The sequence below is a fragment of the Aegilops tauschii genome, chromosome 1 (assembly GCF_002575655.3).
Source record: "Aegilops tauschii subsp. strangulata cultivar AL8/78 chromosome 1, Aet v6.0, whole genome shotgun sequence".
Classification (NCBI taxonomy): Eukaryota; Viridiplantae; Streptophyta; class Magnoliopsida; order Poales; family Poaceae; genus Aegilops; species Aegilops tauschii.
In genome coordinates, this window is record NC_053035.3 from 136,669,985 (window position 1) to 136,742,073 (window position 72,089).

The 72,089-nt window shown below is 44.1% G+C and overlaps 3 protein-coding genes across 3 annotated transcripts; 2 read left to right on the plus strand and 1 right to left on the minus strand.

The window, feature by feature from the left end:
• Positions 1-11,585: 11,585 nt before the first annotated feature.
• On the plus strand, positions 11,586-16,795 carry LOC123494654 (uncharacterized). Its single transcript, XM_045230616.2, has 4 exons — positions 11,586-11,906; positions 12,174-13,879; positions 13,970-15,986; positions 16,057-16,795. The coding sequence occupies exons 1-3, from the start codon at positions 11,586-11,588 to the stop codon at positions 14,295-14,297; spliced, it is 2,355 nt and encodes a 784-aa protein (XP_045086551.2). The 3' UTR covers positions 14,298-15,986; positions 16,057-16,795.
• Positions 16,796-22,025: 5,230 nt separating this feature from the next.
• LOC109751246 (polygalacturonase-like) lies at positions 22,026-27,479 on the plus strand. Its single transcript, XM_045233380.2, has 6 exons — positions 22,026-22,346; positions 23,919-24,007; positions 25,254-25,969; positions 26,123-26,143; positions 26,240-26,755; positions 26,906-27,479. Exons 3-6 carry the CDS (start codon positions 25,775-25,777, stop codon positions 27,137-27,139), a joined length of 966 nt encoding a protein of 321 aa, XP_045089315.1. The 5' UTR covers positions 22,026-22,346; positions 23,919-24,007; positions 25,254-25,774; the 3' UTR covers positions 27,140-27,479.
• Positions 27,480-27,916: 437 nt separating this feature from the next.
• LOC109751241 (thioredoxin-like 2, chloroplastic) lies at positions 27,917-32,318 on the minus strand. Its single transcript, XM_020310143.4, has 4 exons — positions 31,911-32,318; positions 31,152-31,340; positions 28,648-28,812; positions 27,917-28,392 (listed from the first exon to the last, which is right to left on the minus strand). The coding sequence occupies exons 1-4, from the start codon at positions 32,073-32,075 to the stop codon at positions 28,264-28,266; spliced, it is 648 nt and encodes a 215-aa protein (XP_020165732.1). The 5' UTR covers positions 32,076-32,318; the 3' UTR covers positions 27,917-28,263.
• Between the last annotated feature and the right edge of the window lie 39,771 nt (positions 32,319-72,089).

Here is a 72,089-nt window from a genome sequence, read left to right on the forward strand (position 1 = left end):
TAAGGAAAGGTTGTATGTGATACAATCAGAAAGGTTTTGTCGATCATAAGGATGCTAAAAGGTATGCTAGCTCCAGCGATCCTTCCATGGATTAGAGCAAGCATCTCGGAGTCAGAATATACGCTTTGATGGAGTGATCAAAGTTTTTGGGTTTATACAAAGTTTGTTAGAAACTTGTATTTACAATAAAGTGAGTGGGAGCGCTACAACATTTCTGATAAGTATATGTGAATGACATATTGTTGATCCGAAATGATGTAGAATTTCTGGAAAGCATAAAGGGTTGTTTGAAAGGAGTTTTTCAAAGGAAGACCTGGATAAAGCTGCTTACATATTGGGCATCAAGATCTATAGAGATAGATCAAGACGCCTGATGATACTTTCAAAGAACGCACACCTTGACATGATTTTGAAAGAGTTCAAAATAGATCAGCAAAGAAGGAGTTCTTGGCTGTGTTACAAGGTGTGAGTATTGAGTAAGGCTCAAGACCTGACCACAGCAGAAGAGAGAGAAAGGACGAAGGTCGTCCCCTATGCTTTAGACGTAGGCTCTACAGTATGCTATGCTGTGTACCGCACATGAAGTGTGCCTTGCCATGAGTTGGTCAAGGGGTACAATAGTGATCCGGGAATGGATCACATGACAGCGGTCGAACTTATCCTTAGTATCTAGTGGACTAAGGAATTTTCTCGATTATGGAGGTGAAAAGGAGTTCGTCGTAAAGGGATACGTCGATGCGAACTTTGACACTAATCCGGATGACTCTGAGTAGTAAACCAGATTCGTATAGTAGAGCAGTTATTTGAAATGGCTCCAAGTAGCGCGTGGTAGCATCCACAAGATGACATAGATATTCGTAAAGCACACACGGATCTGAAAGGTTCAGACCCGTTGACTAATAACCTCTCTCACAGGCATAACATGATCAAACCAGAACTCATTGAGTGTTAATCACATAGTGATGTGAACTAGATTGTTGACTCTAGTAAACTCTTTGGATGTTGGTCACATGGTGATGTGACCTGTGAGTGTTAATCACATGGTGATGTGAACTAGATTATTGACTCTAGTGCAAGTGGGAGACTGTTAGAAATATGCCCTAGAGGCAATAATAAATTGGTTATTATTATATTTCCTTGTTCATGATAATCGTTTATTATCCATGCTAAAATTGTATTGATAGGAAACTCAGATACATGTGTGGATACATAGACAACACCATGTCCCTAGTAAGCCTCTAGTTGACTAGCTCGTTGATCAATAGATGGTTACGGTTTCCTGACCATGGACATTGGATGTCGTTGATAACGGGATCACATCATTAGGAGAATGATGTGATGGACAAGACCCAATCCTAAGCCTAGCACAAGATCGTGTAGTTCGTTTGCTAAGAGCTTTTCTAATGTCAAGTATCATTTCCTTAGACCATGAGATTGTGCAACTCCCGGATACCGTAGGAATGCTTTGGGTGTACCAAACGTCACAACGTAACTGGGTGGCTATAAAGGTGCACTACAGGTATCTCCGAAAGTGTCTGTTGGGTTGGCACGAATCGAGACTGGGATTTGTCACTTCGTGTAAACGGAGAGGTATCTCTGGGCCCACTCAGTAGGACATCATCATAATGTGCACAATGTGACCAAGGAGTTGATCACGGGATGATGTGTTACGGAACGAGTAAAGAGACTTGCCAGTAACGAGATTGAACAAGGTATCGGGATACCGACGATCGAATCTCGGGCAAGTAACATACCGATTGACAAAGGGAATTGTATACGGGATTGATTGAATCCTCGACATCGTGGTTCATCCGATGAGATCATCGAGGAGAATGTGGGAGCCAACATGGGTATCCAGATCCCGCTGTTGGTTATTGACCGGAGAGTCGTCTCGGTCATGTCTGCGTGTCTCCCGAACCCGTAGGGTCTACACACTTAAGGTTCGGTGATGCTAGGGTTATGGAGATATTAGTATGCGGTAACCCGAAAGTTGTTCGGAGTCCCGGATGAGATCCCGTACGTCACGAGGAGTTTCGGAATGGTCCGGAGGTAAAGATTTATATATGGGAAGTCTTATTTTGGTCGCTGGAAAAGTTTCGCTCCTTATCGGTATTGTACCGGGAGTGCCGAAAGGGGTCCGGGGGTCCACCAAGGGGGTCCACCAGCCCCGGGGGGCCACATGGGCTGTAGGGGTGTGCGCCTTGGCCTATATGGGCCAAGGGCACCAGCCCCAAGAGGCCCATGCGCCAAGAGATAAGGGAAAGGGAGAGTCCTAAAGGGGGAAGGCACCTCCGAGGTGCCTTGGGGAGGATGGACTCCTCCCTGGCCGCACCCTTCCTTGGAGGAAGGGCCAAGGCTGCGCCCCCCTCTCCCTTGGCCCTATATATAGTGGGGGGAGGGAGGGCAGCAATATCTAAGCCCTGGCGCCTCCCTCTCCCTCCCGTGACACATCTCCCTCCTCCCCGCTTGCGCTTGGCGAAGCCCTGCCGGGATCCCGCTACTTCCACCACCACGCCGTCGTGCTGCTGGATCTCCATCAACCTCTCCTTCCCCCTTGCTGGATCAAGAAGGAGGAGACGTCGCTGCTCCGTACGTGTGTTGAACGCGGAGGTGCCGTCCGTTCGGCGCTAGGATCATCGGTGATTTGGATCACGACGAGTACGACTCCATCAACCCCGTTCTCTTGAACGCTTCCGCTCGCGATCTACAAGGGTATGTAGATGCACTCCTTCCCTCTCGTTGCTAGTAAACTCCATAGATTGATCTTGGTGATGCGTAGAAAATTTTGAATTTCTGCTACGTTCCCCAACAGATATGATCAACATAGTGATGTTCACCATTGAAAACTACTCCATCTCACGTGATGATCGGACATGGTTTAGTTGATTTGGATCACGTGATCACTTAGATGATTAGAGGGATGTCTATCTAAGTGGGAGTTCTTAAGTAATATGATTAATTGAACTTTAATTTATCATGAACTTAGTCCTGGTAGTTTTTGCATAACTATGTTGTAGATCAATAGCTCGCGATGTAGCTCCCCGTTTATTTTTGATATGTTCCTAGAGAAAAACTATGTTGAAAGATGAGAGTAGGAATGGTGCGGACTAGCTCCGCGATCTGAGGATTATCCTCATTGCTGCACAGAAGAATTATGTCCTTGATGCACCGCTAGGTGACAGACCTATTGCAAGAGCAGATACAGACGTTATGAACGTTTGACAAAGCTCGGTATGATGACTACTTGATAGTTTAGTGCACCATGCTTTACGGCTTAGAACCGGGACTTCAAAAATGTTTTGAACGCCATGGAGCATATAAGATGTTCCAAGAGTTGAAATTGGTATTTCATACTCATGCCCGTGTCGAGAGGTATGAGATCTCTGACGGTACTTTGCCTACAAAATGGAGGAGAATGGCTCAACCAGTGAGCATGTGCTCAGATTGTCTGGGTACTACAATTGCTTGAATCAAGTGGGAGTTAATCTTCCAGATAAGATAGTAATTGACAAAGTTCTCTAGTCACTATCACCGAGTTACTAGAACTTTGTGATGAACTATAATATGCAAGGGATGACGAAAGTAATTCCCGAGCTCTTCGCGATGTTGAAATTGGTGAAGGTAGAAATCAAGAAAGAGCATCAAGTGTTGATGGTTTACAAGACCACTAGTTTCAAGAAAAAGGGCAAAAGAATAGGAAGGGAACTTCAAGAAGAATGACAAACAAGTTGTCACTCCCGTGAATAAACCCAAAGCTAGACTCAAGCCTGAAACTGAGTGCTTCTACTGCAAAGGAAATGGTCACTGGAAGTGGAACTGCCCCTAGATACTTGGCGGATAAGAAGGATGGCAAAATGAACAAAGGTATATTTGATATACATGTTATTGATGTGTACTTTACTAGAGTTTATAGCAACCCCTCGGTATTTGATACTAGTTCAATTGCTAAGAGTAGTAACTCGAAAAGGGGGTTGCAAAATAAACAGAGACTAGTTAAGGGTAAGGTGACGATGTGTGTTGGAAATGATTCCAAGGTTGATAAGATCACCATCGCACACTCCTTTTACCTTCGGGATTAGTGTTGAACCTAAAATAAATGTTATTTAGTGTTTGCGTGAAGCATGAATATGATTGGATTATGTTTATTGCAATACAGTTATTCATTTAAGTCAAAGAATAATTGTTGTTCTATTTACATGAATAAAAACCTTTTATGGTCATACACTCAATGTAAATGGTTTACTGAATCTCGATCGTAGTGATACACATATTCATAATATTGAAGCCAAAAGATGCAAAGTTAATAATGATAGTGCAACTTATTTGTGGCACTGCCATTTAGGTCATATTGGCGTAAAGCGCATGAAGAAACTCCATGCCAATGGACTTTTGGAATCACTTGATTATGAATCATTGATGCTTGCGAACCATGCCTCATGGGCAAGATGACTAAGACTCCGTTCTCCGGAACAATGGAGCGAGCCACTGACTTATTGAAAATAATACACACCGATGTATGCGGTCCCATGAGTGTTGAGGCTCACGACGGGTATCATTATTTTCTGACCTTCACAGATGATTTGAGCAGAAATGTGTATATCTACTTGATGAAACACAAGTATGAAACACTTGAAAAGTTCAAAGATTTTCAGAGTGAAGTAGAGAATCATCGTAACAAGAAAATAAAGTTTCTACGATCTGATCGTAGAGGCAAATATTTGAGTTACGAGTTTGGCCTTCAATTAAAACAATGTGGAATAGTTTCACAAACTCATGCCACCTGGAACACCACAACATAATGGTGTGTCCGAACATCATAACCGTACTTTATTGGATATAGTGCAATCTATGATGTCTCTTACCGATTTACCACTATCGTTTTTGGGGTTATGCATTAGATACAGATACATTCACGTTAAATAGGGCACCTTCTAAATCCGTTGAGACGACACCATATGAACTGTGGTTTGGCAAGAAACCAAAGTTGTCGTTTCTTAAAGTTTGGGGTTGCGATGCTTATGTGAAAAAGTTTCATCCTGATAAGCTCAAACCCAAATCGGAGAAGTGCGTCTCCATAGGATACCCAGAAGTAACTGTTGGGTACACCTTCTATCACAGATCCGAAGGCAAGATATTCGTTGCTAAGAATGGATCCTTTCCAGAGAAGGAGTCTCTCTCGAAAGAAGTGAGTGGGAGGAAAGTAGAACTTGATGAGGTAATTGTACCTTCTCCCGAATTGGAAAGTAGTTCATTACAGAAATCAGTTCCAGTGATTCCTACACCAATTAGTGAGGAAGCTAATGATGATGATCATGAAACTTCTGATCAAGTTACTACTGAACCTCGTAGGTCAACAAGAGTAAGATCCGCACCAGAGTAGTACGGTAATCCTGTTCTGTAGGTCATGTTACTTGACCATGACGAACCTACGAACTATGAGGAAGCGATGATGAGCCCAGATTCCACGAAATGGCTTGAGGCCATGAAATCTGAGATGGGATCCATGTATGAGAACAAAGTATGGACTTTGATTGACTTGCGCGATGATCGGCAAGCCATTGAGAATAAATGGTCTTCAAGAGGAAGACGGACGCTGATAGTAGTGTTACTATCTACAAAGCTCGAATTGTCGAAAAAAGTTTTAGACAAGTTCAAGGTGTTGACTACGATAAGATTTTCTCACTCGTAGCGATGCTTAAGTCTATCCGAATCATGTTAGCAATTGCCACATTTTATGAAATCTAGCAAATGGATGTCAAAACTACATTCCTTAACGGATATCTTAAAGAAGAGTTGTATATGATACAACAAGAAGGTTTTGTCGATCCAAAAGGTGTTAATAAAGTGTGCAAGCTCCAGCAATCCATTTATGGACTGGTGCAAGCCTCTCAGAGTTGGAATATACGCTTTGATAGTGTGATCAAAGCATATGGTTTTATACAGACCTTTGGAGAAGCCTATATTTACAAGAAAGTGAGTGGGAGCACTACAGTCTTTCTGATAAGTATATGTGAATGACATATTATTGATCGGAAATGATGTAGAATTTTCTGGAAAGCATAAAGGAGTGTTTGAAAGGGTTTTTTTCAAAGAAAGACCTCGGTGAAGCTGCTTACATATTGAGCATCAAGGTCTATAGAGATAGATCAAGACGCTTGATAACATTTTTCAATGAATACATACCTTGATAAGATTTTGAAGTAGTTCAAAATGGAATAGTTAAAGAAGGAGTTCTTGCCTGTGTTGCAAGGTGTGAAGTTGAGTAAGACTCAAAGCCCGACCACGGCAAAAGATAGAGAGAGAATGAAAGTCATTCGTTATGCCTCAGCCATAGGTTCTATAAAGTATGCCATGCTGTGTACCAGACCTATTGTATACCCTGCCCTGAGTTTGGCAAGGGAGTACAATAGTGATCTAGGAGCAGATCACTGGACATTCGTCAAAATTATCCTTAGTAGAATAAGGAAATATTTCTCGGTTATGGAGGTGATAAAGAGTTCGTCGTAAAGAGTTATATCGATGCAAACTTTGACACCGATCTGGATGACTGAGTCTCGATCTGGATACATATTGAAAGTGGGAGCATTTAGCTAGAGTAGCTCCATGCAGAGCATTGTAGACATAGAAATTTGCAAAATACATACGGATCTGAATATGGCAGACTCGTTGACTAAACTTATCTCACAAGCAAAACATGATCACACCTTAGTACTCTTTTGGGTGTTAATCACATGGCGATGTGAACTAGATTACTGACTCTAGTAAACCCTTTGAGTGTTGGTCACATGGCGATGTGAACTATGGGTGTTAATCACATGGTGATGTGAACTATTGGTGTTAAATCACATGGCGATGTTAACTAGATTATTGACTCTAGTGCAAGTGGGAGACTGAAGGAAATATGCCCTAGAGGCAATAATAAAATTGTTATTTATATTTCCTTATATCATGATAAATGTTTATTATTCATGCTAGAATTGTATTAACCGGAAACTTAGTACATGTGTGGATACATAGACAAACAGAGTGTCACTAGTATGCCTCTACTAGACTAGCTCGTTGCATCAAAGATGGTTAAGTTTCCTAGCCATAGACATGAGCTGTCATTTGATTAACGGGATCACATCATTAGAGAATGATGTGATTGACTTAACCCATTCCGTTAGCTTAGCACTTGATCGTTTAGTATATTGCTATTGCTTTCTTCATGACTCATACATGTTCTTATGACTATGAGATTATACAACTCCCGAATACCGGAGGAACACTTTGTGTGCCACCAAACGTCACAACGTAACTGGGTGATTATAAAGGTGCTCTACAGGTGTCTCTGATGGTACTTGTTGAGTTGGTATAGACCGAGATTAGGATTTGTCACTCCGATTGTCGGAGAGGTATCTCTGGGCCCTCTCGGTAATGCACATCACTATAAGCCATGCAAGCAATGTGACTAATGAGTTAGTTGCAGGATGATGCATTACGGAACGAGTAAAGAGACTTGCCGGTAATGAGATTGAGCTAGGTATTGAGATACCGACGATCGAATCTCGGGCAAGTAACATACCGATGACAAAGGGAACAACGTATGTTATTAGGCGGTTTGACCGATAAATATCTTCGTAGAATATGTGGGAGCCAATATGAACATCCAGGTTCCGCTATTGGTTATTGACCGGAGACGTGTCTTGGTCATGTCTACATAGTTCTCGAACCCGTAGGGTCCGCACGCTTAACGTTCGGTGACGATCGGTATTATGAGTTTATGTGTTTTGATGTACCGAAGGTAGTTCGGAGTCCCGGATATGATCACGGACATGACGAGGAGTCTCAAAATGGTCGAGACATAAAGATCGATATATTGGATGACTATGTTTGGACATCGGAAAGGTTTCGAGAGAGTTCGGGCATATACCGGAGTACCGGGGGGTTACCGGAACCCCCCGGGGAGTCAATGGGCCTTAATGGGCCATAGTGGAAAGGAGGAGGAGGCGGCCAAGGTGGGGGCGCACCCCGAATTGGGAGGGGGGCCAGCCCCCCTTTCCTTCTCTTCTTCTCCCCCTTCCTTCCCTCTCCTACTCCAACTAGGGAAGGGGGGATCCTACTCCCACCGGGAGTAGGACTCCCCCCTTGGGCGCGCCTAAGATACCGACCCTCTCCCCCTCCTCCACTCCTTTATATACGGGGGAGGGGGGCACCCCATAGACACACAAGTTGATCATTGATCTCTTAGCCGTGTGTGGTGCCCCCCTCCACCATAATCCACCTCGGTCATATCGTCGTAGTGCTTAGGCGAATCCCTGCGCCGGTAGCTTCATCATCACCGTCATCACGCCGTCGTGCTGATGAAGCTCTCCCTCGACACTCTGCTGGATCGTGAGTTCGTGGGACGTCACCGTGCCGAACATGTGCAGATCGCGGAGGTGTCGTACTTTCGGTACTAGGATCGGTCGATCGTGAAGACGTACGACTACATCAACCGTGTTATCATAACGCTTCCGCTTTCGGTCTATGAGGGTACGTGAACAACACTCTCCCCTCTCATTGCTATGCATCACCATGATCTTGCGTGTGTGTAGGTAATTTTTTTGAAATTACTACGTTCCCCAACATCTTCAACCTCCTATGGCCGAAAGGGGTCCTGTTCATCGGGAGGGGTCCGGCGTACCGCAAAATGGAGAAAATAGACTTCTGTTCAACCGCCTACGATCGAACGGGGTCCTATTGATCAGGAGGGGTCTGGCGTACCGCAAAACGGAGGAAATGAACTTCTCTCCAACCGCCTACGGTCGAAAAGGGGTCCTGTTCATCGGAAGGGGTGTGGCGTACCACAAAACGGGACTCCACAAGCTACTGTTCATCACTGTCTAGTGCTGCCAGCCTTCACCAGCTACTATTCATCCATCGTCGTATTCCTCCAGCCTCCATGGGGTCCTGTTCAACACTCCCAACAGGCTGGGATGTGGCGTATCGCGACACAGCCTCCTCAAGGTCATGTTCATCCAGCGGCAACCGCCTACTACCACGGGGTCTTGTTCATCCAACCCCCATCGACGGGATGGGGCGCACGAGCGGGCGGCAACAACGGGAACTGTTCATCCACAGTAAACCAACCAGCTCGATCGATGCGTGTCGACTCCTGTCTATGTGTATCACGCGCACGGCAACAACAGACACTGTTCATTCAGAGGCAACCCAACACCGGTCGGCTATGTCTCGCAGGGGGTTCGACCGGCTTCAGTAAGCAGCGAGAAGGATCGATCGGGTTCAGTTAGCAGCGCAGGAATTGCTCGGGTTCAGTTAGCAGCGAAGAGATCGATTGGATTCTGTAGTGCGAGGGATCGATCGCTCGGGTTCAGTATGTAGTGCGAGGGCAAGATCGATCGCTCGGGTTCAGTTAGTGAACACGGCTCGCACACACGCGTGCGTACGAGAGAAACACGCAAACGACTGCATCACTTGGGCCCGACCACCCACCGATTGCCCACCGTAACCGGGAACTCGCCTTAAATTTTCTCACCCTCACTGTTACCACAATATTTAACGTCATGGACGGTCCAAAGAATGTCATGCAGGTATGTCTCCGGCCCGCCTAGAATGAAAAGCCCATTTTTTGTCATAATTTCTTGTCATAGAAGTAGGAGCCTACCACATCTACGATGATACGTGTTTTTATCACAATTATCGTCATAGAAGTGTCACGTCCATGACAATTTGTTTTTCCGTTCAGGTCATAATGTCACGGAAGTGTCTTTTTTTGTAGTGTTATATACAAGTTAGGACAAAACTATATTTCTTTCAACAAATGCAAACCAGCCTCCACCTACACTAAAAGCATGATTATTTTGTTATACTTGTTGTGGGTTTAACCTTATCGAAGGAGAGATATGAAGTAGGGTTGCGACACTATACTTAACTATTGCCTATGAGTGGATGAACTCCAAAAGACTAGATTATATTTTCGCTTTATAACTATTGTAAGCTAGCCTTGAGCTAAGCATGTATGTGATGTAAAAGAGACTGGATTTGCGATGTAATACTATGGCATATGACATAACTTTGTATTTCATCATGTACTGTGCCTGTCAGCAATTGATATAGGGACTGACATGGTAAAGCGCATAGATTTGAGGACCTTCCAGGACCGGGTCGTGACATATGGTCCACTGCTCTGATGCCGCCTAGTGCTACGGTTCATTTACTAATGGCATCTTGTGCTCCAGTGCAACAGGCACACCCATGCATTGCTAAAGTTCACGACGCCGGGACAGTCGGCCTTGAGTCCCAACTAGACAGGAGTCACGACGCAAAGATACCAAGTGGCCAGCGCTGCATTTGTCGGACCGGACGTGCGTCGTGAGTTGTTTGGTATTTTTTCAGGTAGTTATGTTTTTATATTTCGGGCCCAACTTGAACCTCCCGTTGAAAAGGATGAAAGTCTCATTAACAGCAATGCTAGAAAGTATGGGACAAAGCAAGACAATATTATTAATTGCCATGAATAACATTACTTATAGATAAGGGATATTTAAATTAGTGCCCCTGGTTCCTTAGTTGTGCTCACTTTTCCCCACGCTCCAAACTTTTGCTCACTTTTCCCCTCTTCCTTAGCTGAAACTCTCACAAATGCTCATAGCGGGCGTTTGCCGTCTTGACCGTCCATTGACCGTTAATTGCTGACGAGTGGGGCCGAGTCTTCGTCTGACTGTTGCTTGCTGACGGGTGGGACCGCAAGGAGACACGTATTGGGCAGCTTGTCTGAATCTGAAACAAATCTGGATAGGCCGCACTGCACCACGCCGCCCCTCCCCCTCCGCCGGCGTCGTGCCGCATCCACCACAGTTGTTTCCTCCACCCTATGCCCCTATTCAGTTCGTCGGCGACGCCGCGTCTCCGCCAGATATAGCCCACCTCCCCACCTGGGATTACATAGCGATGTTGAGTGAGGATGGCCGGAATGCAGTCGACCGTGGAGAGGATTGGGTGGAATCTGCGGCAGATAATTCATGGATTAAACCTGGGTAAGCATTGTTTCCTCTTGAATTGACGTTCTAAGTCGTATTGTAGGCCGTATTTGACTTCTGTTTGCTTGAATCGTTTGAATTTGTGCTCGATTTTACCCGGCTAACTGAAGCCTTTGTTTCCTTCAACAAAATAGGATTGATCCCGCGCTGGCTTTCCGGCTGGCGATTAGAATGGAAACTAGTGTGCTGCGTGGCACTAAACCGCATTTGATTTCATCATTTTTCTATCCCAAAGTGGTAGAAACCAGCATATCTTTCAAAGATTTGCGAGCTGAGCTCCGAAACACCTATCCCTGGAGTGATGCCGATGCTGTTGAACTGAATTACTTCAGCAGTGACGAGCAAAGATTTCTCCCACTAACTTGCGACGATCATATGCCGTTGCTTTTTGCTGGGATTGCTGGCTGCCGATTTGGTAAACTCCAAATCGATGTGCTTCAGCCACGCGCAGAATAGGCGAAGGGGAAGGGAGTTCAGACATCATCTGTCTGTGCTAATAGCCAGCACCCCGGCACTCCTTGTAGGTCGACACCAAGTAAAGCAAGTGGTTCATGGAGCCAGAACATGCCTGCTGCCAATTCTGGTTCCGATTCAGCTGCTGCTTCTCGTGTACCTTCTGCAGTTGGTGTAGAAGAAGATGCAGAACCTGACGAGGCAGTGCCTACAAATGATGATGAAGACGAGATGATGTTTCCCGAACTGGTCGATGTAGCCAGTCAGCAAGCAGTGGATGACGAATATATGGAGGAGCCCATCAGCCAAGCTAGGTTTGATGACACTGACGATGAAGAGAAGGTGGAGAACATGGAGAGCTTAATCGAGGATGAATACGATGGTGATGACATGCCAACAATTGAGTGGAACAGGGAAAAACCTGAGCTTAGTGTAGGTACCATTTTCCAATCAATGGTGGACTGTTGGAATGCAGTGACAACATGGTGCATTATATCTGAAAACACCTATAAGATTAAAAGGAGTGAGCCAGCAAGGTTCACAGTATTTTGTCCATATCCTAGGTGTAGGTGGGAGTTGCATGCATCTCGTATGATCAAGAGCAAATATATTCAGGTAATCCAAGTTCAGTTAGTAATTTAGTTTCAGATCGTTGAGTAAGGTTTCTCAACTATTTTTTACCCTTTTATTTTGTTTCAGATAAAGAAAAACCCACACAAGCACACATGTCCACCTGGAGGGGGAGGGGGGAAGGCCAAAACCAAGCTAGCAAAAACTAGGTGGGTGGTAGATGCTATATTGGATTGGCTGAGAGAAGAACCTGGACTTGGTCCAACAGCACTCCATGGGAAGCTTTTTGAGAAGTACAAGATAGAAATTCCTTACATGAGAATTTTCAATGCTAGGGAAAGGGCTCTTGACAGAATTAATGGTCAATGGAATGACAGTTTTCAGCTGCTTTACACTTTCAAAGCTGAAGTGGAGACGGCAAGTCCAGGGAGTGTTGTAGAGATTGACAAGCATACAGTTCCATTCAAAATAAATGGGAAGTCATTTCAGAAGGAGTGCTTCAGAAGGGCTTTTGTTTGTTTCAAGGCTTGCTGGCAGGGGTTTCTAGATGGTTGCAGGCCCTATTTGGCTGTAGATGCTACACATTTGACTGGAAGATGGAGAGGACAGCTAGTAGCAGCTTCTGCAGTTGATGGACACAACTGGCTATTCCTAGTTGCATTTGGTGTGGTGGAGGCAGAGTCTGAGGAAAGTTGGGTCTGGTTTCTGCAGCAGTTGCGCAACATTATAGGCACACCCCCAGGTTTAGCTATACACACAGATGCTTGCAAGGGTTTAGAGAGTGCAGTGGAAATTGTATTCCCTGGAGTGGAGCATAGGGAATGTATGCGACACCTAGCGCATAATTTCAAAAAGAAGTTCAAAGGTAAAGTTTATGATGAGAACTTATGGCCAGCATCATACACATGCAGCAAAAGGAAGCATGAACACCATTTGAGAGTGTTGTATGCTCAAAATCCTCTTGTGAAGGAGTACATGGATGCACATCATGGTAAGGTGTGGTCAAGAAGCCAATTCAACGAAATCTGCAAAGTAGATTATGTGACCAGTAACCTTGCAGAATGCTTCAATTCAAAGTTCAAGTCAGTGAAAGGGCTCTTGTTGTGGCAAGCATTTGACAAGATGAGGCAAATGATCATGATAAAGATGGCTCTTCGCAAAAGAATTGCAGAAACACAATATGTTGGTCATCAAATGCTCCCATCACTGATTAAGGCATTGCACTTGAAGGCAAGAGGACTGAAGATGAAATGTATTCGATCTGGTACATATGAGGGAGAGGTTACATATACTGACACTAAAAATAGGGTATGGAGGTATCCTGTGAACCTAAGTACTAGAGAATGTACTTGTAGGCAATGGCAGATCCGTGGGAAGCCATGCATACATGCCCTACATCTGATGACCGTTATCGGGGGTGCAGATGGTGAAGTTGATCAATATTGCTCTGAGTATTTCTCTGTTGCCAAATTTATGTCTGCTTATGCTGACAATGTGCCTGCACTATTGGGGAAAGATCAATGGAACATAGTAGATCCAGGGTTCAAACTCCACGCTCCTGTCATTACTAGACCACCAGGAAGACCAAGGAACCAGAGGATTAGAGCAGGTGAGGAGGGTCGTCTACCAAAGAAGTGTGCTTGCAAAAAATGTGGAGTTCTGGGGCATATTGCTAGGCTTTGTACCAATGCAGTGGATGCATCATTTGGAGAGGAGGAAAGATGGACAGCAGCCAATGCTGAGGAGAATGCAGCAGCAATGGAGACTGAAGATGCAGTGGAGAATGCAGCAGCAATTGAAGCAGTGGAGAATGCAGCAGCAAATGAAGCATCTTGGTATGTGTTTGCACCCTTTGTAGAATGCAGCTACCCTTTTGTTTGCATTTGTTGTCTTTTTTGCCTATGGCTTATAATTTTATTTACCAGCTCTAGGGAGAAAAGGCCAAGAGATGAAGAAGCAGAAGATTTTGAAACCATGGCCTTTGATGGTTTTGAAGCTATAAGAGAGGAAGAGGAGGGGGTAATTTTTCCAACTGTGCCTTTAAAGATTATTGAACCCATAGATGACCGTCAAATGGTCGTCAAGTGCTCGGCGAGTGGAACTACTCCATCAACACCTCCACGGGGAAAACCCCAAGTAAAGCCCAAGATCAAAAGGAACAAGAGTCTGAAAGAAAAGAGCATCTCAACTAGGGAAACCAGGAGCAAGACGATGAAGCCAGCTGCAAACACAAGGAGCAAGTCGAAAATTTGAATTAAGTTGTTGGGAAATGTTTGTGTTGTCAATTTGAGGGCGAGTCGATCGCTTAAAACTTGGTAGATTTGTATTAAGATGTTGGCATCTTAAAACTTGGTATATTTGAGCTACTGTGAAAACTTATCAGTTGTAATAAGGGATCCCTTGTAATAATGTTGCTTCTACTTTGGTTTGTTATTTGTGTCAGAATTCAAATTTCCATCAAAATTTGAATTTAAATCAATATTTTAATTTGGGACAAAATTTGGATTCGAGCCAAAGTTGAAGTTGAACATTGGAGGTTCATTGCTCTGTGTGGTGTATTTGATCGAGCATTTGAAGCCCAATATTCGTAGGTGAACAGTCCGAATGAGAAATGTGCTAGAAACAAGCTCGAAAGCTAGGGTAAACAGCCCTATTTGAAATCAAGTTTTTTTTACCTTGGCTAAATGAGGCATATATATTTTTATGAACACTTGTTCCATATATATATGGTAAAAACGAAGTCTCACTATTTATTGATTAATATTCATATTACTACTTTTTTTTGAAAAAATATGCTTTTAATTCAAAACCGTGAAATAACACGTTTTAGATATGAAAATGAAAAAGTAAGTTCAGATCCTTCTTATTCACTCGAAAATGAAGCTATGGAGATTTTTTCTGATTTTTTTTGATTTTTTTTCAAACCCTAAACCCTCTCTCCCTATTATACGAACTCTGAACATGTTCATAGGTGATAGCTCATTTGTGTGAAGCCTTTTTTCATGAAAATGACCTACACCAAGTTTATATATTTTTTCTCATAACCTTGTCACATATGACGGCTATGTGCACAAGAATTACAACATTTTGAGTTTTTTTGAATTTTTTTAAAACATTTGAACTTGATTTTGACAGACCACTTCAAAAAATGATTTTTCAAAAAAATGCCCCTATACCGAGTTTATATTTTTTCTATGGTAACTAGGTCTCATAAACGGACGAACTACGTTTGTTTTATATTTTTGCGATTTTTTCTAATTTAGTTATGGCCATTTGAAATCTGGTCAAACCCTAATAACCCCGTTGACTCGCTCATAACCCCGCAGAAATGCTCCAAACCGTAGCGTCGAACGTCCGTCGTCGGATCCTACCAAGCGCCAAACACCACCCGTCAGATGTGGGCAGGCATGCGCGATCCGCGTGATGCATCCTGATTGGCTACTGCACTGTCCTTCTCGGGTTTTTACGATCTGCCCCACTTTACATATGAAATTGTATTTTTCGCACATGACCACCACATGTCAGTGTTAAGAGTTGGTTCAAATATTCAAACTACAAAATACAATGTGGCAAATCGTCAATATAGCTTCCCCTTCTCCTCTTCTCCATCTGACAGACAAAGGCATCGAGCAGATAGGGCAATTCCTCTGTTTCTTTCCCCATCTTCTCGTTCTTCTTCCTCTCGAGCAATTCCTCTGTTTCTTTCCCCATCTTCTCGTTCTTCTTCCTCTCGAGCAATTCCTCTGTTTCTTCCTCTCGGGCGATATGTCGACCTCCTCGTCAGCCCCCCGTTCCACGTGGCCGGTGTATGGTCCAGTGCCGATGACTCCATGCACTGACTGCCCACGGACTGCGCCACTGAAGCGGTTGACTTCGAAGGAGGAGAAGAATGGGAACTTTGGGCGCGAGTTCGTCAAATGCGAGAGCAAGCCGGAGGGGCAGGTTAGATCTGAGTTTTCCTCGCATCCTTTATCTCTAATTTCTCAAAAAATCTATCACATTTCGTTTTCAGATCGTGAAGAAATGCCACCATTTCGAGTGGATGGATGATTACATCCAGAGGCTTCAAGGGTTGGGCTTGCTGGATTCGAGGGGGAATGCAATCCGCGAGTTCAATTTGCCCCATGACAGTGCCGCTCCGGCAGCAGCAGCGCGTCCGGAATACCCGACGGTGGTAGATGTCGAACTGAAGACGGAATTGAAGAAGATGAACAAGAACTTCAAGCAGCTGATTGAGTTGAAGAAGCAATCCAATCTAATAGCTTTAGGAATACTTGCTCTAGGAATTTTTTACTTGATGGCCATCTCTCGTTAGAGATGTTTGTCTACTGTTGTTGCCACTATTTAGCAATCCAAGTTTGTTTATCTCAAATGCAACTCTGTTTAGTGCAACTGTCGATCTCTGAATGTATGCAGTTTACTGTTAAGTTTCGACACTTTCAGTTTCGGCAGAAGACAAGTACCAGTTCAGTGATAGGATTATTTTGTTAGCAAATAACCTCGAGTGTTGGATCATACCCTAGCTCGTCAGATGACAGTAAGCAGTACTTGAGCAGCACAAGGGATATACATCAAGTTCATCTCTTCTCTCTCGCACTTGCCAAACTTTTGTCCTCGAGTTCGTCAGTTCTGCTAGAAACCTAGTTCGCGGGCCCAAAGAGAATCAAGCTGCAATAGGCCCACAAAGGATAAATGAGGCCCAGAAACAAGCGATGTTTCTTTTTTTTGTTTAGGAACGATTGCTTTGTCCTTTTTTGTTTCTGATTGCTTTTTTCATTAATTTGATTGCCCAATCTCTTCTATCTCATTGAGGATTTTTTTTGCTTTCCTTTATGGGTCCCTTCATTTTTTAGAATCAAAGTATTTGCAAACCGCAATATTATTATGCCTAGAGAACCAATACTTCATGATTGGAAAAAGAGGTCCAACCCTCTTTTTTATATACTTCAAACATAGTGTAGTTTTCTACATATTAAAGTATATAAAACTACACTTTTGACTAAAGCCAAACATCTCAAAGTATTTGATACTTCAATATTTCTGAAAACCAAAGTATTCTTGGAATACCTAAAAAATACAGAGCTCTCAAACCAAAGCCGTGTACAAATGTACAATATGTTCTTATTTTTAGAAGGCATCTATGAACACATCATTTTTAGTTAGTTTGGTTAATTTTCCCCACGCCAATTAGCCGTGTCTAAACTTGGGACAAACAAAATACAAAGGGAAATACAAACATAACAAAGCATTAATATAACACACATAAATTAACTTAGATAGTAGGGTTGCTAGGGCAACAAACATAACAAAACATTAATATAACACACATAAATAGATAGGGTTGCTAGGGCAACATAAGTTCCCAAGTTCTTACATAGCTAGGTCGGGCAACACGCACACCAAACTCACACTCACACTACATAGTAGATAGGGATAGGGTAGCTAGGGCAACACGCACACCGCCGGCTTCACCGTCTTCTTCGCCGTCGGCTTCAGTACTCCTCCTCAAGGCCGTTGTCGCCGACGTAGTACGGGAGGCTGTGCATGCGGTTGCGAGCGGGGAAGACGCTCTCGAAGTCCGTGAAGATGTTATGGGTGGTGAATGCGATGAACTCGCACCCACACCAATACATCTTGCCGAGCAGGTAGTAGGCATCGAACCTGTTGGTGAAGTGGACGACGAGCCCTACCACTGGAGCGTTGGCGTGGGGACGCTGCTCCACGAGGTTGAACATGGGCGGCGAGCCCGGCGGGAGGTGGTGGAAGCCCGCACGGAGGAACCCCCGTGCAAGCTCAGTGCTACCCCTCCAGCGTGAGATCGCCCACACGCGGAGCGATGCCTCGACGACGACGTTGGCGGGGTACCGCCGTTCCGGCACGGTGGGCGGCGCTTGGAACGTCGGCCCGGTGTACTGCATCTTGAAATGCTTCGCTGAGTGGAATGGCTTTGGCTTTTGGGGGAAGAAGAGAAGTGGGAGGCGCAGATGGATCTGTAGAAGAAGAGGCAATGAAGGGCAGTTTAAATAGCCAGAAGAGACGAAGTGGGTACACGCGCAAACGGCGTAGATCGTGACTCAGTGCGTGCGTGAACCGATGCGATCATAAATGTGTGAACGTGAATCCATGCGAACGTGCTTTGCGTGCTCTGCGTTGGCGGCTGCCTGCCTCCCCCTTCTGCGTGCTCTGCGTTGGCGGCTGCCTGCCTCCCCCTTCTGCGTGCTCTGCGTTGGCGGCTGCCTGCCTCCCACAACTGAATCGAGCGGCACTCGTGCGGCGTGAACCGATGCCTCGACATAGACGCGAGCGTGCGTGCAGCCTGCCCCTTCTGCCACCGGCACGTATGCCTGCGACACGTGAAACGACGCTGCGGAGCGACTAAATCCACCGGCAACCGGGCGGCAAGGATCGATGCGTGCGTCTCGGCGTGCATGCATGCGTTTAGGTCTAGGTCACTAGATGCGTGCGTGGCGGTGTTCGCATGCATAGCAGGCTAAATCGATGCCAAAGCCGGGCATGCATAGCAGGCTGCATCCATCGATAGAAGGCTTTTTTAATTTATTCCCAACAAACTAACGGGCCCGTCCTATGAACACAAACACGGCCCAACCAGCGAAGCGCCCCACAAGTCAGTTAACGGCCAAGACGGCAAACGTCTGTTATGAACATTTGTGAGAGTTTCAGCTAAGGGAGTGGGGAAAAGTGAGCAAAAGTTTGAAGCGTGGGGAAAACTGAGCACAACTAAGGAATTGGGGGCACAGATGAAATAAGCCCTATAGATAAATGGTCGAGGAAGGTCATAAATTGGGTTTCATCTTTGTCATTGGGTACCGGATCCAAGGTGAAAGGATGCGTCTATGGGACATCTGGCCATTCAGCTGGCCTGCCCACACCTTGCCGGGCGACATGCCCGGATGCCCCGTCATCTGCTTGCAAAACACTTGCCCAGACTTTGTCAAGCAAGCAATGTGCAACACGTTTAAGAAATGCCTCTTTTATAAATTAACCCCAAGATCCATCTAAAATCGGTTGCAAATGAGCAACCGAACCACTCAAGATGGATATGCCTTTGGACACGGCTCATTTACAGCTAACCTTTTGTGTTTGTGTCCGCCGGGCACGCCCATTTGTTCCCAGATTGTACCATCTATTTAGCCAGCCTTCCGGAGATACTTGCATGTCCGGCTTCGTCCTAATCTTGCCACAGACCCGGTTAGGCGTTTGAGCTATTCCGACCAAAGGTCGTTTTTTTAGAGTTTGTTTTTTTAGGGGAAAGCCACTTTATTACTCAAATTCCACCATGGGTGGGATACGACGTTGGTCATGAGGCTGGCCAAGCCACACATGACGACCCAAAGATAACGAAGTAGAAAACTTTGCTAACTTAGAGCTTCTACATTAACTCTACGACTTTCGTGAATAAAATTATAAGAAAAATGTGCAGCCCTAGCTTTGATTTCACTAATGATAGCTCCGTAGGAATCTTGAATTCCTTTTGCGATGTCACCAATGACTTGCTTGCAATTGGACGAAACAGTGAAGCAGTGAACATTAAGATCTTCCGCGAGGTTTGGTGGTGGGCTTGGTGTGGGGTTAGTGATGGACTTGGCTCGGAGTTAGTGCATTGAGGCCCGACAGACGCCCCCACGTAAGCCAATGAAGCCCAGAACAACAATATTTCGGAACCTACGCAATCGTACTGACACACGCCACCACCAAGTTCCTGGGCGAGGGTAGATGGGCCGAGGGCAGAGACACGGGCTGGACGAAAAGCATGAGCTTAGAGGTAGGGGCCCGGGACGCCACCGGCCCATTTGTCCGTGGCCCAAGGAGTTGGTCCACCCCAGCAACGACCAGAAGCAGAGCCTCGCACGAAAACCCCTGCAGCAGGCGCACCCTCCGCCACCGCCACCACCAGCTCGCCGCCCACCGGCGCCCCAGCCAGCGGCAGAGAAGCCGGGAGAAAGAAGATAATGACCTCGCTAAAATGTCAGCGCAAGAAATCTCCATCGAATCGGCAACCATGAATCGAGCCCCACGCTTTTCCTTTCTCAGCTAAGATCCTATAACTGAAACCTCTGTTCATGAATGTTAAGATACCTACCTGAAAAGGTCCAAATGCAATCACATGCCTTCTTTCCCTGATGATTTGTCATTAGCACTGATAAGGTGCACGATGATTCATAACTTCCACCAGCCAGTGGGTTATACATCTGTAAGGGTTCAAACATCCATGCAAGGTTAGTGGGTCTGGAGAGTGCAGCACCGAAGAAATGCATGCGTTTCTCAGATGATCTGTCTCTACAATGGGTACTCCAGGTGTCCTTAATTTTGCTGTTTGGATCTTAGTGTTGAAATAATCTCAAAATCCAAACTGGGTTAGTTGGGTGCAATGGCAAAAAAGGCAAACATAATGTTTCAAGCACATTTATCTTGACTCCCATGCCAGGAGAATCTTCTGTTGCCACGCTCCAAATATCTATGCCAACTTAGCTAATCAACCAGAAGCAACCTGAGCTAAGAACATCCAAAGATCTCCAACCAAACTTGGCACCTATAAATAATCCTCATGATGGAATACTTGATCCCATCAGTTTCAGCACCAACAACACATACTAAGAGTGCACAAATGGCTTCCATTGTGCCCCTTTTCTCTCTACTGTCATTATTCTTGTGTTGTGTTCTTGCCAAGAAAGACATGAAAGTAGCCCCTTTGACAAATTGGGCTGACCATAGAGGTCGATCTCTACAGTCAAATCATGTTTTCAGTGTGCTCAGATATGGGGCTTACGGGGATGGACGCCACGACGACACAAAGGTATGTATAGTGCAAAACCAACTCAAAATACATAGCATAATTCATTTCACTAGAGATAGAAATGCATATGGAAGGTTTACCATGGGTTTCTTGCGCATCCACTTCTTGCAGGCATTGTCAAAGGCGTGGGCTGCAGCTTGCTTGTAATGCCCCAGACCGATGCTCTAGATGCCTTCTTATTTTAGTTGTTGTCGTGTGATTATTATGTTTGTGCTTTGTCATAATTGTTTTGCATATTTCATTCCTATATGTTTATGCCATGATCATGATTAGTGCCATTGTCATATTTTGCTTCTTGCATCATGTTCATCTTTTATTATATTCCATTATGCCATCCTTGTTTGTTTTGCCATGCCTATCTCTTGTTATATTGCTTTTGGTCATTCATGTTGTTGCCATGAGCATCATGTGCATTGCACTCAGCCTTACGTTACATGTTACTTTCTTCTTGTGTGTGCATCAGCCCTTGCTCTCTCTCTCAAGCCATGCCCATGTATCATCACCTCTCCCTTCCTCCTTCCTTCATGTTTTTGCAAGTGACATTATTCCCTCCTCCATTAATGTTTATTTATTTCCTGATGATCTTACTCCATGCCTTATACCTTTCTGTCAAGTATCATCCATTTTGGAGTTGTTTTGGTTGGGTTCAAAAATGGCTCAAGTTTGAATTTAATTCAAACTTGAATTATTTTTATATCCTTAAAAATGGCCAAAGCAATTTATTCAAATAGTGCATACCTCCAGGAGATCATATTAATTTTCTTCCTAGCTTCAACCCCCTCCAATCCCTCTGTACCTTTTGCCCTTTTATTTCTGTTTGAAGAAATAGAAAAGAGGCAGAAGCAGCACCAGCAGCAGCAGCCCCAGCGTAGCCCAGTCCAGCACCACCACAGCCCAGCCCGCCAACCACCTCCCCCTCTGGTAATTCCACCTCCACGTAACACATTTTCACCCTGGCCCCACATGTCATCCTCTCTCCTTCCTCCTTTCTTCCTCCTTGGCAGAACTCCCTCGCTCACAGTAACTCCAGGTCACCTCGGCGCACATGGCCGCCGTGGCAAGGCCGACTCCATCCTCGCCATCCAGCCCCCCCCCCCCCCCTATTTAACCCCCGTAGCAACCCCTAGGGTTTCCCCTTCCTCCTCTCCCTCTTGTCCGCCGCCGCCGCGCAGGTAATGGCACCCAAGCGCCCTGTTGCCTCGCTTCCGATTGCCATGGCCGAGGCGAGCCGGAGCTCTCCTCCGGCGTACGAGCTCCAACGCCGGCCCCTTCTTCCTCCACGGCCCGTTCCCGCTGCGATCCAAGGCTGGAGACGCCAAGTTCCTCGGCGTCCTCTTCCTCTGCTTCATCTCCTTCACGGTTCAGAGGAACGCCAAGTTCCTCCTCGTCGTCTTCATCTTCTTCATCTATGGTAGGTGCTCGTCGCCGGTCAACTTCGTCGCGTTCCATCGTCCCCGAGCTCGATCGACTCCTCCGAGCCCCTCTATGTGAGCAGCCTCATCTCACCATCAGTTTTCCCCTTCGTTTGCGCCCTGTTTCGTCCGTCCCATCGAGCCCAAGCGCTCCTCCGTCGAACCTCGTCTCCGGCGAGTGTTTCGACCTCTCCTTGTTTCTCGTGCGCGTCCAGTAGGGTCGCGTTGTTCCATGGAGCCGATTCCCTCTTGCAGCGCGCGTTTTGGTCCTTGAGTCATCAGGTCCAAGCTCCACCTTGCCGCCACTGTTTCCTCGTCGCCGACGTTGCCCTGTCATCGTCTGGAGGCGTGCGTGACACGCGGGAGCGCGATTCCTTGTTGTGAGTATTGCATGCGCCTCCGCCGCTCGGTTCGCTCACCGGCGAGCAGCTCCGACGAGCTCCTCCGCCGCTCCGTGTGCACAGCGCCAGCTCCTCTGCTTTCTCTGCTTCTTGCGTGCGCTCACGCCCGCTTGCTTCGATGCTCATGCCACTGCTCGCCTGGCTGGTCTGCACTGCATCACCCGCAGGTCAAGTCCCGCGCTCGCGCAGCACGCCCGCGTCTTCGCATCACCCAACACAGCCAGCGCCTCGCTGTGCTTCGCGGCATGGCAGTAGGCTTCTGCCCGCGCACACCCACACATGCACGCGCATGCCCCGCCGTTGCTCCGTGGTTCGCGTAGCAGCACCCTCCACCTTTCCGCACGCCCGCCGTAGCTCTGCATCCACCGCATGCGCCATGCTTGCTCGCTGCCGTCGCCGCTGAGATCCCCGTGCGCGCTTCAGTTTGGGTCCTGGTCGCGCTGTACATATGCTTTATTTCCTTGCTGATCTTTCTTTGCATCACGAACACATAGCTAGCCCAGTGGCTAGCGCAGCCACTATCCAGCCATGGGGTATGGGGTTCGAATCCCAGGCGGCCCAGTTTTTGCCCTGTTTTCAATTTCTTTTGGCACACAGCCACTTAGGCCTCATTCTCTTCTGGGCCGCTTCACTGCGCTGCAATCCGGCCCGTGCATATTTTTTTCTGCTCTGTGATTTTAGCATTTTCCAGTGCATGCATATTTTCAGAAATGCCATTAATTTGCTTTGCTCATATCTAAATATCCATGCATCATAATAAAGCATGTAATATATGTAAAATGCTTAGGATTTCATGTACTTTCATAATATGCTGCTTTCTTCCATGTTAAAAAAATGTTTAAATTGTTATTTGCATTAATTTGCATAAATGACATGTTAAAATGGTATATTTCATAACTAAATAACCGTAGCTCCGAATTTAATAAATTATATATGTAACTTGTCTAGAAAAATGCATAGATTAACATGATGCACTTACTTTTTCTGTTTAACAACTCTAAAATATGGGTTAGGCAGAACAGTACCAAATTCGAAATATGCACATGGGGTTTTTCCGGAATTGTTGTTTGAGTTTCCGACCTCATTTAAACTTGCCTAAATAGGTAGTTTGCATATGCTTCACCTCTTGCCATGTTAACAACATTTAATCTTGACATGCATCATACTTGGTTGTGCATCATGTCATGTTATGCTTGTTTGTTTACTATGTTGTTTGCTTCTTTCCGGTTGTGCTTCATCTCGTTAGCTCCGGTAACATTGCGATTGTGAGGATCCGTTCGACTACGTTGGTGCATCTACTTCATGGATTCGGTCTTCTTCCTAGCGGGATTTCAGGCAAGATGACCGTCACCTTGGATCTCATTACTATCATTGCTATGCTAGTTGCTTCGTTCTACCGCTATGCTGCGCTACCTATCACTTGCTCTTCAAGCCTCCCAAATTGCCATGAACCTCTAACCTTTGTCACCCTTCCTAGCAAACCGTTGTTTGGCTATGTTACCGCTTTGCTCAGCCCCTCTTATAGCGTTGCTAGTTGCAGGTGAAGATGAAGATTGCTCCATGTTGGATTATGTTTATGTTGGGATATCACAATATCTCTTATTTAATTAATGCATCTATATACTTGGTAAAGGGTGGAAGGCTCGGCCTTATGCCTGGTGTTTTGTTCCACTCTTGCCGCCCTAGTTTCCGTCATACCGGTGTTATGTTCCTTGATTTTGCGTACCTTACGCGGTTGGGTGATTTATGGGACCCCCTTGACAGTTCGCTTTGAATAACACTCTTCTAGCAAGGCCCAACCTTGGTTTTACATTTGCCTCACCTAGCCTTTTTCCCTTGGGAGTCGCGCTCCCGAGGGTCATCTTTATTTTAACCCCCCCCGGGCCAATGCTTCTCTAAGTGCTGGTCCGAACTGAGTAGACTGCAGGGCCCCCTCGTGGAAACTCGAGGTCTGGTTTTACTCATAGGATGTCTCATCCGGTGTTGCCCTAAGAACGAGATATGTGCAGCTCCTATCGGGATTGTCGGCACATCGGGCGGCTTTGCTGGTCTTGTTTTTACCATTGTCGAAATGTCTTGTAACCGGGATTCCGAGACTGATCGGGTCTTCCCGGGAGAAGGAATATTCTTCGTTGACCGTGAGAGCTTATAATGGGCTAAGTTGGGACACCCCTGCAGGGTATTATCTTTCGAAAGCCGTGCCCGCGGTTATGTGGCACATGGGAATTTGTTAATGTCCGGTTGTAGAGAACTTGACACTTGACTTATATTAAAACGCATCAACCGCGTGTGTAGCCGTGATGGTCTCTTCTCGGCGGAGTCCGGGAAGTGAACACGGTTTCTGGGTTATGGTTGACGTAAGTAGGAGTTCAGGATCACTTCTTGATCACTTCTAGCTTTTCAACCGTTCCGTTACTTCTCTTCTCGCTCTTATTTGCGTATGTTAGCCACCATACATGCTTAGTCGCTGCTGCAACCTCACCACTTTACCCCTTCCTTACCCATTAAGCTTTGCTAGTCTTGATACCCATGGTAATGGGATTGCTGAGTCCTCGTGGCTCACAGATTACTACAACACCAGTTGCAGGTACAGGTTTTGCGATGATCATGACGCGAGAGCGATGTTACTTGTTTGGAGTTCTTCTTCTGCTTCTTCTTCGATCAGGGGATAGGTTCCCGGTCGGCAGCCTAGGCTAGCAGGGTGGATGTCGTTTGAGCTTCTGTTTGTGTTCCATCCGTAGTCGGATGTTGATCTTATGTATGATGTATTGTTGTATTCTTGCGGCATTTGTATGCCTTGTATGTATCCCCATCTATTATGTAATGTTGATGTAATGATATCCACCTTGCAAAAGCGTCTTCAAGATGCGCTTCTATCCTTGGTGGGACCTTCGAGTTCCTTTAGGATAGGGTCGCATCTTGGGCGTGACATTGCTCCTCTTTGAATCCTAGCACTGTGCTCATCCCCAAGGGCAAGAAATGCCTAACGAAGCTTGTAACCTTCTCTGGCCCATGCAAATCCAGTATCAAGTTAATGGTGGGATAGATGAATAACAATAACATGCATACATTATTTTCTTCCATCAACTTTTGCAAACAAAGATGACAAGTTCTACCAAATTCCAGATTGAAGGTACTTTGGTAGCTCCTCCAAAGAGATCATACTGGATAGAGGATACCATTAGGCACTGGATTTTGTTCAGATCTGTGAGAGGTCTTACTGTCACCGATGGTGGGACCATTGATGGCAATGGAAAGATTTGGTGGCAGAACTCCTGCAAAGTAAACACAAAACTCGTAAGTATATTGAACTTCTAAGTTGTGCATTAATGAAAAACACTAGGAAAATGTAATGTTTCACTGTCAACTTTAAAAAGTTTTAACTATTACAGCTTTCAATTTATTTTTTCCTGAAACATTTCTAATATGAATTGTTCTTTTCCTTGATAGCCTTGCAGGCAAGCTCCAACGGTGAGTGCACCTTCCAATCATCTTACTTGGCATATTCCAATCGAGTAGCCTTGTTTTTCTTGCTTACATATTGGCTACTTTCTTTTCACTTTCCAGGCTTTGACGTTCTATTCTTGTACAAATCTGAAAGTGAATAATTTAGAAGTGTTGAACAGCCAACAAATCCACATATCAATGGAGCGTTGCAGCAATGTAAGGATGTCACGCCTATCAATCAGAGCACCTGGCACTAGCCCCAACACCGACGGCATCCATATCACCCATAGTAAGGATGTGAAAGTTATGGACTGTGCAATCAAGACTGGGGACGACTGCATGTCAATCGAGGATGGGACTGAGAATCTACATGTCAAGAACATTGTGTGTGGACCAGGGCATGGGATAAGCATTGGGAGCTTAGGTGATCGCAACTCTCAAGCTCAAGTTGCAAACATCACCATTGACGGGGTGCGACTGCACGACACGACGAATGGAGCTCGTATCAAGATATGGCAGGGCGGGCGGGGTTATGCAAAGAATATCGTGTTCAAGAACATGATAATGGATAATGTGCGGGACCCGATCATTATCGACCAGAACTACTGCGACTCGGCTACACCATGTACTAAACAGGTGAAAGAACATGACGACCATGATGGGTTTATTCATTTGTTTATGTACATTGATTTTATTTTTTGTTGATTGTTTTCTGAGATAGCAACCCGCTCATACCAAGCGGTGTATGTACATAGATATAACCTGGTGTGTTATTCTTTTGTATAGGAAGCGGCTGTGGAGGTGAGCAATGTGTTGTTTAAGAACATTAGGGGGACAAGGGCCTCAAGAGAGGCTATCAAGCTCAGTTGCAGTAAAGCTGTACCTTGCCATGGGATAGCCTTGCACAACGTCAGGCTTACTCTAAAACGAGGGGGTGGTGATGCAAAGAGCACCTGTCAGAATGCAAAATGGAGGAAACTGGGAACAGTTATGCCACAGCCATGTAGTCTCAACGATTGAAACTATATGACAAGGATTTGAAACGAAATCGCTGAGGCCTGCCCAGTTGTAGTTGATGAGCAGAAAGGGTTCGATACGCTTCCTCTGATTCTCCAAGTGAAGTCATGCAATGGAAGGATACATGCTAACATTGAAATGAATAGAAGTAGGCACAATAGTTGGGGGCCTGGGGCTTACGGTGAAGAGTACTTGCATTTTTTAGGCGGGGGTACTTGCAATTTGATTGTAAAATGGACTGTTCCAAAGTATTTTGCATGCAATACTTGTAGTCATACATGAAAACAGTCTGTAACTAAAACAATTTCAAAGAGTAATACTGAATAGAACTTATGTACTTTTCTCTGGCTGATTATTTTCAAATTTTGAAAAGCACCTTGGATGGGCCAGGGCGAAGAGAAGAGATGCTTAGCCAGAAAATAAGGTTTTCTTATCTGTTTGATATTCTTGATTGTCTGAATAATTCATTAATTTTGAGTCACTTGACTCGGTATGCAGTTGCTAAAACGTGCTTCTGTTATGAACAATAACCACACGGGAAAAAAGGAATAGTTAATGAAATCAGCTGGTATTAACCAAAAAAATCAGCTGGGTGCCCACCTTATGGTTGAAGATAGCCTTCAAATTGTACAACACAGTATCCAAAAATTGTATTCCGAAAGAGCACAATATTAGCAAAATGTTGCTGCGGTTTTTGCTCTGTAGTTCACAGATAGTGAGGCACAGATGATGATTGTGATGGCTCAGAGAGATCACTAAGATCTACGAAAATCAGTCTAATTAGAAATAAATAAACGGTCGCTTTATTCGTTACCTAGGCCTGGCTTCACCACACGTCCTTGGCCAAACCAGCCAAACCAACGGTGTGTGACAGCCCCAGGATGGAGTTCATGACTTTTACCACCCCTAAAATGATGTAGTATAACACTACTGCTTCTGCCAAGCACAAGAAAAAGTTGACACGCTATATATGATACTTCCTTCCCTGAGAGTAAAACAGTAATCCTCACAACACCTGATGCGTACGTGAACCCCCTCTATACAGGAAAACTGAAGATTGTCCTGAGCTGATTACAGTGGGGCAAAAAAATGAGTCGGACAAAGAAACAGATGATTTCTAAGGAGGGCTAGCTTGCAGCTTCTGCAGGTTTCTCCTGGGAGCTCGAGCTATCAAGCACATCCCCAACTCCGACAGGTGGACCAATGCTGCAGCGATCGGTGTTGTGAACGGCAATGGCATCCTTCAGCTTCTGAAACTGTAAAGGAGAGACTGGATTTAATGAGAGCATACGGAACTTGGACAAAACGTTACAAAGTATTTATCGGTGCCTATTTTCTGAACCCATAGTTGAACAACAAAACAATAAAGTGAAAACACTTGCAAAAGAAGCCTCTCTAGAACAAGATCATGTGCCTGGAGTTTCCGACAATCTGATACAGTACATTATGAGTTGTAACTAAAGATTACCTATTGTACAAGGTGCCTATGAAGGGGGTGATGTATGGTTTACCTTAGCTAAGGAACATGAGAACGCCTCCAGTTGCCCATCGGCTCCGCGATAAAAATGGAAGAAAGGGAGGACCTTCACATTCAGTCGTTTACACATAGGTTTGTTTTCATCGAAATTTACTTTCAGGAACACGATATTAGGATTATCCGTGGCTGTCCTGCACAGCTGCATTGTGATTTGAGATGCCATTAGTTTCAGAACAGTATTTGATGAAGTCACCGAAACATACATGTTAGGGAGATGCTATCAGATGGCAATCATAAACTACTTATGTTTTAAGGAAAGCAAGTAGCACAAGGTAAAAAAAATATGAACCTATGAGACCAATCAATCGACTCGGTATGGAGTTCATAAAAAGTGATTGCCACAAAAATGTCAAACAAAAAGTCTGTCATGATAAAATCCGCAAAGCGTCCATTAGTTCTTCAAAGTACCAATCATAAACTGGAAAGTCCTTGCTAAGCTAGATGCTAAGTCGCTAAAAAGTTGGCAGTAAGAGCTCGTATTGTCACGAACATGAGGTGGCCACCAAAACACATGACCTGGGCAAAGGTGAGCCGTCTCGTAATTGCAAGCAAGCAGCCTTTTAAAGCAAGGGCAGTCTCAGTCGTGGTATTGACCTATGCAGCCAAGTCACTCAAGAACCATGAACCAAGCAAGATCTGCAACACTAGCATAATGCCCAAAGCAAACCAATCAGCCAGCCATTGGCGATGATCTATGCCCAACAGCTGCATGCCTATTAAACATAATGGAGCTACAGAAGGAACCAAATTGAGGGGCTGAGAAAAGAGCCACAAGGAGATGGTAAGACAATGAGTTTCGGATGGACAGTTCATCAGGTAATAACTTATGCACACAAATTCAGTAGATTCCGGTATCCAGGCCTTGTTACAGCCTCCTAAAGGCCATAAGCTTCTATGTAAGAAACAACAGGTGTGTAATAACTTGGTAAAAAGAGAGAATCTTCAGCGGCATCGATATAGGGAGTCCTAATCAGGGACACATCTACCTTGCAGCTTGGCCTCCTTTTCTTGTGAACTGTTAACTAACTGGTAATGCTTTCTATTTCCTCCTTCCCAAAATATACGGCGCGGTTCACTTTTTCTGGTCTTCGATGTATAGCTTTGATTATGATTTTCACTTATAGCATGTCTACAGAATTAGTACAAAGATATATGAAATAAAACTATTTTGCAAGACAAATACGATGATACCACTTATACATGCTAGATTCATATAATTTTGTACTCCCTCCGTCCCATAATATAAGAGCGTTTTTTACACTAGTGCAGTGTCAAAAACACTCTTATATTATGGGACGGAGGGGGTATGTATTAGTGGTCAAAGTTGTGCATTAAAGACCGTGCAAAGTCAAGTGCGCCATATATTTTGGGAAGGAGGGAGTAGCAGCTAAATGCTAAACTGGCACACTCTTGTGATGATTGTCAAATCCTAAGTATGCTTAATAAATGTTCAAAAAAAGAATACTTAATAAATTAGCACTATCTATCGTGACTAGAATGCAGAAAAGGTGACCTGCTCATTGCTTGATTGTGACTTTTTATAGCAGGTTTGGCATAAAAATTCCAGCGTTTGTTGTGCTGGTTCTGTGACACTTCAGAACAGATTTGTCTGTGAACCTTGCAGGCGAGCAGAATGGTGGCAAGAACCAAGAAAATCTCTGCCCAAGCAGAAAAGAACTTAAATGGAGTTATCTTTACCCTTGGTGGAATCTCTAAGTGGACCAGGACCCTGGAATTTTCAGTAACACACTATCAGGCATGACCTCGTGGTCAACTTGATCCAGGAAGATTTCAGCAAAGGAATTGGCCTTGATTCAACACTATATGTCCATACCCTCTAAGCATCTTCAAGGCACCATAGTATTCAGCTATGCAGCGATCAATTAATATTTCTCTTCTATTTTAGAGAACAGTAACATCTGACGACTCACCAAAAACCTATTAAGATCTCATCACGATGATGGATTGCTAAAGGAGTTATGACCATGGTATCCATGGTGCTAATGTCTTGTGAATAAGAGAGATAATATGTAGTATGCGTGTCTATGCATAAATTTTCAAGAGAGAGGGGAGATAACGATGAAAGAGAAAAAAATATTCATTCTAAATTCAAGCCTTATATTTTGGAACAAGATTGCAGAAACTATAATCCTTACATTTTGAAACGAGAGAGTACTGCTTTAGATCTAGCCCTAGTCTTGTAAAGATTGTCAAACCAATCTACCAATTATAAATGGAAAGGAAAATGTTTCCCATTTTCTGTACAAGGTCATTGGCAACTCGGGAACAAGATCAAGAAACAAACAGTACTACACTATTACACAAGCAACATGCCTTCTAAATGACATCTATCCACACAACTATGTGAAGTCATAACTACACATGCGAGAAACAAAATTTGAAAGAAAAGACAATCAAGGCATGAAAAGATCAAACGTAATAGTTACATATATATCAGTACAAATTAATGGTAATTACCCTTGGGAAGAGTGCCCGGCAAGAACCACACCAAGTTCCATAAAACTCTACAATAACAAGCCTGTCGCCTGCATCCCTTAGTGCATCCAAAAACTCCTGTGTGGAGTGTATGTCAATCATATTTGCACCAGCATTCTTTTCCCACCATTTAGGTTGCTCACCAGCCTCTGAACGCACTGCGGCATGCGCCTAGCACGAGAACAATGGAAAGTCCAAAGAGATCAAACACTCTCAGCAATCAGTTGCATTAATTAAGCAGTAACCCTATCCGTGTCCCAAGCATGTAAATGCAAGAAGCCTTTCTAGTTTCAGTCATAAAGAACTTCAAGCAAGGATGAAGTAACATAGTCTGAAGTATATTCACAATTTCCAATATCCGCGTGTACAATTCTCAGGGAGGGTGAGGTGAATGTGATTCATATAGCCCAAATCAAGCAAATAGTATGTAAATGCCATCGATTGGACTCATTCCAATACCACACATTAATATATGGCTTGCAGGTGTGTCTGTTTTGTTTGCATAATGACAACTCTCCGCATGAATCAGCAAACTAATCAGGACACTCTCCCTATTATATATGTAATCCAGAACGAAACCCCAATTAAACTATCAGAAGACTTCTGCAACCCCGCGTTCCCAAAACCTCCAAACCCTATATGAGACTTGGAACTTCCCCCATCACAACCGCGCGAAAACCCTTAAGAGCGCAGAAGTCCTCTCTCCGAGGAAGCCACAGGAGAAAAAGAGCGCGCACGCACCATGAGCCGGCGTGGCCGCCCAGGCGGGGCGGCAGCCGCCAAGCGCGTGACCCGCAGGTCGGCGCGCGGGGCGGGTGAGAGGACCCCGTGGGAGGGCGGCGACGAGGAGGCGGTGGTGGAAGCACCGAAGCGGCGGGGGAGGTGGTGGAGGAGGGCCTCGGCCATGTGCTCTGCGTCACTCCGGGACGGGGCCAACGACTCCCGCGAGCACACCTAGACCGCCGCCGCAACCACCGAACTATTTGGTATCGGAGACGGGAGCATCCGATGAGGCGTCGCTGCAAGCAGGCTGTACGCGGCACTAGTCGGCTCCTGCCGTCTCCACCGCCTCCTTCCTTGGTTGCGGTGGGGGGAGGAGCGAGGGTCAGAGATTGTGGCCGTGTGGTGGAGATGGTAGCGGCTGGCTCTTTCGCGTGGATGGGGAGCTGAGTGCCACTAATAAGTGGGGCCCGGATGACAGACAGTAGCTTGTCCCATTCGAAATTTAGGGGCTTGGTTCTAGGCCTAACCATGCCACACTTTGCCATACAATGTTGCCACACTTGTCTAAGGTTAGTTTTTTAAAATAAGAGCAACAAGTTGGCAAGCCTAAAGGAATCTTGCCACACTTTTTGAATGTATGTGATGTGGGACCCTAGTGTGGCTTGCCTAAGGTGTGGCTTGAACCAAACACCCACCCAAATCGGTCAAACTTGCCTAACCTTAGGTGTGGCAACCTTAGGCAAACTTAGTCTCAAACCAAGCAGAATTCGAAATGGCCTTGCTCGACGAAGATCTGGGTTCTAGTTGCGATCGTGCGATCCAGCATCCTCAGCCGTTTGATGTAAAACATGTGGTACAGGTAGATTGGCGTGGAATTCCAGATACTTTCATGTTACATCTTGCACTTACACCCTGAACGAAATCCACTTTGAAGAAACCTCCCCTGTAGCACTACCTTCCCTGTTCTCTGATCTATCTTGGTGGAGTAAGTGGCGGTGTTGCCCCAGCCACTTTGAAAAAACTTCCCCTGTAGCACTACCTTCCCCGTTCTCTGATCTATCTTGGTGGAGTAAGTGGCGGTGTTGCCCCAGCCAGCTCTTCCCCGTTAACGGAGGTATCATTGTTCAACAAACTCTTTCCGTCTCCAACACCGGGCCACCTAATCCGCTCGTCGATTGAGATGGCTTTGTTCCAGCTAGCTCCAAACCTTTGAAATCCTTCCCCACATCCTATCCCTCATATATTTCGACGAGTACCAGAGCAAACTGCAGTTCCATGGTGGGAGCTCCTATACGGCGCTTCGTTCACGCTCCTGGCGCCTGCAGCGCCCCGCACTGGGCCGGCCCATGAAAGGCGAAGACTGGCGAACGCAAAAGCTCGCAAAAGAAAACGCAAAAGTTAATGCGTTTCGCACATAGGTGCCACCAGCCACACGAGCTACTAGCCATATATGATTAGTAACAGAGGCAAACACTTAATAACATGGTCGCAACGCTATTTCATTGCAGAAATCTATTGCACCACTTAATTTTTTTGAATTATTTGGAAAAACGATCGTGATTTGAAAAAAAAGTTCTTCATTTTCTAAGAAAAGTTCACAAACCTGGAAATTTTTTATTTATTTTCAAAAAAAAGTTCATCCATTTTGCAAAACAGTTCATCAAATGTTTTAAATGAAACTTGAGAAATGTTAATCAATTTTGATAAAAAGTTCAGATAATTTGAAAAACGTTCATCAAATTTGAAAAAAAAAGTGAAGCCATTTTTAAAAAAGTTCATCAGATTTGAAAAATATTCATAAAATTTGAAAAACAAATCATCAAAATGGAAAAAAGTTCATCAAATTTAAGAAAAAGTTCATCGAATTTGGAAAAAGTTCATAGAATTTGAGAAAGTTCATCAAATTTGAAAAAAAAATCATCGAATTCGAAAACAGTTCATTGAATTTGAAAATAAAATTCATCAAATTTGAAAAAAGTTCATAGAATTTACAAAAAATGTTCATCGAGTTTCCAAAAAAGTTCATTGAGTTTGAAAAAAAGTTCATCAAATTTGAAAAAAAGTTCATCAAACTTGAAAAAAGTTGTCAATCAAGTTTCCAAAAAAGTTCATTGAATTAAACAAAGATTAACAATTTATAAAAAAGTTCATCGATTTTTAAAAAAATCACAAGTTTAACAAAAAAGTTCAAGAATTAAATAAAACCGCGAAATAAGGAAAACAGAAAAGGTGAGAAAAAAGAAAAAGAATAAACCGAGTTGACGAACGAAATAAATAAAGCAAACTGAACTGTTTGCACACACGCGGGCGGATAGCCTGGTGGCTAGAGGCGAGCTCTGGGAGCGAAAGGTTGTGAGTTTGAACCCCCCTTCAAGCAGCAGTCTTTTTGACCATTTGAAAAACAAGAAGAAACAGGAAGTAAAAAGTTAGAATGGGCCGGCCCAGTTTGTACTGCTGCAGGCGCCCGTTTGCAAAATTGCACTGTAACGGGCGCCTGCAGCGCCAAATAGAAAATGCCTTCCATGGTTGTTGTCCTGGTGACATTGGAGGCCTAGCGTAGTTTGTCGGCTCTGTTCAATATTTCATCCAACGCCTCCTCGCCGGCTCACGATCTACGATCTGGAGAGGTAGGCTACGTCTCATCGTCTTCCCTCATCTCCCCACCTTTCTATGCTATGTGTTTTGTTTCTTTGATCCACGCCTCTATTTCTAAATGTACGTAGAGGTAGGGTGTGCGTGCGTGCGTTCATATAAGGCAGAGGTTTGTTTCCAGTGGATCTCATGAGATTTGGCCGGTTTTTGTCTTCTGTGGATCTGCGCGGATCCAGTCTGCGTTCATATGTCTACAAGTTGGATCATTTTGATCTACGCTTCTCTTCAATGACGACGAGTGCCTTTTTGGTGCGCTAGTCATTTGGGGCCTTTAGCACGATGACTTCCTGATTGCTTACTACAACAAGGTTTGCCCCGAAGGGCGATGACGACACTAGTGCTCGCATTTTTTGGATTTATTTAGGCTTTCCGACAATGTTTGTTCAGTGGGAGGAGACTTTCCCGGCGACTATGAGGCTATGTTGGCTATGGCTCGCTTGGTGGCATCCAAAGAGGCCCTGGGTTGGCTTTGGCACGCTATGGGATGATGAGGACAAGGCTCTCTTCGCCTCCGTGACATTCATCATATTCGCAATGGCGAGAAGGCAAGCTTCTGGCACTAGTCTTAGTTGCGTGGTCGCCCTCTTCGGCTTGCTTTCCTGGACCTGTTCAATCACTCCACTAGAAAGAACAAGTAGGTGGTGGCCGCGTTGTGCGGGGACCGTTGGGTTCACGATCTGCGCCATGACAACGTCAACAACATTTTGTCGCAATTCGTCTACCTTCCTCGGGCTATCCACACCACTGGCATCACGCTCGTCGATGGAGTTGATGATGAGATTGCTTGGACGGTCGGCGGCAACGACGAATACTCCACACGCTTGCCCTACAACATGTAGTTCTCAGATCAATCGCGCCTCACATTTATGTCCATGATCTGGAAGGTTTGGACTCCTGAGAAAGTCAAAATGTTCTGTTGGCTGTTGCATCACGACAGGCTATGGTGCAACGATCGTCTTCAGCGAAGGGGGTGGAAGAATAACTATTTCTGCCCGTTCTGCAACAAAAACCTCGAGACCTCGGTTCATCTTCTCTGGGGGTGCCCGATCTTCATGGCGATCTGGTCTAAGGTAGCAACATGGAAGGGTTGCGTCGCGCTATACCCGGCGGTTTGGTCAGAGGGGAAGATCGAAGGAAATATTTCCTAGAGGCCGACGGTTTGTTCAGAGGGGAAGACTGGAGGAAATATGCCCTAGAGGCAATAATAAATTTGTTATTTTATATTTCCTTATATCATGATAAATGTTTATTATTCATGCTAGAATTGTATTAACCAGAAACTTAATACATGTGTGGATACATAGACAAAACACCATGTCCCTAGTAAGCCTCTACTAGACTAGCTCGTTAATCAAAGATGGTTAAGTTTCCTAACCATAGACATGTGTTGTCATTTAATGAACGGGATCACATCATTAGGAGAATGATGTGATGGACAAGACCCACCCATTAGCTTAGCATAATGATCGTTCAGTTTTATTGCTATTGCTTTCTTCATGTCAAATACATATTCCTTCGACTATGAGATTATGCAACTCCCGGATACTGGAGGAATGCCTTGTGTGCTATCAAACGTCAAACATAACTGGGTGATTATAAAGATGTTCTACAGGTATCACCGAAGGTGTTTGTTGAGTTGGCATAGATCAAGATTAGCATTTGTCACTCCTAGTATCGGAGAGGTATCTCTGGGCCGTCTTGGTAATGCACATCATAAGAAGCCTTGCAAGCAAAGTAATTAATGAGTTAGTTGCAGGATGATGTATTACAGAACGAGTAAAGAGACTTGCCAGTAACGAGATTGAACTAGGTATGTAGATACCGACGATCGAATCTCGGGCAAGTAACATACCGATGGACAAAGGGAATTACATATGTTGTCATAACGGTTTGACCGATAAAGTTCTTCATAGAATATGTAGGAGCAAATATGAGCATCCAGGTTCCTCTATTGGTTATTGACCAGAGAGGTGTCTCGGTCATGTCTACATAGTTCTCGAACCCGTAGGGTCCGCACGCTTAACGTTCGATGACGATATTGTATTATATGAGTTATGTGATTTGGTGACCGAATGTTGTTCGGAGTCCCGAATGAGATCACAAACATGACGAGGAGTCTCAAAATGGTCGAGAGGTAAAGATTGATATATAGGACGATGGTATTCGGACACCAGAAATGTTCCGGAGGGTATCGGGTACTTATCGTGTCACCGGAAGGTGTTTCGGGTACCCCCGGCAATCCTATGGGCCATATGGGCCTTGTGAAGGAACACACCAGACCACAAGGGGCTGGTGCGCCCTGTAAGGCCATAGGAGGAGGAGAAGGAAAGGGGGAAGGGAAAGGAAAGTGTGGATTAGGATTCCCACTTCCTTCCCTCACCCCCTCTTTCTTCCCCTTCATGCATACATGGAAAGGGGGCGCCGGGCAAGGCAGGGCCCCTAGGGGGCGGCGGCCAACCCTAGGGCGCGCTATGACTGCCTCCCTTCCCCTCCCACCTATATACATGTGGGGAGGGGGCGCCTCACAAGGACACACCAACAGTTGTTAGCCGTGTGCGGCGCCCCCCTCCACAGTTTACGCCTCCGGTCATATCTTCGTAGTGCTTAGGTGAAGCCCTGCACGGATCACTTCACCATCACTGTCATCACGCCGTCGTGCTGATGGAACTCATCTTCTTCCTCGACACCTTGCTAGATCAAGAAGGCGAGGGACGTCATCGTGCTGAACGTGTGTAGAACTCGGAGGTGCCGTACGTTCGGTGCTTGATCGATCGAAGCTAGAAGAAGTTTGAGTACATCAACCGCGTTGTCAAACGCTTTCGCTTTCGGTCTACGAGGGTATGTAGAAACACTCTCCCCCTCGTTGCTATGCATCTCCTAGATAGATCTTGCGTGAGCGTAGGGATTTTTTTAAAATTGCATGCTACGTTTCCCAACAGTGGCATCCGAGCCAGGTCTATGCGTGTAGGAGATATGCCCTAGAGGCAATAATAAATGATATTATTTATCTCCGAGTTCATAATTATGTTTATGTTCCATGCTATAACTGCAATGATTCTCGAGTCTGCAATATCCACGAGGCTCGGAGGAAGACTCATATGCACGTGTGGAATAATAAACGGTAAGAAGTATTCCTAGTCTGGCCTCTAAGACTAGCTCAAGTGTTGCATGATGATTCTGTTTTCCTGGTCATGGCCATGTCTATGCCAGCAACTTTGAGGGCACAATGTTAAGAGAACATTTGTGTTGAATCGACCCGGATTGATGTTATGCTATGAGATTCATTCGTCACAAGTTTATTGGTACATAACACAGAGATGGTTAATGTTTGCATGATTCCTTAGACCATGAGAGTATCGAGTTTCTTCATGCTTGCTTCATGAACTTTGGGGTTTGTTAAACGTCATCCGTAAATGGGTGGCTATTACGGCGGCTTACGGGTTCATGGAAAAGTGTGTCAAGTAACTTGATAGCTCAAGATTGGGATTTGCTCCTCCGACGATGGAGAGATATCTCTGGGCCCTCTCGGTGTTACGGTATCCATCATCGTCTGGCCAGACACTTTGTGATTTGATCACGGGGATGCCGGAACACGATAACGAGAAAAGAGAACAATACCGGTAACGAGGTAACTAGCATAGTGGACAAGTTGTTGATCCACGGGAATGCCAACATGTCTCACCTCGGGTATTTGTAACATATCGCAAAGCAACAGGAATAGCACACGACAACTGGAGGTTCACTCGAATATTTATTCGTGTGGGTATAGGGGTCAATATGGGTGTCCACGGCTCCGATGTTGATCATTGATCGGAAGGGGTTCCGGGTCATGTCTATACTTCACCGAACCTATAGGGTCACACGCTTAAGGGTCACCTATCTGCTGAATACTAGACAGGGAGTCTGAGAGAAAATCACCGAAAAAGTTTCGGACACCGAAAAGTTTCGGACAGCGGAATCGTACCGCAGAGAGAGGTCATCGGATAAGTTTCGATGATACCGAAAAGTTGTTTCGGGATACACCATTAAGTCAAATTGGTTTCAGCACATGCCTGATAATTCTTGGAGGATGCCAGAATCATTCTGGAAGCTTTATGGAATTTTCTGAGATAAAAACCGGAAATGTTCCGGAGCTGCCGGAGCCACTTCAGATGCGTTTCGCAGATGAAAATCACTAAAACCGGAATTGTTTCGGAACGCGTTGAAATCATTTTAGTGGGTACTGGAAATGTTCTTAGCCCACATAAATATTTTCAGTTCGATCAGACGCTGAAAAATGTCGTCGTGAATAGTGAAAATCAGCTTTATGGTTACTTTATGGAAAGCCACCTTTTTGGGGCTTTGCTCCAAAAGACCTTGGGGATGACATGGATGGATAGGAGCCATTTTTTGGGCCCCTCATGGGGGTGTGGCCGGCCACATGGGTATCCCCCCTTGGGGACCCTCTTGTTCCTTGGTTTCACTCCTAGGTCCTTGTGGAAGGACTTCATTCATGTGCATTTTGGGTTTTTTGTGAAACTACCCTACCCCCTTGGGATTTCCTATAAATAGAGGTGGAGGGGCAGCCCTCCACACTCATCCCTTCTCACATACAAGTGCCATGCATGATCTGGCTTCTCTCTCCCTCCCAGCGAAATAGTTTCGTAGAGCCGAAAGGCTGTCTGGGTTCCGGTGGGAACTAGTTCTGGACGGCGATGCCCTGCCGGATAGATGACACCGTATGTGTGCAACTCTGTAGAGAGATCGTAGTTTCGGTCTTAGTTCGTGAGTGCCTCCCGAAGGGCTGTCCGTGTGACCATCCGAGTTTCGAAGGTCCTCCCGAAGGGCTGTCCGAGTGACCGTTCGAGTTTCGAAGGTCCTCCCGAAGGGCTGTCCGCGACACCGTCCGGGGGGCTGTTCGACCGCCTCCCGGAGGGCTGTCTGAGGAGCAGATGAGGGTATACATCCTCGCGGTTGGGAGGTTGTAAATCCTAGCTGCGGGGATCTGCACCGCCGATCGTCATCGACTCTACTTCCCGCTGCGCTACGAGTCGGTAACGAAAAAGATCAAACCATGTATGCAGTCTCCATAGTGGTCCTGGGCTGGTGCGTAGGTCGGAAAATTTTTGTTTTCTGCTGCGTTCCCCTTCAGTGGCATCAAGAGCCGTGCTATGCGTAGATGCAAGTTTTCGATCTAGAATACATGGAGATGTATGGGTATTGCATAATATAATTAGGTAGTAGATGAGATCTATTGCTGAAAATTATTTATGCGGGTGACAGATGAAATCTGTTACCCGAGGTTCTTGTTGCTTCCCTAGAATTTGCGTTTGCTCAATCTCAAGACAGCATGGTGGAATTTGACAAAGTTCTGGCAATCCGTGATCCTGATTGATCATGGAAGTGCTATCAGTTCTTTGGGTTCTGCCGTAGTCAAAAGAAAGATGAAATTCGCAGATGAAAGGGCATTGCAGATATGATCTGCACGGGGGTCATGCATATGATGAAGTTTAGTATGGGGCTCGAGATTTAATTATCCCATGTTTCATATACCCCGAGATGTTAATCTAGCAACCTGAATAATCATACTTGATGATAAAATGTTGGTAGCTGCGGTTTAAGTCAAAACCTTAGAAGCCACGTAAAATAAATTTTGCATAAACCGATTAGAGGCATCTAACTTGGTTTTGCAGGATGTGCATGTGATGTGGTATAGCAGTGCTCATACTAATTCGATTATGTATGAGATAACTATATGATGTAATTTGATTAACATGACCTGCGTGTCATGATTCGGCATGATGGCTGGAGCCATATGATTGCACTTTAATGACCTGCGTGTCAACCTTGTTGTAATGCATTATTTTGTTAGCTATAGAGATAGCAATATTATCTGGTGCATCGACAAGGTGGTGGCAATCTTCGCGAAGGTGAACACCGACGCGAATGCCGAAGACGAAGAAATGAAATACTTCTCCGTCAGAAAGGGCTATACCATATCATGCTATTATGAATTGCCTGAGATGTTTATCCCTTATGATGCACCCTTCTTGATTGCGCGGTAGTCGCCTTTTATTAGGGTGATCTCTCACTTAAAATATCAAGTAGTTAGTGTTCTCCCAAGTGTAGCACCGTCACGGCACCTATCTTTTCGAGGTGCGCCATGGATGCATGGGTACGAACGATTAGAGAAGTGTGAGGCGGGTGAGGTCAGACCTCGCAGCAAGATCACTTGGTTGTCTTGACGTTCATGGCAGGATCGTCCTGAGCTCGGAACACACGCATCGAAAGATGAGCAAGAGTCACATAGAGATGTGATCGGCAAGTTGGCCTACCGATTAAAATTCCCGTTATGAGATGATGATTCTATGGCGATGAATTGAAGTCTGGATCTTGTATCACTCAAAATTAATTGTGAGAGATATTGATTTGAGTGGGAGCGCACTGTTGAATTAACATGTTTAATTCTTAGTGCAATTAATTATGAACACTGTCTAAGTGTTTCTTGCATAATAGTTGTAGAATAATGGCTCGCATTTCCACCTTCCCTATTAAAATTGAATAGCTGTTAAATATCTGGTTAAAACTTTACGATTGGTAACGTAATATGAGGATTGTCCTCAAAAGTGCCGAGAAGGACTTTGTCCTATCGCATGCTTTCCGTATCCTCCCGCTAATGCTATGGATCATGTGACTCTCGTCCTTCGATCCAAAAGCTAGAATTCTGTTACGGTCAAGTGGAATATGTTTGCTTCCATGAAACCCTCGAAAGTTGGGATAGTTATATGATATTCATGGAATTGAAAATTATTTTCAGATACAAACAAAGCAATGTTTGTTTGCAAGTATTAGTAAAAGTGTTTACTATGCATTTGACTGTTGGGAAAGGGATCCAGAAGAACGCCTGTCATATAATGAAAGGTGAATAAAACAACAACTTAAAGAGAAAGGAAGTGTCCAAAGGGTGTTAGTATGACTTACACGCCTAGGAAGTCCGGGGCTAATGCCACTCTTAAGTTGGGTGCTTCTTCTGAGAGTAGGAGAAGTACTAAAAGTTAAACTGCTAGAAGTATAAAGGCAAAAGGAAAGAAGACTGGAATATCCAGCTCATGTATGAATGTCATACAAGTTTTTGATGTATAGAAGGCTGGTCAAAAGATATAGTTCTTGTGAATTATGGTTAAACATGTTAATCACTAATTCTTGGGTATTGTGAGTTCATTACAAAAATGCCCGCTCGATTGCATTCTGTTGCAACTCGATGTAAGAACTACTATGGCCTGAAAGACTAGCTAGAAATGAGGTTAAGGTATACACAGGGAACATAGTAAATGTTACTATACCTTCCATCGGTGTATTGCCGTCTGTATTTATTTTCATGATTCATTTAGAGTTTTACAACTCTATCCCATTGCATAAGGCATCTTGCAAGAAGGTTGTTCATAAGAGAACTTTTTTATGTTCGATGTTATGAATAACACAAGGGCCATACTTTCATTATGAATGAGATGTATGTTATGAATATTTATAATAATACAATACCTCTGGGTTTACTTTTCATAATTCATTTTAGAGTTTCATACACTCTAGCCCATTGCACAATGTTTGTTGCAAAAGAGTTGTTCATAAAAACAACAATTGTTGTTAAGTATTATGAATAACATAAGGGCCATACTTCCATCATCGATGGGACGTATGTTATGAATATTGAGGGTAATATGATACATCCATAACACTGACGCTAAATGTCGCAAGACTAAAAGAATACCACACAAGTGTGGCACTACATTTGGTCACATTGGAGAAACCCGCATGGAAAATTCCATTATGATGGATTTTGAAGTCTTTTTGATTTTGAATCATCTGACACTTGCAACTTTCCTCCGAAAAGTGAAGTGACTAAAATACCGTTCACAGGCCATAAGGAACGAACAACAAACTTATTAGTGATCATACATTTGATGTGTGTAGTCCGATAAGTGTTGTTAGTGGTGGATTTATTTATCTTCAGAAATGACTCAAGTAGATATATGGATATTTACTTGATGAGACGTAAGTCTGGATCTTTTGAAATCATTCGAAAGGTTCTCAAAAATGAAGTAGAAGTTATTGTAACAAGAAAATTATGTTTCTGCAATTTGATTGCACAAAGGAATATTTGAGTTACATGTTTAGCGAATGTCTGATGAGTTGTGAAAGGGGTTTCATAAACTTGCACCTCCCGGAACACCACTGCAAGTGGAAAGTCCGTGGAGATGTAATCAAACCATTTATGACATGGTAAGGTCAAAGATGACATAAATAAATTTGCCATTATCCCTTTTAAAGTGATGCTTTAGAGATTGCGGCTTTTACACTGAAAAGAGCTACATCGGGTCTGTTGAAATGAAGCCATGGTATGGTACGCCCAACCATGTTATATCTTTTCTTAACATTTGGAATATGGGGCTTGTGTAAAAGGTTACAAACCTATTCCAAATCAGACAAGTGCTACTTTGTAGGTTATACCAAAATGTTGGGTATTCCTCCCTCACTATACCGAGGCAAATAGTTTTGCCGCGAAACGGTGTGCTTTTAAAGAGAATGGTTCTTTCTAAAAGATGAGTGGGAGAATAGTGCAACTCGACGAGATAAACAGTATCTTCATCAGATCAAAGGAAAGAGACCTTGGAAGAAATTCCAGAGTTTCCTACTGCGACTGATACAGAAGTCTCTACAATAAAATGTATGAACTTCGGTCGAACTTGCAGCTGAACCACGTAGGCAAGGCTCGTGCAAACCTCTCAGGTGCGCAAACGAGATATTATTGTTAGACAACATTATACCTACGATACACAAGGAAGCGTTGATGGGCCCCGACTCCGGAATTGGCTAAATGCCAATACAACCCGAGTTAGTTTCCATATAAGTGATTCAAGATTAAAACCTTGATACACCTTTTGGAAGACTTAGAGTCTAACAAATATTTATGGAACTTAAAACTGATACGGATAAAAATGTTTTATCCATAAAGCTCGACTTGTTGAAATAACAAGTTCAAGAGTTGACTACGATGAGGTTGTTTTCATCGTAGCGATGCTTAAAGTCGGTTCGGGTTGAACTAGCAATTAATACATATTTCAATCATGAGATATGAAACATGGATGATAAAAGGATTTCCATCTGATGGAAATGAAAGCTAGGACTTGTATATGATACAGACCAAAGTAATTTGTCGATCCAGAGGATGCTAGTAGGTATGCAAACTTCAGAGTTCCAGCAATGGACAGAAGAGAGCAAAATGGAGTTGGAATCTTCGTGTTTTGATGAAATGGTCAAAGGGGTTTTGATTTCATCAATGGGTAACAAAGATGCTTGTAATTCAAGAAAGTAAGTGGGAGCGTAATAATATTTCTAAAAACCTTATGTGCTTGGCACATTGGTAATTGGAAATAAATTTCTTGACACGAATTAGGACTTCATTTGAAAATAATTTTTTGATGAAGTGCTTAGGCTAAATAGCCTCAATATTAGGCATGATGATCTATGGAGATAGATTTACCTAATGGGGCTAAGCAATGAATACATATTGACAAGATGCTAAAACCTTTTAGCATTTAAAACGCTAAGGAGTGATTCTTGCCAAAGTCACATGGAAAGAGTTTTTGCAAGACTCGGTGTCCCAAAACACTGATGAGTAAAATACATGATGCAGATTCCACACACTTTTGTGTTTGGATTAATCATGTATTCCATGGTATGTAAAACAACCAGATATGTCCGATACTCCCAAGGTGTTGCGAGTATGGATACCAAAGTGATCAAATTACTGATCATGGGACAACAGTGAAAGATGTCACAGAGTACTAGAGTAAGTACTGATGACATGGTTTTCTCGCAAGCAGAGATCATGAAGAGTTCGTTGTAAAATGTTACATCGATACAGTCTTCATCTTTTCTCCATGCGATTTTCGATTTAAATTAAGGGTTTTGTGTAACACACAATGTGGTGGCACAGTTAGTTGGAATTTGTTCAAACTAGTTACTGTGGCGAATTCTATAACAAGGGCTAAGTATGTTGACGCTTTAGAAGCGACAAAGAAGATGTTGAATCATATAGTTCATTCATGAACTTAGTATAGTTCCAAGATGGCTTTTGACAATGGGACACTACTGCAGGTAGTTGCTCCATAACTCAGTCTGAGGAATCCAGGTTCGACCTGTGATTCACATACATACAAAGCCAAGTCCACACAAAATATGAATTTTGTGAAAACGTGAAAACGCGAGGACATGCAAAGATACACACGGAACTGAAGTCGTCAGATCCGTTGGACATCAGGCTATACCACAAGCGAAGCATATTTACACCGGTGTGCCACAGGTGTGAAGTGCATTAGCATAAGCTAGATTATTGACTCTAGTGCAAGTGGGAGTCTGTAGGAGATATGCCCTAGAGGCAATAATAAATGATATTATTTATCTCCGAGTTCATAATTATGTTTATGTTCCATGCTATAATTGCAATGATTCTCGAGTCTGCAATATCCACGAGGCTCGGAGGAAGACTCATATGCACGTGTGGAATAATAAACGGTAAGAAGTATTCCTAGTCTGGCCTCTAAGACTAGCTCAAGTGTTACATGATGATTCTGTTTTCCTGGTCATGGGCATGTCTATGCCAGCAACTTTGAGGGCACAATGTTAAGAGAACATTTGTGTTGAATCGACCCGGATTGATGTTATGCTATGAGATTCATTCGTCACAAGTTTATTGGTACATAACACAGAGATGGTTAATGTTTGCATGATTCCTTAGACCATGAGAGTATCGAGTTTCTTCATGCTTGCTTCATGAACTTTGGGGTTTGTTAAACGTCATCCGTAAATGGGTGGCTATTACGGCGGCTTACGGGTTCATGGAAAAGTGTGTCAAGTAACTTGATAGCTCAAGATTGGGATTTGCTCCTCCGACGATGGAGAGATATCTCTGGGCCCTCTCGGTGTTACGGTATCCATCATCGTCTGGCCAGACACTTTGTGATTTGATCACGGGGATGCCGGAACACGATAACGAGAAAAGAGAACAATACCGGTAACGAGGTAACTAGCATAGTGGACAAGTTGTTGATCCACGGGAATGCCAACATGTCTCACCTCGGGTATTTGTAACATATCGCGAAGCAACAAGAATAGCACACGGCAACTGGAGGTTCACTCGAATATTTATTCGTGTGGGTATAGGGGTCAATATGGGTGTCCACGGCTCCGATGTTGATCATTGATCGGAAGGGGTTCCGGGTCATGTCTATACTTCACCGAACCTATAGGGTCACACGCTTATGGGTCATCTATCTGCTGAATACTAGACAGGGAGTCTGAGAGAAAATCACCGAAAAAGTTTCGGACACCAAAAAGTTTCGGACAGCGGAATCGTACCGCAGAGAGAGGTCATCGGATAAGTTTCGATGATACCGAAAAGTTGTTTCGGGATACACCATTAAGTCAAATTGGTTTCGGCACATGCCTGATAATTCTTGGAGGATGCCAGAATCATTCTGGAAGCTTTATGGAATTTTCTGAGATAAAAACCGGAAATGTTCCGGAGCTGCCGGAGCCACTTCAGATGCGTTTCGCAGATGAAAATCACTAAAACCGGAATTGTTTTGGAACGCGTTGAAAATCATTTTAGTGGGTACTGGAAATGTTCTTAGCCCACATAAATATTTTCAGTTCGATCAGACGCTGAAAAATGTCGTCGTGAATAGTGAAAATCAGCTTTATGGTTACTTTATGGAAAGCCACCTTTTTGGGGCTTTGCTCCAAAAGATCTTGGGGATGACATGGATGGATAGGAGCCATTTTTTGGGCCCCTCATGGGGGTGTGGCCGGCCACATGGGGTATCCCCCCTTGGGGACCCTCTTGTTCCTTGGTTTCACTCCTAGGTCCTTGTGGAAGGACTTCATTCATGTGCATTTTGGGTTTTTTGTGAAACTACCCTACCCCCTTGGGATTTCCTATAAATAGAGGTGGAGGGGAAGCCCTCCACACTCATCCTTTCTCACATAGAAGTGCCATGCATGATCTGGCTTCTCTCTCCCTCCCAGCGAAATAGTTTCGTAGAGCCGAAAGGCTGTCTGGGTTCCGGTGGGAACTAGTTCTGGACGGCGACGCCCTGCCGGATAGATGACACCGTATGTGTGCAACTCTGTAGAGAGATCGTAGTTTCGGTCTTAGTTCGTGAGTGCCTCCCGAAGGGCTGTCCGTGTGACCATCCGAGTTTCGAAGGTCCTCCCGAAGGGCTGTCCGAGTGTCCGTTCGAGTTTCGAAGGTCCTCCCGAAGGGCTGTCCGCGACACCGTCCGGGGGGCTGTTCGACCGCCTCCCGGAGGGCTGTCTGAGGAGCAGATGAGGGTATACATCCTCGCGGTTGGGAGGTTGTAAATCCTAGCTGCGGGGATCTGCACCGCCGATCGTCATCGACTCTACTTCCCGCTGCGCTACGAGTCGGTAACGAAAAAGATCAAACCATGTATGCAGTCTCCATAGTGGTCCTGGGCTGGTGCGTAGGTCGGAAAATTTTTGTTTTCTGCTGCGTTCCCCTTCAATGCGTAGATGATATGCACGAGTAGAACACAAAGAGTTGTGGGTGGTGATCGTCATACTGCTTACCACCAATGTCTTATTTTGATTCGGCGGTATTGTTGGATGAAGCGGCCCGGACCAACCTTACATGACCACGTTCATGAGACCGGTTCCACTGACAGACATGTAACTAGTTTTGCATAAAGGTGGCTGGCGGGTGTCTGTTTCTCCTACTTTAGTTGAATCGAATTTGACTGCGACCGGTCCTTGTTGAAGGTTAAAACAGCAAACTTGATAAATCACTGTTGTGGTTTTGATGCGTAGGTAAGAACGGTTCTTGCTAGAAGCCCGTAGCAGCCACGTAAAACTTGCAACAACAAAGTAGAGGACGTCTAACTTGTTTTTGCAGGGCATGTTGTGATGTGATATGGTCAAGACATGATGTGATATACATTGTTGTATGAGATGATCATGTTTTGTAAAAGTTATCGGCAACCGGCGGGAGCCTTATGGTTGTCTCTTTATTGTATGAAATGCAAACGCCATGTAATTACTTTACTTTATCACTATGCGTTAGCGATAGTTGTAGAAGCGATAGTTGGCGAGACGACCACGACGCTACGATGGAGATCAAGGTGTCGAGCCAGTCATGATGGAGATCATGACGATGCTCTGGAGATGGAGATCAAAAGCACAAGATGATGATGGCCATATCATGTCACATATTTTGACTGCATGTGATGTTTATCTTTTATGCATCTTATTTTGCTTAGTACGGCGGTAGCATTATAAGATGACCCCTTAACTAAAATTTCAAGGTATGAGTGTTCTCCCTGAGTATGCACTATTGCGACAGTTCGTCGTGTTGAGACATCATGTGATGATCGGGTGTGATAGACTCTACGTTCAAATACAACTGGTGCAAGACAGTTTCGCGCATGCAAAATACTCGGGTTAAACTTGACGAGCCTGGCATGTACAGACATGGCCTCTGAACACTGGAGACTGAAAGGTTAAACGTGAATCATATAGTACATATGATCAACATAGAGATGTTCACCATTGATGACTACTCCATCTCACGTGATGATCGGACATGGTTTAGTTGATTTGGATCACGTATCATTTAGGTGACTTGAGGGATGTCTATCTAAGTGGGATTTCTTAAGTAATTTGATTAATTAAACTTAATTTATCATGAACTTAGTCCTGATAGTATTTGCATATCTATGTTGTAGATCAATAGCTCGCGATATAGCTCCTATATATTTTTGATATGTTCCTAGAGAAAAATTGAAAAATGATAGTAGCATTGATGCAGACTGGGTCCGTGATCTGAGGATTATCCTCATTGCCGCACAAAATAATTATGTCCTTGATGCACCGCTAGGTGACAGACCTATTGCAGGAGCAGATGCAGACATTATGAACGTCTGGCAAGCTCAATATGATGACTACATGATAGTTTAGTGCACCATGCTTTACGGCTTAGAACCGGGACTTCAAAAACCGTTTTGAACGCCACGGAGCATATGAGATGTTCCAAGAGCTGAAATTGGTATTTCAGACTCATGCCCGTGTCGAGAGGTATGAGACCTTGATATGTCTCCAACGTATCTATAATTTTTTATTGTTCCATGTTGTTTTATTATGAATCTTGTATGTTTTATAATCATTTTATAGTCATTTTATATCATTTTTTGGTACTAACCTATTGACATAGTGCCAAGTGCCAGTTGTTGTTTTTTCCATGTTTTTTACATCGCAGGAAATCAATATCAAACGAAGTCCAAGTGCCACGAAACTCCACGATGATTTTTTATGGGCCAGAAGGAAGGCAATGGGCCCTGGTTGCACCTGGGGGGTGCCCCGAGGAGGCACAACCCACCAGGGCGTGCCAGGAGTCCCAGGCGCGCCCTGGTGGGTTGTGCCCACCTCGGGTGCCCCTCGGACCGCCTCTTTGCTCTATAAATACCCAAATATTCCAGAAACCCTAGGGAGTCGACGAAATATTCATCCATCCTCCGTAGAGTCCAGAACCACCAGATCCAATCTAGACACCATCACGGAGGGGTTCACCACTTCCATTGGTGCCTCTCCGATGATGCGTGAGTAGTTCCTTGTAGACCTTCGGGTCCGTATTTAGTAGCCAGATGGCTTTCTCTCTCTCTCGTTGAATTCTCAATACAATGGTCTCTTGGAGATCCATATGATGTAACTCTTTTGCGGTGTGTTTGTTGGGATCTGATGAACTTCGAGGTTATGATCAGTCATATCTTTTTATATTCATGAAAGTTATTTGAGTTTCTTTGATCTCTTATATGCATTATCTCTTATAGCCTCGTATTTCTTCTCCGATATTTGGGTTTTGTTTGGCCAACTTGATCTATTTATCTTGCAATGGGAAGAGGTGCCCGGTAGTGGATTCGATCTTACGGTGCTCGATCCCAGTGACAGAAGGGGAAACGACACGTATGTATCGTTGCTACTAAGGATAAAAATACGGGATCTATATCTACCGCCATATAGATAAACGGATCTTGTCTACATCATTTCATCGTTCTTATTGCATTACTCCGTTTTTCCATGAACTTAATACACTAGATGCATGCTGGATAGCGGTCGATGTGTGGAGTAATAGTAGTAGATGCAGGCAGGAGTCGGTCTACTAATCTTGGACGTGATGCCTATGTAATGACCATTGCCTGGATATCGTCATAATTATTTGAAGTTCTATCAATTTCCCAACAGTAATTTGTTTACCCACCGTTTGCTATTTTTCTCAAGAGAAGCCACTAGTGAAACCTACGACCCCCGGGTCTTCTTTCTCATATATTTGCCTTGCGATCTACTTTTCCTTTGCATTTTTATTCAGATCTATTAAACCAAAAAAATACAAAAATACCTTGCCGCGTTTTATCTTTATTTATTTTATTTGGCGTTCGATATATCAATCTACTACAATTTATGTCACGTCCGCTTGCCTATCTTGAGGCGCTGTACCTCGGAAGGGATTGACAACCCCTTTAACTCGTCGGGTTGCGAGGTGGTGTTGTTTGTGTGCAGGTGCTGTTTACGTTGTGTTGCTTGGTTCTCCTACTGGTTCGATACCTTGGTTTCATAACTGAGGGAAATACCTACCGTCGCTGTACTACATCATCCTTCCCTCTCCTGGGAAATACCGACGTAGTTCCAGCTGCCATCTAGGAGAATTTCTAGCGCCGTTGCCGGGGAGGATCAAGTCAAGTTAGTTCCCCGTTAACTTGGCAATTTCTGGTGCCGTTGCCGGGGAGGATCTTCAACATAACCAGGTTCCTAATCACAAATCTCATCTCCTTGCAATTTACATCATTTGCCATTTGCCTCTCGTTTTCCTCTCCCCCACTTCACAAAAATTTGCCGTTTTATTCGCCCTCTTGTTCGTTCGCCTTTTTCTCGTCCGATCTTTTGTTTGCTTGTGTTGCCATGAGCCTTCTATATGCTTGCATCTTCGCTTGCTAAAAATCTATTGATATGGATCCACATCCACTTGCTAATATTTTTAAAAGATCCAATCATGATGAACCAATTGCTAGTGAGTTGAGTTCACTAGATTATATTTATGAAGTTTTTCTTGAGAATCGTGAATCTGAAAATTATGATGAAGAAATTTATGAAGTGATTCTTGATAGCTGCTTGAATGAAAAGCATGATTGCAATAATTTTACTATAAATTCGATTAATGTCAATTGTGCTAATAATATGCAAAACCCCAAGCTTGGGGATGCTTGTTTTGTCATGTCTGCTACTTATTGCAATGATCATGATTGGGGTGATAATGTTTCTTATGATCTTGAAAATTTATTTAAGCCTCATGATGAATATGTTTGGGATAATATTGAAAGTGGGTTTGGAAGAGTGTCAACTTTAGCTAAAAATAACACACATATTTGGAGAGTGTTCAATCTTATGAAATTTTTGACAAAAGTTGGTTAGGAGAGGTCATGACTTTATTTGATGATAATACCACTATTTTGGAAGAGTGTCAACTTTGCATGCATGTGGATCATGAAGAGAATATTTTATATGATAGCTATATTGTTGAATTTGAGTATGATCCTACATGTAATTATTATGAGAGAGGAAAATAGGGTTGTGGAAATTTTCATGTTACTAAATTACCTCCCGTTATGTTGAGATTTTCAATGTTTTATTCCTCTCCTTTGCATATGCTAGATATTTGTTGTCTTGAAAATTTGTTTTCCTATACAATTCCTATGCATAGAAAGTATGTTAGACTTAAATATGTTTGTCACGTGTTTCATGATGCTCTCTTTGTGTTTCAATTATTATCTTTCGTGTGAGCATCTTTGAAATCTTATGCCTAGCTAAGGGCGTAAAACTATAGCGCTTGTTGGGAGGCAACCCAATGAATAAAATTTATTTTTGCTTTTTGTTTTCTGTTCTTGAGTGTTAGTACAATTATGCTACTGTTATGATTGTGTTTTAATTAGTGTTTGTGCCAAGTAGAACTAATATGATCTTCTTGGCTGATAGTTGTTTGATCTTGCTGAAAAAGACAGAAACTTTGTGCTCACTAAAATAATTGTTAAAATTCACCAGAACGTGATAAAATGCTAATTCTTTTTGCCAAAGATCGATATACAAATTATCCAGGTTTTTCTAGTTTTTCAGAATTTTTGGGGTTCCAGAAGTTTTCGAACAAATCAGATTGCTACAGACTATTCTGTTTTGACAGATTTTGTTTTCTTTGTGTTGTGTGCTTATTTTGATGGCTCTATGGTTTTCTTTGATGAGTTTTTACCATAGAAAAGTTGGAATACAGTAGATATAATACAAAAACAAAATAATAATTGGGTTGATACAACACTTATAGTAGTAGTTTATTTTTCTTACACTAACGGATCTCACGAAGGTTTTGTTGAGTTTTGTGTGATTGAAGCTTTCAAGTTTTGGGTTATCTTACGATGGATGAAGGAAGGATATAAGAGCCTAAGCTTGGGGATGCCACGGCATCCCAAGCTATTATCCAAGAATGAGCAACCAACTAATCTTGGGGATGCCCCCGAGTGGCATCCCCGCTTTCTTCCAACAACTATCAGTATTTTACTTGAAACTATATTTTTATTCGTCACATGATATGCGTTTTGCTTCGAGCGTCTTGTATGATATGTGTCTTTGCTTGTTTTATTTTGTGTTTTAAGTCATCAATCCTTGTTGGACACACCTTTTTGAGAGAGCTAAAATTATATCATGACTTGTTAGAATTGCTCTCTATGCTTCACTTAAATCTTTTATGAGCTAGGACTTGCTCTAGTGCTTCACTTATATCTTTTTGAGCACGATGTGCTTTGTTATTTTTTAAGAAATGCTCTCTTGCTTCACTTAGATAATTTTGAGAGAAAGAATTTTTTTATGCTCATGATCTTCACTTATATTTGTTTGAGATTATGAAAAGCAACACATAAAAGTTAGTCCCAAAGTGATAGATATCCAAGAAGGATAAAGTAAAAGAAAATGTCATGAAGATCATTGTACAAAATAAACTTGATTCTTAGTAATAGTTTTGAGATATGATGATGTGATATGTGATTTATGTTGATGAGTAATTGTGCTCTAGTAAGAATATTGGTGTTAAGGTTTGTGATTCCCTATGCATGCAAGAAAGTCAATAATCATGCAATGAAAATTATATCCTACTTGTGGTGCATTATTCGGTGTTAATTATGCTTAATGCTTGCTTATGATATTATTCGTTTCTTTGTTGGTCGCTTCCCAATCTTTTGCTAGCCTTCATTTTGCACTAACTATGACCTCTACTTGTGCATCCAAAATCCTTTAAACCAGTTTTGCCACATGAGTCCACTATATCTGTTGGGGAATGTAGTATTTCAAAAAATTTCCTACGATCACGCAAGATCTATCTACGAGAAGCATATCAACGAGTGGGGAGAGTGTGTCCACGTACCCTCGTAGACCGAAAGCGGAAGCGTTAATTAACGCGGTTGATGTAGTCGAATGTCTTCGCGATCCAACCGATCAAGTACCGAACGCACGGCACCTCCGCGATCTGCACACGTTCAGCTCGGTGATGTCCCTCGAACTCTAGATCCAGCTGAGGCCGAGGGAGAGTTTTGTCAGCAGGACGGTGTGTTGACGGTGATGATGAAGTTACTGGCGCAGGGCTTCGCCTAAGCACCACGACAATATGACCGTGGTGGAAATCTGTGGAGGGGGGCACCGCACACGGCTAGGAAATCAACTTGTGTGTCTATGGGGTGCCCCCTCCCCCGTATATAAAGGAGGGGAGGAGGGGCCGGCCGGCCTCATGGGGCGCGCCCCAAGGGGGGGAATCCTACTCCTACTAGGAGTAGGTTCCCCCCTTTCCTAGTCCAACTAGGAGGGGAAGGAAAGGGGAAGAGGGAGAGGAGGAAAGCCCCCCCCCCCCAATTCGGATTGGGCTTGGGGGGGCACACACCTCCACTTGGCCGCCTCCTCCTCTCTTCTACTAAGGCCCATGAAGGCCCATTAACCCCGGGGGGGGGGGGGTCCGGTAACCCCTCGGTACTCCGGAAAATGCCCGAACCTATCCGAAACCTTTCCGGTGTCCAAACATAACCTTCCAATATATCAATCTTTATGTCTCGACCATTTCGAGACTCCTCGTCATGTCCGTGATCACATCTGGGACTCCGAACAACCTTCGGTACATCAAATCACATAACTCACAATACATTTCGTCATCGAACGTTAAGTGTGCGGACCCTACGGGTTCGAGAACTATGTAGACATGACCGAGACTCATCTCCGGTCAATGACCAATAGAGGAACATGGATGCTCATATTGGTTCCTACATATTTTAGAAGATCTTTATTGGTCAAACCGCATAACAACATACACTGTTCCCTTTGTCATCGGTATGTTACTTGCCCGAGATTCGATCGTCGGTATCATCATACCCAGTTCAATCTCGCTACCGGCAAGTCTCTTTAATCGTTCCGTAGTGCATCATCCCACAACTAATCTCATTAGTCACATTGTTTGCAAGGCTTATAGTGATGTGCATTACAGAGAGGGCCCAGAGATACCTCTCCGACAATCGGAGTGAATAATCCTAATCTCGATCTATGCCAACTCAACAAACACCATCAGAGACACCTGTAGAGCATATTTATAATCACCCAGTTATGTTGTGATGTTTGATAGCATACTAAGTGTTCCTTCGGTATTCGGGAGTTGCATAATCTCATAGTCATAGGAACATGTATAAGTCATGAAGAAAGCAATAGCAATAAACTAAACGATCATAGTGCTAAGCTAACGGATGGGTCTTGTCCATCACATAATTCTCTAATGATGTGATACCGTTCATCAAATGACAACACATGTCTATGGCTAGGAAACTTAACCATCTTTGATTAACGAGCTAGTCAAGTAGAGGCATACTAGGGACACTCTGTTTGTCTATGTATTCACACATGTACTAAGTTTCCGGTTAATACAATTCTAGCATGAATAATAAACATTTATCATGATATAAGGAAATATAAATAACAATTTTATTATTGCCTCTAGGGCATATTTCCTTCAGTCTCCCACTTGCACTAGAGTCAATAATCTAGTTCACATCGTCATGTGATTTCACACCAATAGTTCACATCTTTATGTGATTAGTTCACATCTCCATGTGACTAATACCCAAAGGGTTTACTAGAGTCAATAATCTAATTCACATTGTTATGTGATTAACACCCAAAGAGTGATCATGTTTTGCTTGTGAGAGAAGTTTAGTCAACGGGTCTGCCACATTCACAGCCGTATGTATTTTGCATATTTTCTATGTCTACAATGCTGTGCACAGAGCTACTCCAGCTAACCGCTCCCACTTTCAATATGTATCTAGATCGAGACTTAGAGTCATCCAGATCGGTGTCAAAGCTTGCATCAACGTAACTCTTTGCGACAAACTCTTTGTCACCTCCATAACCGAGAAACATTTCCTTATTCCACTAAGGATAATTTCGACCACTGTTCAGTGATCCACTCGTGGATCACTATTGTACCCCTCTTGCCAAACTCATGGTGAGGTACACAATAGGTTTGGTACACAACATAGCATACTTTATAGAACGTATGACTGAGGCATAGGGAATGACTATTCATTCTCTTTCTATTTTCTTTCGTGGTCGGGTTTTGAGTGTTTACTCAACTTCACACCTTGCAACACAGGCAAGAACTCCTTCTTTGACTGTTCCATTTTGAACTACTTCAAAAACTTGTCAAGGTATGTACTCATTGAATTTTTTTATCAAGCGTCTTGATCTACCTCTATAGATCTTGATGCTCAATATGTAAGCAGCTTCACCAAGGTCTTTCTTTGAAAAACTCCTTTCAAACACTCCTTTATGCTTTCCAGAAAATTCTACATTATTTCGGATCAACAATATGTCATTCACATATACTTATCAGAAATGTTGTAGTGCTCCCACTCACTTTCTTGTAAATACAGGCTTCACTGCAAGTCTATATAAAACTATATGCTTTGATCAACTCATCAAAGCGTATATTCCAACTCCGAGATGTTTGCACCAGTCCATAGATGGATCGCTAGAGCTTGCACACTTTGTTAGCACCTTAAGGATTGACAAAACCTTCTTGTTGTATCATATACAATTCTTCTTTAAGAAATCCATTAAGGGATGCAGTTTTGACATCCATTTGCCAGATTTCATAAAATGCGGCAATTGCTAACATGATTCGAACAGACTTAAGCATCGCTACGAGTGAGAAAATCTCATCGTAGTCAACACCTTGAACTTGTCGAAAACTTTTTGTGACAATTCGAGCTTTGTAGATAGTAACACTACTATCAGCGTCCGTCTTCCTCTTGAAGATCCATTTATTCTCAATGACTTGCCGATCAACGGGGCAAGTCCACCAAAGTCCACACTTTGTTCTCATACATGGATTCTATCTCAGATTTCATGGCCTCAAGCCATTTCGCGGAATCTGGGCTCATCATTGAAGGAAATATGCCCTAGAGGCAATAATAAAGTTGTTATTTATATTTCCTTATATCATGATAAATGTTTATTATTCATGCTAGAATTGCATTATCCGGAAACTTAGTACATGTGTGAATACATAGACAAACAGAGTGTCACTAGTATGCCTCTACTTGACTAGCTCGTTAATCAAAGATGGTTAAGTTTCCTAGCCATGGACAAGAGTTGTCATTTGATGAACGGGATCACATAATTAGAGAATGATGTGATTGACTTGACCCATCCATTATCTTAGCACTATGATCGTTTAGTTTATTGCTAATTCTTTCTTCATAACTTATACATGTTCCTATGACTATGAGATTATGCAACTCCCGAATACCGGAGGAACACTTAGTGTGCTATCAAATGTCACAACGTAACTGGGGGATTATAAAGATGCTCTACAGGTGTCCCCGATGGTGTTTGTTGAGTTGGCATATATCGAGATTAGGATTTGTCACTCTGATTATCGGAGAGGTATCTCTGGGCCCTCTCGGTACTGCACTTCACTATAAGCCTTGCAAGCAATGTGACTAATGAGTTAGTTACGGGATGATGCATTACAGAATGAGTAAAGAGACTTGCCGGTAACGAGATTGAACTAGGTATTGAGATACCGACGATCGAATCTCGGGCAAGTAACATACCGATGACAAAGGGTACAACGTATGTTGTTATGCGGTTTGACCGATAAAGATCTTCGTAGAATATGTGGGAGCCAATATGAGCATCCGGGTTCCGCGATTGGTTATTGACCGGAGATGAGTCTCGGTCATGTCTACATAGTTCTCGAACCCGTAGGGTCCGCACGCTTAACGTTCGATGATGATCGGTATTATGAGTTTATGTGTTTTGATGTACCGAAGGTTGTTCGGAGTCCCGGATGTGATCACGGACATGACGAGGAGTCTCGAAATGGACGAGACATAAAGATTGATATATTGGATGACTATATTCGGACACTGGATGAGTTCCGAGGTCACCGGATATATATCGGAGTACCGGAAGGGTTATCGGAACCACCGGAGAAGTAATGGGCCTTATTGGGCCTAGGGGAGAGAGAGAGAGAGGGGCTGCCAAGGGCTGGCCGACCCCCCATGGGCCTAGTCCAAATTGGACTAGGGGGAGGGGCGGCACCCCCTCCTTCCTTCTCTTCCCCCCTCCTTCCTTCTTCTCCTAGTAGGACTAGGAAAGGGGGGAGTCCTACTCCTACTAGGAGGAGGATTCCTCCCCCCTTGGCGCGCTTATGAGGGCCGGCCAGCCTCCCCGTCCCTCCTTTATATACGTGGGGAGGGGGGCACCCTAGAACACATCAAAGTTGATCTTAGCCGTGTGCGGTGCCCGCTCCATAGATTTCCACCTCAGTCATATCATTGCAGTGCTTAGGCGAAGCCCTGCGTCGGTAACTTCATCATCACCGTCAGCATGCCATCATGCTTACGAAACTCTCCCTCGGCCTTAGCTGGATCAAGAGTATGAGGGACGTCACCGAGCTGAATGTGTGCAGATCGCAGAGGTGCCGTGCGTTCAGTACTTGATCGGTTGGATCGCAAAGACGTTCGACTACATCCACCGCGTTGCTTAACGCTTCCGCTTTCGGTCTACGAGGGTACGTGGACACACTCTCCCGCTCGTTGCTATGCATCACCTAGATGGATCTTCCGTGTGCGTAGGATTTTTCTTTCAAATTAATGCGTTCCCCAACAATCATCGCTTCCTCATAGTTCGTAGGTTCGTCATGGTCAAGTAACATGACCTCCAGAACAGGATTACCGTACCACTCTGGTGCGGATCTTACTCTGGTTGACCTAGGAGGTTCAGTAGTAACTTGATCAAAAGTCATTAGCTTCCTCACTAATTGGTGTAGGAATCACTCAAACAGATTTCTGTGATGAACTACTTTCCAATAAGGGAGCAGGTACAGTTACCTCATCAAGTTCTAATTTCCTCCCACTCACTTCTTTCGAGAGAAATTCCTTCTCTAGAAAGGATCCATTCTTAGCAACGAAAATCTTGCCTTCGGATCTGTGATAGAAGGTGTACCCAACAGTTTCCTTTGGGTATCCTATGAAGACACATTTCTCCGATTTGGGTTCGAACTTATCAGGTTGAAACTTTTTCACATAAGCATCGCAGCCCCAAACTTTAAGAAATGACAAATTGGGTTTCTTGCCAAACCACAGTTCATACGGTGTCGTCTCAAAGGATCTTTAGACGGTGCCATATTTAACATGAATGTAGTTGTCTCTAATGCATAACCCCAAAACGATAGTGGTAATTCGGTAAGAGACTTCATAGATTGCACCATATCTAATAAAGTACGGTTATGACATTCGGACACACCATTACGCTGTGGTGTTCCACGTGGCGTGAGGTATGAAACTATTCCACATTGTTTCAAATAAAGACCAAACTCGTAACTCAAATATTCGTTCCCGCGATCAGATCGTAGAAACTTTATTTTCTTGTTACGATGATTTTCCACTTCACTCTGAAATTCTTTGAACTTTTCAAATGTTTCAGACTTATGTTTCATCAAGTAGATATACCCACATCTGCTCAAATCATCTATGAAGGTCAGAAAATAACGATACCCGCCACGAGCCTCAACACTCATTGGACCACACACATCAGTATGTATTATTTCCAACAAGTCTGTTGCTCGCTCCATTGTTCCGAAGAACAGAGTCTTAGTCATCTTGCCCATGAGGCATGGTTCGCAAGCATCAAGTGATTCATAATCAAGTGATTCCAAAAGCCCATCAGTATGGAGTTTCTTCATGCGCTTTACACCAATATGACCTAAACAGAAGTGCCACAAATAAGTTGCACTATCATTATTAACTTTGCATCTTTTGGCATCAATATTATGTGTATCACTGTGATCGAGATTCAGTAAACCATCTACATTGGATGTAAGACCATAGAAGGTTGTATTCATGTAAACAGAACAACAATTATTCTCTGATTTAAATGAATAACCGTATCACAATAAACATGATCCAATCATATTTATGCTCAACGCAAACACCAAATAACATTTATTTAGTTCCAATACTAATCCCGAAGGAAAAAGGGAGTGTGCGATGGTGATCTTGTCAACCTTGGAATCACTTCCAGCACACATCATCACCTCGCCCTTAACTAGTCTCTGTTTATTTTGCAACTCCCATTTCAAGTTACTACTCTTAGCAACTGAAGCTAGTATCAAATACCGAGGGGTTGCTATAAACACTAGTAAAATACACATCAATAACGTGTATATCAAATATACCTTTGTTCACTTTGCCATCCTTCTTATCCGCCAAGTATCTAGGGCAGTTCCACTTCCAGTGACCATTTCCTTTGCAGTAGAAGCACTCAGTTTCAGGCTTGGGTCTAGCTTTGGGCTTCTTCATGGGAGTGGCAACTTGCTTGCCATTCTTCTTGAAGTTCCCTTTCTTTCCCTTGCCCTTTTACTTGAAGCTAGTGGTCTTGTTAACTATCAATAATTGATGCTTTTCTTCATTTCTACCTTCACCGGTTTCAGCATCGCGAAGTGCTCGGGGAATCATTTTCGTCACCCCTTGCATATTATTGTTCATCACGAAGTTCCAGTAACTTGGTGATAGTGACTAGAGAACTCTGTCAATCACTATCTTATCTGGAAGATTAACTCCCACTTGATTCAAGCGATTGTAGTACTCAGACATTCTGAGCACATGCTCACTGGTTGAGCTATTCTCCTCCATCTTGTAGGCAAAATACTTGTCAGGGGTCTCATACCTCTCGACTCGGGCATGAGTCTGAAATACAAATTTAAGCTCTTGGAACATCTTATATGTTCCGTGGCGTTCAAAACATTTTTGAAGTCCCGGTTCTAAGCCGTAAAGCATGGTGCACTGAACTATCATGTAGTCATCATACCCAGCTTTGCCAAACATTCATAACATCTGCATCTGCTCCTGCAATAGGTTTGTCACCTAGCGGTGCATCAAGGACATAATTCTTCTGTGCAGCAATGAGGATAATCCTCAGATCACGGACCTAGTCCGCATCATTTCTACTACCATCTTTCAACTTATTTTTTTTAGGAACATATCAAAAAAACGGGGAAGCTATACCCGAGCAATTGATCTACAACATAGATATGCAATTACTATCAGGACTAAGTTCATGATACATTTAAGTTCAATTAATCATATTACTTAAGAACTCCCACTTAGATAGACATCCCTCTAATCATCTAAGTAATCACGTGATCCATATCAACTAAACCATGTCCGATCATCACGTGAGATGGAGTAGTTTTTGTCGGCGTCCTGGGAACGGGGCCCCCCAGACTTGCCTGCCTGCGGCCCACGGTGTGGCTCCACCAGCGGCCCTGTATGGCCCATCTTCACCAGCAAACGCTCAAGAACCTCGCGAGGGGCCAAGCCTCACCAGGCGGACAACACAAGACCTCCTCGGGAGCAGCCTCACCAGGCTGGCTCGCGAGGGGCGGAGAGATCAAGGCAGGGACACCTTGCGAGGTTCTTGTGATGCAAGCCATGACGACTGAAGCCAGGCGGGCGCCAGGCGGGCGCTAGCGTGCGCAGTGTCCTCGTTTCCTCTTTGGTACTAAAGGGGCAAGCATAGGCGAGGAGTCCCGAGGCATCAGGCAAAGGTTTTTGTATTGGTGCAACGAGACCAAGACCAGCGGGACGACAGGACGGAGGTCATCGTGGAGCCCAAGACGGCGTCACCACCAGAGCCTTTGGCAGGTGAAGACCACCTTTAGTCAGGATAACTTGTACTAGTTGTCTCCCTTTGAATTTGGCCATTGTTGGATCCCTTCCCGCTCAATATTTGGGGAGAGGACCAGGGCCTCTATAAATAGGACTAGCCACCACAGTAGGAGGCAACTCATGGGGGACGGATTGAGATCACCCTCCACCACACAAGTTCACCAAGCACAAGAACACCTCTCCTCAGGAGGCTGTTCTTCCCTTGTAACTGTTCATCCTCAGCCCAAGAGGCAATCCACCACACCACACTGGAGTAGGGTATTACACCACAACGGTGGCCCGAACCAGTATAAACTCTTGTGTCTCTCTTGTGTTGCGGGTTCGTCAAGCTAGGCTTTGAGATCGCGGTGAGGCTAAGGGCGTGATTAGGTAGGGGGAGATCTTCGTGCGCACCCCAGTGTTCGGACCTCAAGGGTTTTGCCGGAACCCGAAATCCGACATTTGGCGCGCTAGGTAGGGGTGCGTCGGAGCCTCTCTTTCGCCAGTTGATCCGTCGACGCTCCGCGGTTCCGATGTCCGGCGACCCGAGGACCAACACCGACCGCTGGGCAGCTTGGCCAGCCTGGGCGGCGTCGTCCGCTCAAGAAGACCTCGACCCTGCGCCCCAGGCGGCACGCGCATCGCCGAACACTGCGGGGCGCGGGCGGCGAGGCCAAACGCCGTCCACCCTCACTCCACGACAAGCGCGGGCAGCCGCAAGGGCCTCAAGTTACGCTGCGGCCACGGTGCCGCATACCCGACGGGAGCAAGCAAACATGAGGGCAGCGCTCATGGTGGCTCGGGAGCTGCTGCGATGCCGGCTGATGGAGAGTGGCCGGGGTGCATTGCTGGAGCGCGTCGCCGAGCTACTGGACGCCGCGGCCTCAGGGGCACCGCCCTTCTGCTCCCTGCTTACGCCTCAGGCCGCGGTCGGATCGCATGGCGGGCCTCGCCGCGCCCGCATGTCCCCGAGCGCGCCAGGAGACCTCATCAACACCAGCGCGACCGACAACATCGGACGCCCAATCGCACTCGCGCCGCCTCCGACGAGCGCGGGCACGAGCGTCGCCACCCGCGGCCCCAGCGGGATGCCGCCCTACCATCCTCAGGGTGGTGCGCTGGGCCGGGTAACGTGGAGCATGGGGCACTTCGGCGAGGTTTTTGGGGCGGCTGCCTCGGAGGACTACGTGCCCCGCATGATGGACCAGGAGTACACGCTGGCGGATAACCCTGGCTCGTTCCTCAAGCCAGGCTGGGAGGAGGAGGCGCTAGAAGCTGAGGCCTTCCAAGAGCCTCCCGGGAACCTCACCAACCATGACGGCGACGACAGCTACAGGGTACCACTAATCTCTCAGGAGCAAGCTTACGCTAACCGTGGGTTGCAGGAGGATCAGGGTGCAGCGGCAGACGGCGGCCCAGCTCGGCAGCTGATGTCTACTACACAACCTTCTTCTTGTAGACGTTGTTGGGCCTCCAAGTGTAGAGGTTTGTAGGACAGTAGCAAATTTCCCTCAAGTGGATGACCTAAGGTTTATCAATCCGTGGGAGGCGTAGGATGAAGATGGTCTCTCTCAAACAACCCTGCAACCAAATAACAAAGAGTCTCTTGTGTCCCCAACACACCCAATACAATGGTAAATTGTATAGGTGCACTAGTTCGGCGAAGAGATGGTGATACAAGTGCAATATGGATGGTAGATATAGGTTTTTGTAATCTGAAAATATAAAAACAGCAAGGTAACTAATGATAAAAGTAAGCACAAACGGTATTGCAATGCGTTGAAACAAGGCCTAGGGTTCATACTTTCACTAGTGCAAGTTCTCTCAACAATAATAACATAATTGGATCATAGAAGTATCCCTCAACATGCAACAAAGAGTCACTCCAAAGTCACTAATAGCGGAGAACAAACGAAGAGATTATGGTAGGTTACGAAACCACCTCAAAGTTATTCTTTCTGATCGATCTATTCAAGAGTTCATACTAGAATAACACCTTAAGACACAAATCAACCAAAACCCTAATGTCACCAGGATACTCCAATGTCACCTCAAGTATCCATGGGTATGCTTATACGATATGCATCACACAATTTCAGATTCATCTATTCAAACCAACACAAAGTACTTCAAAGAGTGCCCCAAAGTTTCTACCGGAGAGCCAAGACAAAAACGTGTGCCAACCCCTATGCATAAGTTCACGAGGTCACGGAACCCGCAAGTTGATCACCAAAACATACATCAAGTAGATCACGTGATATCCCATTGTCACCACAAATAAGCACACACAAGACATACATCAAGTGTTCTCAAATCCTTAAAGACTCAATCCGATAAGATAACTTCAAAGGGAAAACTCAATCCATTACAAGAGAGTAGAGGGGGAGACACATCATAAGATCCAACTATAATAGCAAAGCTCGCGATACATCAAGATCGTGCCACATCAAGAACACAAGAGAGAGAGAGAGATCAAACACATAGCTACTGGTACATACCCTCAGCCCCGAGGGTGAACTACTCCCCTCCTCGTCATGGAGAGCGTCGGGATGATGAAGATGGCCACCGATGATGGATCCCCCCTCCGGCAGGGTGCTGGAACAGGGTCCCGCTTGGTTTTTGGTGGCTATAGAGGCTTGCGGCGGCGGAACTCCCGATCTAGGTTTCTTTCTGGAAGTTTGGGGTTATATAAGAGGTGTTGGAGTCGGGAATAAGTCAGGGGGTCCCCGAGGCGGCCACGAGGTAGGGGGCGCGCCCAGGGGGTAGGGCACGCCCCCACCCTCGTGGTGGCCTTGGGACTCTTCTGGCCGACCTCCGGTACTCTGTGGGCTTCTTCTGGTCCAAAAATGATCTCCATCAAATTTCAGCTCAATTGGACTCCGTTTGGTTTTCCTTTTCTGCAAGACTCAAAAACAAGGAAAAAACAGAAACTGGCACTGGGCTCTAGTTAATAGGTTAGTCCCAAAAATCATATAAATGCATATAAAACATCCTAGATGGATAATATAATAGCATGGAACAATAAAAAATTATAGATACGTTGGAGACGTATCAAGCATCCCCAAGCTTAATTCCCGCTCGTCCTCGAGTAGGTAAATGATAAAAACAGAATTTTTGATGTGGAATGCTACCTAACATATTTATCAATGTAATCTTCTTTATTGTGGCAAGAATATTCAGATCCATAAGATTCAAGACAAAAGTTTAATATTGACAGAAAAATAATAATACTTCAAGCATACTAACCAAGCAATTATGTCTTATCAAAATAACATAGCCAAAGAAAGCTCATCCCTACAAAATCATATAGTTTGGCCATGCTTCATTTTCGTCACACAAAATGCTCCCATCATGCACAACCCCGATGACAAGCCACGCAATTGTTTCATACTTTAGTATTCTCAAACTTTTTCAACTTTCACGCAATATATGATCGCGAGCCATGGACATAGCACTATGGGTGGAATAGAATATGATGATGGGGTTGTGTGGAGAAGACAAAAAGTAGAAAGTCTCACATTGACGCAGCTAATCAACAGGCTAGGAAGATGCCCATCAATTAATGTCAATGCAAGGAGTAGGGATTGCCATACAACGGATGCACTAGAGCTATAAATGTTTGAACGCTCAACAAAAGAAACTAAGTGGGTGTGCATCCAACTTTCTTGCTCACGAAGACCTAGGGCATTTGAGGAAGCCCATTGTTGGAATATACAAGCCAAGTTCTATAATGAAAAAATCCCACTAGTATATGAAAGTGACAAAGTAAGAGACTCTCTATCATTAAGATCATGGTGCTACTTTGAAGCACAAGTGTGGAAAAAGGATAGTAGCATTGTCCCTTTTATTTCTCTCTTTTTTTGGCCCCCTTTTTTTAATTGGCCTTTTTTTGGCCTTTCTTTTTTTTTCTTTTTTTCGGGACAATGATCTATTAATGATGATCATCACACTTCTATTTATTTACAACTCAAAGATTACAACTCGATACTAGAACAAAGTATGACTCTATATGAGTGCCTCCGGCGGTGTACCGGGATGGGCAATGAATCAAGAGTGACATGTATGAAATATTATGCATGGTGGCTTTGCCACATATACGATGTCAACTACATGATCATGCAAGGCAATATGACAATGATGAAGCATGTCATAAAAAATGAAACGATGGAATGTTGCATGGCAATATATCTCAGAATGGCTATGGAAATGCCATAATAGGTAGGTATGGTGGCTGTTTTGAGGAAGATAGAAGGAGGTTTATGTGTGATAGAGCGTATCATATCACGGGGTTTGGATGCACCGGCGAAGTTTGCACCAACTCTCAAGGTGAGAAAGGGCAATGCACGGTACCGAAGAGGCTAGCAATGATGGAAGGGTGACAGTGTGTATAATCCATGGACTCAACATTAGTCATAAATAACTCACATACTTATTGCAAAAATCTACAAGTCATCAAAACCAAGCACTACGCGCATGCTCCTAGGGGGATAGATTGGTAGGAAAAGACCATCGCCCGTCCCCGACCGCCACTCATAAGGAAGGCAATGAAAGAACACCTCATGCTTCAAATTTGTCACACAACGGTTACCATACGTGCATGCTACGGGACTTGCAAACCTCAACACAAGTATTTCTCAAATTCACAACTACTCAACTAGCATGACTCTAATATCACCATCCTCATATCTCAAAACAATCATCAAGCATCAAACTTCTCATAGTATTCAATGCACTTTATATGAAAGTTTTTATTATACCCCTCTTGGATGCCCATCATATTAGGACTAAATTCATAACCAAAGCAAATTACCATGCTGTTTAAGACTCTCAAAATAATATAAGTGAAGCATGAGGTTCATCTATTTCTTCAAAATAAAACCACCGCCGTGCTCTAAAAATATATAAGTGAAGCACTATAGCAAATGACAAACTACTCCGAAAGATATAAGTGAAGATCAATGAGTAGTTGAATAATTATGTAACTATGTGAAGACTCTCTAACATTTAAGAATTTAGGATCTTGGTATTTTATTCAAACAGCAAGCAAAACAAAAGAAAATAAAATGACGCTCAAAGCAAAACACATATCATGTGGTGAATAAAAATATAGCTCCAAGTAAAGTTACCGGTGAACGAAGACGAAAGAGGGGATGCCATCCGGGGCATCCCCAAGCTTAGGCTCTTGGTTGTCCTTGAATATTACTTTGGGGTGCCTTGGGCATCCCCAAGCTTAGGCTCTTGACACTCCTTATTCCATAGTCCATCGAATCTTTTCCCAAAACTTGAAAACTTCACAACACAAAACTTAACAGAAAACTCATAAGCTCCGTTAGTATAAGAAAATAAATCACCACTTAGGTACTGTTGTGAACCCATTATAAATTCATATTGGTGTAATATCTACTGTATTCCAACTTCTCTATGGTTCATACCCTCCGATACTACTCATAGATTCATCAAAATAAGCAAACAACACAATGAAAACTGAATCTGTCAAAAACAGAACAGTCTGTAGTAATCTGTATCAAATGTATACTTCTGGAACTCCAAAAATTCTGAAATAAATTTTTGGACTTGAGTAATTTGTTTATTAATCATCTGCTAAAAGAATCAACCTAAAAGCACTCTCCAGTAAAAATGGCAGCTAATCTCGTGAGCGCAAAAGTTTCTGTTTTTTACAGCAAGATCGCAAAGACTTCACCCAAGTCTTCCCAAAGGTTCTACTTGGCACAAACACTAATTTAAAACATAAAACCACATATAAACAGAAGCTAGATGAATTATTTATGACTAAACAGTAGCAAAAAGCAAAGAACAAAAATAAAATTGGGTTGCCTCCCAACAAGCGCTAACGTTTAACGCCCCTAGCTAGGCATGATGATTTCAATGATGCTCACATAAAAGATAAGAATTGAAACATAATGGGAGCATCATGAAGAATATGACTAGCACATTTAAGTCTAACCCACTTCCTATGCATAGTTATTTTGTGAGCAAACAACTTATGGGAACAATAATCAACTAGCATAGGAAGGCAAAACAAGCATAACTTTAAAACTTTAAGCACATAGAGAGGAAACTTGATATTATTGCAATTCCTACAAGCATATATTCCTCCCTCATAATAATTTTCAGTAGCATCATGAATGAATTCAAAAATATAATTATCACATAAAGCATTCTTTTCGTGATCTATAAGCATAGAAATTTTATTGCTCTCCACATAAGCAAAATTCTTCTCATTCGGAATAGTGGGAATATCATAAGAGACTCGAATACTATAAATTGTTTCCACATTAAAAGAGTAATGTTCAGAAAAAGGGTAATAATAATCATGACAAGTTTTATAAATATAATCATCACTAATTTTTATAGCATAAGTGTCATCACAATAATCGTCATAAATAGGAGGCATGCTATCATCATAATAAATTTGCTCATCAAAACTTGGGAGGCTAAAAATATCATCTTCATTAAACATAGCATCCCCAAGCTTGGGACAAACATTAATTGCAGCAAATATATTCTCAAACATGTCATTCTCATCAAACATAGCATCCCCAAGCTGCCTTTTCATATCATAAGCACAATCACTCTCATCATTAATAGTATGGATAGCACCAATAGTATAGCAATTATCATCATCACAATGAGTAATAGGAGCAACATAATTTGGGAGGGATACCTTTCTACCTTTGCTTCTCCGTCTTTTCTTTTTCTTCTTCACATCATGTGTGGGTTTAACCCTCTCTTTTGAGCTCCTTATTAATGAGATTGGTTGAATAGAAAGCTCCTCCTCGTTACCTGATTCATCATAAGAAATAATAGGAGGATATTGGGAAGTCTCTCCCTTTCATTAGTATTCTCTTCATCTTCCATTTGTTTTCTTTTCTTTATGTAATTGGCAATATAAGGATTTTCAATGCAATTCACCGCACAATACATAAAAATTTCTTCTAGATCAAAATCAAGAAATCTATCAAGATTAAATTTTGGAATACCCTCAGTTATACGTTTCATTTCTTCATACCCCAAAAGAAGACTAAGCTCTTTATGATGCTCAAGGGTAATCAAGTTATCACAATTTTTGGACACGATTTGATCATGAAACAAATAGCATTGGAGCTTTAAATGACCATGTTCATTGAAAAGTTCACAAGGATGGCGATAAATATTGAATCTTTCAGCACAATCATCTAGCCTTTCTTGCAACCATTTAGTTTCCAAATACTTATGCCTCTTGCAAAATCTGTCTTCCCTATTTGGTGTGTACTTGCAAGCTCTATGTATTCCACAAAAGTTGACATGCTTATAAGAGACATTTTCATCATGACTAGTGCAATCATCATTAGTACTATGGATATTCAAAGAGTTCATACTAACAACATTGCAATCATGCTCATCACTCAAAGATTTAGTGCCAAACATTCTAATGCATTCTTCCTCTAGCAATTGAGCACAATTATCGGAATCCTTATTTTCATGAAAGATATTAAAAAGATGAAGCATATGAGGCACCCTCAATTCCATTTTTTGTAGTTTTATTTTATAAACTAAACTAGTGATAAAACAAGAAACTAAAAGATTCGATTGCAAGATCTAAAGATATACCTTCAAGCACTAACCTCCCCGGCAACGGCGCCAGAAACTGCTTGATGTCTACTACACAACCTTCTTCTTGTAGACGTTGTTGGGCCTCCAAGTGCAGAGGTTTGTAGGACAGTAGCAAATTTCCCTCAAGTGGATGACCTAAGGTTTATCAATCCGTGGGAGGCGTAGGATGAAGATGGTCTCTCTCAAACAACCCTGCAACCAAATAACAAAGAGTCTCTTGTGTCCCCAACACACCCAATACAATGGTAAATTGTATAGGTGCACTAGTTCGGCGAAGAGATGGTGATACAAGTGCAATATGGATGGTAGATATAGGTTTTCGTATCTGAAAATATAAAAACAGCAAGGTAACTAATGATAAAAGTGAGCACAAACGGTATTGCAATGCGTTGAAACAAGGCCTAGGGTTCATACTTTCACTAGTGCAAGTTCTCTCAACAATAATAACATAATTGGATCATAGAAGTATCCCTCAACATGCAACAAAGAGTCACTCCAAAGTCACTAATAGTGGAGAACAAATGAAGAGATTATGGTAGGGTACGAAACCACCTCAAAGTTATTCTTTCTGATTGATCTATTCAAGAGTTCGTACTAGAATAACACCTTAAGACACAAATCAACCAAAACCCTAATGTCACCTAGATACTCTAATGTCACCTCAAGTATCCATGGGTATGATTATACGATATGCATCACACAATCACAGATTCATCTATTCAAACCAACACAAAGTACTTCAAAGAGTGCCCCAAAGTTTCTACCGGAGAGCCAAGACGAAAACGTGTGCCAACCCCTATGCATAAGTTCACGAGGTCATGGAACCCGCAAGTTGATCACCAAAACATACATCAAGTAGATCACGTGATATCCCATTGTCACCATAGATAAGCACATGCAAGACATACATCAAGTGTTCTCAAATCCTTAAAGACTCAATCCGATAAGATAACTTCAAAGGGAATACTCAATCCATTACAAGAGAGTAGAGGGGGAGAAACATCATAAGATCCAACTATAATAGCAAAGCTCGCGATACATCAAGATCGTGCCACATCAAGAACACGAGAGAGAGAGAGGGAGATCAAACACATAGCTACTGGTACATACCCTCAGCCCCGAGGGTTAACTACTCCCTCCTCGTCATGGAGAGCGCCAGGATGATGAAGATGTCCACCAGTAATGGATCCCCCCTCCGGCAGGTTGCCGGAACAGGGTCCCGATTGGTTTTTGGTGGCTACAGAGGCTTGCGGCGGCGGAACTCCCAATCTAGGTTTCTTTCTAGAAGTTTGGGGTTATATAAGAGGTGTTGGAGTCGGGAACAAGTCAGGGGGTCCCCGAGGCGGCCACGAGGTAGGGGGGCGCGCCCAGGGGGTAGGGCGCGCTCCCCACCCTCGTGGTGGCCTCGGGACTCTTCTGGCCCACCTCCGGTACTCCGTGGGCTTCTTCTGCTCCAAAAATGATCTCCATCAAATTTCAGCTCAATTGGACTCCGTTTGGTTTTCCTTTTCTGCAAGACTCAAAAACAAGGAAAAAACAGAAACTGGCAATGGGCTCTAGGTTAATAGGTTAGTCCCAAAAATCATATAAAATAGCATATTAATGCATATAAAACATCCTAGATGGATAATATAATAGCATGGAACAATAAAAAATTATAGATATGTTGGAGACGTATCAGCAGCCTCCCTTCCGCTAGGAGGAGCGCACTGGGGGCTGCAAGGAAGGAGCTGGGAGCAAGTTCCCTCCCCGCATCACGCGGAGCAGGGCGTCCCCCGGAGGTAGGCCCTCTGCCGGGGAGGTACTGGTGAGCCTTCCCCCGGCAGAGGACCCGTGGTCGCCGAGGGTGCCACTGGCGTCCCCTTTACCCCTTGGCTCCGTCCTGGTTTCCGGACGCCCCAACGGTGGTCGAGGCGTGGCACAAGGCGGGGCCCTCGTCTGGCGATATGAAGTAAGGCTCGTGCCTGTGAAGGTCTCCGCTCGTGACACTCTCACATAATAATGAGTGGGGCTGTACACGCCCCGGAGTCTCAGGAGTGCCGCCCTCGGGCCTCGGGGGCTCCCTCCCACGTCCTAGTGGCAGCACTTAGCTCCGCGCTAGTAAGAAGACAAGAAGACTAGACTAGGCGCCGAACACGGCCATTTGCTTTTTATCCCTTTTCTGTAGCCCCGCTTTCTGGCTTTGGTTTTAAGTTTGAAGTTGAATTTTCATTGGTATGCGTGGGGGATGTCTTTTCTCGTTCGTGCGATTTCTTGTGATCTAGTTCCTTGCCTTGATTCGGAGCCCGCGCCCGCTGCCTCCCGCTCACGAGCTCCTCGCGAGCGGGGGCTAGGCACGGCGCACGCACACTGCGCGCACGTCCTGCCATGGCTGGCGCTTGCTTCTCGCGAGGCCCTCTTGGACGGATCGGCGGGCTCCTCAGAAACTCACGACCTCACGAGCCAGTTCGGGACCTGTCCTGGCTAAGGTAAATTACAGCAGCAAACTCGCAGCAAGACTCACGGGTTCATGAAGACACATATCCAGCTTGGCCTAAAGAATAGAGGCAGTAATCCATTTACATGAGGGGCTTCCCCTCCCAAAATGCTCTTACAACTCTTAGGGCCGTGCCCGAGCTTTTGCATGCAGGATAAACAGCAGGGAAGCACGGGTTCAATCGGACATGTCGCTCACTGCGTCCCCCGGGTCGCCTTCAGACGCGTCGCTGGCGTCGTTGTCGCCGTCACTCACATCACCATCACCGTCGCCGGCGCCGCCCTCGCCGTCGTCGACCATGTCGCCTTCATCCGCCGCGACCACCACCGCGTCGTCCTCGGAAGCGAAGGCCCTGACCAGTGCATCCACATTGTCTTCCACCCATCGCGCCAAGTCGCCCCGGATGGCCTCGGGTACGGGGGCAATGGTGGCGTCAAAATCGAAGTTGGGGTAGGTGTAAGGGCATATTTATCCCTAAGTTGTTTTGGTGATTGATGACAATGCTTTTGCGGACTAATCGTGTGCCTTTAGTATTTCAGACGTTTCGTCACTAGGCAAAGACAGTTTAGTGCCCCTCGAAGACTATTGAAGACGGCGTTTTTCTATGTTTCTTTTCGGTGGACTTGAGTCGTAGGAAAGCCGTACTATTAAGAGGGGGTCCTCTTTGGAAAGGTTTGGGTGGAATCATCACGTACACATCTACTCCTTTGCACCGCCTTTCCTTTGACTCTTTGGAGCATCCTCCGTTTTATCCTATATGCATTCTGTCTTGGTTGCTGAAATTGGGCTTGCGATAGTACTGCTCCCTGGAGCGGTAGTACCGCAGGCACTTGCGGTAGTACCGGACCTCGGTGCGGTAGTACCGTAGGAGACCACGGTAGTACCGCTCCTCAGGAGCTGTAGTACCATGGCCCCCAGGCCAAGTGCTACTGCGCAGCGGTAGTAGGGGCGGATGTAATTTTTTACATCCGTGCCCTCTGCGGTAGTACCGCGCCCTGTGCGCGGTAGTACCGCGCGCCCTGGCCTGGCTCAGCCGCCACGCGGTAGTACCGCTCCTCCTGCTGTACTACCGTGTCAGATTTTTGCATCGTCTCCAACTCAGTGGAAGTTGCTATGGAT

What these genes read in the sequence shown, in the direction of transcription:
- LOC109751241 (XM_020310143.4), bottom strand. Translation starts at nt 32,075, where the DNA reads ATGGCCGAGGCCCTCCTCCACCACCTCCCCCGCCGCTTCGGTGCTTCC. An exon ending in GGCGGCCACGCCGGCTCATG is followed by an intron (nt 31,341 to 31,910) that starts GTGCGTGCGCGC and finishes TTCTCGTGCTAG; the next exon opens with GCGCATGCCGCAGTGCGTTC. An exon ending in TCTCATGTTCCTTAGCTAAG is followed by an intron (nt 28,393 to 28,647) that starts GTAAACCATACA and finishes TCTCCTTTACAG; the next exon opens with TTTCAGAAGCTGAAGGATGC.
- LOC123494654 (XM_045230616.2), top strand. Translation starts at nt 11,586, where the DNA reads ATGCCTGCTGCCAATTCTGGTTCCGATTCAGCTGCTGCTTCTCGTGTA. An exon ending in GGGAAAAACCTGAGCTTAGT is followed by an intron (nt 11,907 to 12,173) that starts GTAGGTACCATT and finishes ATTTTGTTTCAG; the next exon opens with ATAAAGAAAAACCCACACAA. An exon ending in GCAGCAAATGAAGCATCTTG is followed by an intron (nt 13,880 to 13,969) that starts GTATGTGTTTGC and finishes TTTATTTACCAG; the next exon opens with CTCTAGGGAGAAAAGGCCAA.
- LOC109751246 (XM_045233380.2), top strand. Translation starts at nt 25,775, where the DNA reads ATGACAAGTTCTACCAAATTCCAGATTGAAGGTACTTTGGTAGCTCCT. An exon ending in GCAAAGTAAACACAAAACTC is followed by an intron (nt 25,970 to 26,122) that starts GTAAGTATATTG and finishes TTTCCTTGATAG; the next exon opens with CCTTGCAGGCAAGCTCCAAC. An exon ending in CTTGCAGGCAAGCTCCAACG is followed by an intron (nt 26,144 to 26,239) that starts GTGAGTGCACCT and finishes TTCACTTTCCAG; the next exon opens with GCTTTGACGTTCTATTCTTG.